This window comes from Helianthus annuus, chromosome 6, assembly GCF_002127325.2.
Source record: "Helianthus annuus cultivar XRQ/B chromosome 6, HanXRQr2.0-SUNRISE, whole genome shotgun sequence".
Lineage (NCBI taxonomy): Eukaryota > Viridiplantae > Streptophyta > Magnoliopsida > Asterales > Asteraceae > Helianthus > Helianthus annuus.
This window is the reverse complement of record NC_035438.2, coordinates 22156542-22228630: the sequence shown is the minus strand read 5'-3', so window position 1 is coordinate 22228630 and position 72089 is coordinate 22156542. Positions and strand designations below refer to the sequence as shown.

Below are 72089 nucleotides of genomic sequence, written 5' to 3'. Positions count from 1 at the left end.
ATTAAGAACTTATCCATGATATTAGTATCAGAATTTAATAGATTAAGATAAAATTTAAACCGAAAGATCATAAGTATCATAAAAATATCATTAAATTAAAGTTAAAAAGTAAAGAAAAGAATTATTATTATAATATTAAAATAATAAAAATATATAAAAAACTATATATATTATTAAAATATTAAAATTACTATTTGTACCGATACCAAACAAGACCGTACCGGTATTTTCGATACCAGTACCGGTTGACACCAAGCTTATCCCACCCCGTGATACTAAAAAATCATTAAATTAAAGTTAAACAGTAAAAAAAAGGAGTTATTATTATAATATTAAAATAATAAAAGTATTAAAATAACTATATATATATATATATTCTAATATATTATTAACAAGATTTTGGCTAAATTAATTAGATTATTATAAATAATAATAATAATTTACAAATAAAACAACACAATTTGCAACAAAGCAATGCATGAAACACCATATTAACATATAGTACAGTACATTAATGCTAGAACCTAATCTTTAGTATATTATAAAGCATTTCATAAGGATACCAACCAAATTTAAGTAATTACAATCTTTTATACTTATGGTACAACAACCTAATGATGTTAGTAAGGGGTGAAATGGTCTTTCTACATTAATATTAAAAAATAAAAAAAATAATTATCTATATCTATATCTATCTATCTATACTATATTATAAAACATTTCATAAGGATACCAACCAAATTTAAGTAATTACAATCTTTATACTTATGGTACAACAACTTAATGATGTTAGTAAGGGGTGAAATGGTCTTTCTACATTAATATTAAAAAATAATTAAATGAGAATATAATCACAATTAATTATAATAATACAATAATAAGTTCGGTTCTTAAATGCAATTAATAAACGAAACCTATTGGGATAAACCGCAAAAGCACTCCAAAGGTTCAATTTCAATCAATATGTAATAAATTTGACCGATTAAGGAATCTCCTATCATTGCTATAAATTCACCATTTCACTCAACATCAACTCCTTTGTCTACTATTGTGCGAGTTAGAGTCGAAAAGAAAGAGATAAGTTGATATGAAATTTATTTATCTATATATATTCTAAAGTTTAGTTATATGTTCTATTTTAAAACCAAAATTTATGGTTGTTTTAAATGTATCATCCTATAAATATCCTATTAATTGCATTTAATTTATATTAAATAAATAAGAGATAAGATAAAAAATAAAATAAAATAATTATATATCAATAATCATTAAAATTAATATCATCAATAACACATTATACTAAATAATATATTATAGATAAAGGTAGATTAGTTTAAAGTTAACTTTGATCTTAATTTGTTTTAATAATTGGTTTAAAGATAATTATTCCAAACTTATGATTATTCTATAAAATGATCTTTGACAAGGTAACCATAAATTTAAATTTCGAAGTAACTAATATATTAAAAGTAGCTCAAATATAATTCGTAATAAAAACACAACAATATATTTTCAAAGAAAACATATAATAAAAAAAATAGGTAAAGGGATCCAAATGATATCAAATATTAAGAACTTATCCATGATATTAGTATCAGAATTTAATAGATTAAGATAAAATTTAAACCGAAAGATCATAAGTATCATAAAAATATCACTAAATTAAAGTTAAAAAGTAAAGAAAAGAATTATTATTATAATATTAAAATAATAAAAATATATAAAAAACTATATATATTATTAAAATATTAAAATTACTATTTGTACCGATACCAAACAAGACCGTACCGGTATTTTCAATACCAGTACCGGTTGACACCAAGCTTATCCCACCCCGTGATACTAAAAAATCATTAAATTAAAGTTAAACAGTAAAAAAAGGAATTATTATTATAATATTAAAATAATAAAAGTATTAAAATAACTATATATATATATATATATATATTCTAATATATTATTAACAAGATTTTGGCTAAATTAATTAGATTATTATAAATAATAATAATAATTTACAAATAAAACAACACAATTTGCAACAAAGCAATGCATGAAACACCATATTAACATATAGTACAGTACATTAATGCTAGAACCTAATCTATAGTATATTATAAAGCATTTCATAAGGATACCAACCAAATTTAAGTAATTACAATCTTTTATACTTATGGTACAACAACCTAATGATGTTAGTAAGGGGTGAAATGGTCTTTCTACATTAATATTAAAAAATAAAAAAAATAATTATCTATATCTATATCTATCTATCTATACTATATTATAAAGCATTTCATAAGGATACCAACCAAATTTAAGTAATTACAATCTTTTATACTTATGGTACAACAACTTAATGATGTTAGTAAGGGGTGAAATGGTCTTTCTACATTAATATTAAAAAATAAAAAAATAATTAAATGAGAATATAATCACAATTAATTATAATAATACAATAATAAGTTCGGTTCTTAAATGCAATTAATAAACGAAACCTATTGGGATAAACCGCAAAAGCACTCCAAAGGTCCAATTTCAATCAATATGTAATAAATTTGACCGATTAAGGAATCTCCTATCATTGCTATAAATTCACCATTTCACTCAACATCAACTCCTTTGTCTACTATTGTGCGAGTTAGAGTCGAAAAGAAAGAGATAAGAAAGAGATAAGTTGATATGAAATTTATTTATCTTGGTGGAAAGGTGTGTTCTTTTATACCCATTTCAACATTTATTCGAAAAAACTTTGGTTTGTTTCTTAAAATATTCAAATGGGATAACAGTTTTCTTTTACATAATCTATGAGTTTATATTGATGTTTTATTATGTTTTTGGTGATTTAGTGGTTTTTTTTTTCAAATTATGATTTTATATTACATATAAAGTATACACACAGGTTATTGGATACAAAAAGACAGACACTTCATACTTCATCAAGGTACCCTTGCATGACTATAGTATCTGGAACCATTTACTAATGTATTGTTTAATTGTTCATAAATTTATAGTCTTTTTCCTTTTTGCAGCTTCATGTATATGGAGGTGTAAAAGGGTGGGTACGAGAAAAGTTATTCATTTGGAGATAAACATTTATTTGGCCTATTGGTATTTCCTTTTTTAATTTCTACTTTACTATTTTTTTAAACATATGATGCTTTTGTGTGATTTAATTGATACTATATATAGGCAATATAGATGCAGAGGAAATATTTGAGGAGGTATTGTTTGACGGGATTGGGCAGCAAACTTTAAGGGCTCGGATGTTTTCAACCCGCGCAAAAGATTTAAATTGATTGCGTTTATCTATACTATCGTATAAAGCATTTCACAAGGGTTCCAACCAAATTTAAATAATTGCAACATATTATGCTTATAGTACAACAACTCAATGAAGTTAGTAAAGGGAATTAGTCTTTCTACATGAGTATAAATTGATAAATACAATTAAATTGATAACTTTATAAATTAAGTATTGTTAAATACTTGATAAAGAATTAAATCATTTGACTTAGTTGAACATCATCACCTTCCTCATATTTACATTGCTTTTCCATTTCAAGTTCTCCGTAACCGATTACTTGATTGAATTTTATAATTAAGTCATTATTATTTGGTTTAGTAATTGCTAAACATCATACAAATAAGGTTACAACCTTTTTTGCAATTTTATCAGATAGTTGATGAACATCATATGAAATAAAAATAAAAATAAATAATAATAATAATAATAATAATTAAATATAAAAAAACTTAATCAACGTTATTATGAATTTAATTATAACTATAAATGGTTTTAAAACTTAAAAGATGCTAACCAATTAGAAACGAAATTTACTAAAAGGTAATTTCATGGGGTATTATTATCTATAATACCTAATAATTGCAACAATAATGATTAAATAATGAACTTAATTACAGATGGTTTAAAACTCAAAAGAATGCTCTTTGCATCTTACCTCAAGTCTCATGGAATAAGGTTCAAATGATAACCATTGCATAATTAGGAACCAGTTTTTAGCCCTTGGATCGTATTTTGATGGTTGAGACCTTTAAGTGCAATATCTATATCTCTAAGATGAAGATAATGTATGGTAATGAAGATTTGGAGCAGCAAGAGGTAAAAACAGCCCGAATTTTTCCTTTTATAAATTCGATTCGATTCGTGAGTGTTAGTGTGTGTGTTTATATTGATTAGGGTTTCATCAAATGCAATGTGAGGGTTTCCAATCGGTGTTTATACAAATAATATAGAACCCAATTTTTATGTATGTGTATGTAGTGTGTAGTATGGGGTCTTGCTTACCTCATTCAAGGAATAACAATGAAAGACAGGGGTCATTGATTTCGAAAAACTCCGCCCCTTTGTTCGCCTTCTTCCTGATTTTAAGTTACGGTGAGTCAATTTCCTTTTTTCTGATTCTAATCGATTAAGAACTATACGTGATTAACCAACGAATTGTGGTAGATTTTATGTTTCTATTGCAGTATTTGGATTGAATTGACTGTTGCAATTTAATAATCGTCAGTTATAGTTCGTTTTTTGAATATAGAGAAACACTGACTTATTTAAGGTGCTTGATTTGGGTGAATAGTAGCAATATAAACTGCTATTGTAATTTGGTGTGATATTCAATTCAATATCAGCAACCTAATCAAATTGTTCCCTAAACATAGAGTAAATGTGTTCACCAGCAAGGTAATAATATGTACTAATTTTCAATTATAAGAGACTTCTAATAAGGAAATATAGCTATTAGGTTATGTCAAGGTAAGCATAGTTTATAAAGAATATGTTGCAGAATAAAGTTAATACAACATTTTAGTAATAAATAATAAACTGCTTTCTTATCTATAAAAGGGAACAAAACCTGCAATTTGACTTTTAGATGTCAAAACTGAATTTATATGTATATGTGTATGTAGTATAATATATATATTTAACATCTATTTTACACCATCTAAAACAATGAAAAAGAAAAAATAAAAATAAAAAAATTTGAAAACTGTGACGTCTTTTGAAGAGGGTTGAGAAACCACACGTCTATAGAATTGAAGTTTTGTGAGACCACATGTGGTGGGGCGCAAACCTCTCTCAAAGTGTCTTAAAAACGCGGGGGAACACTGTACCCTCGGGCGTTTTGGGCCTTTTTTTGACTGGTAGTGCTACCACAAAACGCCGAACGAGGAGTGGACTTTGGTCAAAATAAGCATGGTCAAACGGCTAACTTAAAAAAAAACGGTTTTTTGTTTTAAAAATCTATACTATATTCGCACTTTCGTACCGTGTCACGCACTATCTATATCAGTCGTCGTTCCAGGAAAAACAATAACTATTATGCATGTCGTGCATCGCACGGGTGTTCCCCCTAGTATTTTTAATAAATTAGGATAACATTTAATATTAATTTATTATTCATATATTTATTATAAGATAAGTAGGAAAGAGAGGTATTTGTTTTAAAAATATATTAAATTAACAATTTAGATTTGTGGATAATATTTTATTAAAGTATGATAAGATTTAATATTAATTTATTATTTATTATTTATTTAGTTAATATAAAATAAATATAAATTTGAGAATACCTTCAATGAATGACACGTGTCCAAAACTTGGTTTCTTTTATTATAGTAGATAGATAATGAGAGGAGAAGATAAAGAAGTGAACACGATAGCCATGACAACTATCCCCATTTGAGATCAAAAACCTCGGTACCAAAGGCAGAGGGCAACCCCCCCCCCCCCCCCCCCCCCCCCCGCGGCCACCCCTCTACTTTTCCGACAAAGTGCAATTTTTATTTTTGTTTCTGTTTTTGTTTTATGTATTTCGCTACCCCTAATATTATATTATGCTATTTGTCAATATTATAAAAGCCCAACACGCTCACCCTCTTAAAGTTTATTAAAACCCCAACAAATTAAAAGCCCACTACTTAATTCATAACTTAAAAGCCCAATAAAAAAGAAAGATTTAAGCCCAAAAACTTGTTGTCTTGATTTTTGAACGGGAAAAAAGAACACAACCAACGCCAACCACTAGTGGCCTCCACTCCTTCAATTACAGATGACGATGTAATGGCTTAATATCAAGCTTTTAAAGGCATGTTTGGTTAAGTTTTTTGAAAACAACTTATTGACTTATTGGCTTTTTGGAAAAGTCAGTATAGAGTGACTTTTTGGAAAAGACACTTTTCCCCTCACATACAACTTCATTGCCAAACATCATTTTGGTGCTTATGACTTTTCAAAAAGCCAATAAGTCAATAAGTTGTTTCAAAAAGCTTAGCCAATGCCCTAAATTCTAAAGAGGAGAAATCCGTTTAGTAATTGTTAACTTTATTTGTAATCATGTTTTTTTTACATTTCATTGTTGAATGTATGATAAAAAAATTAAGCATTACCTTTAAACTTCTACAGATCCGTCACTCCTCGGTACCAACCCAAACCAGACATTGATCCTTGAGTAACCAATCCACCACATCAGAATTTCCATCACGTGCTGAATGCATTCAATATGCCCTTAACAATAACAAAGTAAAAAATATACAAACCAAACGCAGTAGCATGGTACATTATTATTCCATTTTAGTACACATAAAATGATTTACATACTGTACACATTATTATTTTATCAGGGCCCCACATAACAACCAATCAACACCACACGTATACTAGCACGCACTTGCAACGCGCGTGAGACTTTTACGGTTTTACGAAAACAAGTAAAAATCGGGTGAACCCGTAAAACGGGGCATAAAATACTAACCGACCCGGATACGGTAGTTAAGAAAATTCCAATTTCTCCTGGGTTTTAGTTTTAGCCTCTTCTTCTTCTTCTTCATTTTATTTGACTCTCTCTCTCTCTCTCTAAAAGAAAGGGTTTTATTTCTCTCTCTAGGGTTATGGATAGATACACGAAGGTGGAGCAGAAGAAAGCTGATGTACCTATTAATGAAAATGAGATCAGAATCACTTCTCAAGGTTTGGTTCGTAACTACCTCAGTTACGCTACTACTCTTCTTCAGGTATTATTATTCTGTTTGTTTTACGTAATGTGTGCTTGTACATTGTTTGTATGACTGCATTGTTTGTTTATTGTTGTGAATTTTGTTTGATTAGATTTGAGTTTTTGATGCATTGTTTGGTTAGACTGAATGCAAAACCGTTTAGTGAGTTTTTGTTTGTTTGTTTTAGGTTTCACTGATTTAGGATTTCTAGTGTTCTATTTAAGTAGTAGTAGGTGGCATCCCCTCTTAGTTTTATCATGTTATGTGTATTTTGTTATCCAACAATGTCTCTCTCTATGTTTAGCTATATGCCTATATATATCCATGTCCACAATCGCATTGTGCTACAATCATGTTCATATATGGAAGTCTCGGCTTGTAAACGAACACAAAAGGGGCTTGTTTGTGTTAGTTCGTTCAAATTTAACCAAACAAATGAACAAACACGGGCACTTAAACTAACACATTTTTTTGTTTGTTAAGAAAGTGAACGTGTTTGTGTTTGTTTATGTTCGTTGGTTAATATTCTAAACGAACAGGTTACGCACATAAACGAATACAATGGGACATAACAATCACAAACGGACATAAATGAACAAACATAAACGAACTTCCCTCCTAACGGTTCATGAACTGTTCATTGAACAATATATATCGATACTAGAGTCTCTTTGTTTAAATGTGCTTCAGCATTGTTTCTCTATTCTGTTTGCACATATCAAGTTATTTGTAGCAAGCGTTGCTGCGGTTCTTGGATCAGTTAATATAATCTTGGTTTCTAGGGTGTGTTGTATCCGGCTACGTGTTTGTTAATCGTCTTCTTCGTGTCGTATGATTGATATTACGTTTGAAAAGTTCATTGCCTTAAAAGCGGTAAGAGCTTAGACGCTTAGTAGGCGTTAACAGATATTTGGCTATGCAACAAATGTGTATGTTGCTTGGTTGGAATGTTAATCGATTTGATCTTTAAGGTGTAATAACTGATAAGCAGTAGGTGTATTCCTCGTAATTGGTTATTTAGAAAAGTTGTTACATTGTATTCGAAAATGATCTAACTCTGATTGTTTGCTTGTATAGGAGAGGCGCGGGAAAGAAATTGTGTTGAAAGGAATGGGACAAGCAATCAGCAAGACAGTTGCCATTGCAGAGATTATCAAGGCTTGCTACTCAAATTATTTGTTTGTATTTTATTGCTCTCTTTTTTATTTTTTATTGTGCACAAGTAATAAGACAGTTGTATTTCAAACAGAGAAACATTCCTAGATTGCATCAAGATACGAGCATCAGTTCAGTAAGCATAACCGACGTATGGGAACCGATTGAAGAGGGCCTTCTACCGTAAGTCCCATATTTGTTACTCCCTCGTATGCTCGTGTTTTAAAGTTTCAAGATTCCTGACAAGATGTTATAAGTACTTTTTGTTAAATGAAATACAGTGTGGAGATGACTCGCCAGGTGTCGATGATTTCCATTACCTTGTCAACTAAGGAACTAAACAAGAATTCACCGGGGTGAGTTCTAGCGTATCTTGTAATGTTTTTTTTAAACACTTTAACAAGTATGACATGAGCCTTCTTCACCATCTTTTAATTTTTTTTAGAGTGAATTTCAAGGATTGTCCTTTGTCTTTATACCCATTTTCAGGCGCTGTCCTTTATGTTCAAAATTGACGAGTTTTGTCCTTTATGTTTTCAAATCATACACGTTTTGTCCTTTAGGCCTAACCCAGTTAGTTTTTTCAGTTAAATTTGTTCATGTGCTTTGCACATGAGGGCATTTTTGTCAATTCAAAAGTCAAAAGACGAGTCCAGGTGGTGATGGGTGGAAGAGACCACATTTGAATTGACAAAAAATGCCCTCATATGCCAAGCACATGACCAAATTTAACTGAAAAAACTAACTGGGTTAGGCCTAAAGGACAAAACGTGTATGATTTGAAAACATAAAGGACAAAACTCGTCAATTTTGAACATAAAGGACAGCGCCTGAAAAGGAGTATAAAGATAAAGGACAATCCTTGAAATTCACTCTTTTTTTTACTAATAATAAGCTTTTACGCTCTTACGTTATTGATGTAAACATGCTTCATGGCTCAGGTACCAAGCTCCACTCAATGTAGAGAGACCGAGGCCACAATATAACAACTATCAAAGGCAACAAGCATACAATGCAGTAAACGAAGGTGGAAGAAACTATTATAACAACATGGGCCGTGGTCAAGGTGGCGGGATAAGAGGAGGCAGAGGTCGTGGCTGGAACAGGGGCGGATATGGGAACCGAGGCGGTGGATATGGAAGCTATCAAGGCGGGGATGGGTACAAAAACTACCAAGGCGGTGGTGGATATGGTGGCTACCAAGGCGGCAGGGGGTATGGCAACTATCAAGGTGATGGCAGTGGTAAATACGGAAACTACCAAGGCGGCAGGCAGTATGGCAACTATCAAGGTGATGAATACAGAAACTACCAAGGTGGCGGTGAATATGGAAACAGTCAAGGTAATTTAGCTTCTTCCTACTTTATAAACATTTAATTTGATATTGTATCACTTAAGTTTTTTTACTGTCTTTCTGTTTTCAATAGATAAGAATGGTTACTCAAACAGTCGAGGTGGTGGTCGTCGGGGAAATGCAGGCTACCGTGGTTAGTTCTTTTTTTATTTAATAATTTGATATTTCTCCACTCAGCTTTGTTTTAAGTATATGATTTGTTGTACCATTATAAATAATTTGCATACCCAATATATGCTCTTGCAATGCTGTAGTTAGAGGTGGCAAAATGGACAGGTTGGGTAACACGTTCGGGTCAAAACAGGCCGCTTTTAACACTTTCTTTTTGTATTTCTTTAATTTTTGTATAAACTAATACGTTAAATATGATTGCGAAAACTATATTAACAACAATATTATTACAGTGATTCGTTTAAACAAATGATGTACCAAGTTGTATGCATTTATAAATATTCTTTTGACTCGTTAAACATTCCATTTATAACGAAACGGATCGAATTTGGCACCTGTTTGATTAGTGGGATTTATTGATGTTAATGACAAACAGGAGGAGGGTACATGAGAGGTGGCGGCAGCGGCAGGGGTGGTGGCAGATTTAATGGAAGAGGCAGGGGAAGGATGGGCGGGCGACCTTGGGATGGCGGTGATCCACAGCAACAGTAAACTGAAGTCGGGTGTTTTGTTGCCTTAATGTTGGGAGTCTGTTGGTTATCTACTGCATCCCTTAAATGGTTTATTAAGCAGTAAGTATAAGTATTGGTTGCAATATCCTAAGGCTCCTAATATATGATATATTATATGTTTTTTCTTCCCTATTTTGGGAGCTATGTTGTTATTTCTGGTTTTTTTATAGCAAAAGAAGAAAGTTTTGGTGCACTTATCTTGGACCTTGTCTATGGCCCATGAAAGGTTGCTTTTTGTTTTATATTTTATATATATTTTTTTTCTTTCTACATCTCAAAAATATTGGTCTTCTGTGCACCTGGGATGGTTTGGGCCTGGCCCATTTAACTGATTCAAACTGATTTGGGCTTTTCACTTGGTCTTGGTGTGATAATTGTCATGTTATTTCCTCAATCAGTGGTCAGATGAGAAGAGAGTAAGACTCCTGTTGATAATTACACATTGTTACCAAAAATAAAAATTTGATTTCGGTTAAGGCTACATGGTATGGGGATGATCCTCCAAGGGAGGATGATCCGCCACGTCATCGCCACATCACCATCCTTGGGAGGATGGTCCATCCCACAATTTTTAGTGGAAATGGGAGGATGATCCTACTCCACCATATTTTTTTTTTAATTTATCTACTTTTTAACATTTATTAAATAAAAAAAATGTAAAAATAAAATCATAAATATTAAAAACCAATACATAATATTATAAACCAAATATTACATAAAACTAAAACTAATATAAACTGAAACTAAAACCAATACATAATATTCAACCCAACCCAGCACAAAAGGCCCAGTAAAACAAAAGGTATAGCCCAAAAGGCCCAGTAAAATCATAAATAAAAACCAATACATAATATCATCCCCTAGGGTTTTCCTGCACTTACCGCCGCTGCAAGCAAAAGCTCCAAATCTCTCAACAATGGCGGGTCCTATAATTATTTTTGAATTTTGAATTTTTTTTATTCAAACGGTCATAAAAGCCTCGAACCCCACCATTTTTTGTCTTTTTCTGGACCGTCTCAAACGTCTACAACTCGACGCTCAGGACGAGGACCGGGGGGGGGGGGGCTACGGTGTGCGCTTCGTCGCCGGGGCTGGACGGGTGGGGGACGCTCCCCATACCGTCTAGCCTAACTACCCTTGCAAAATCTAAATATAGAAAAAATTAACAGACACGATCAACTATATTATAATGAATATGACCAGCTTAACTTCCTGATTCCCGCAGCACCTTCATCTAACCCTAACTTTCAAGTTCCTCTAGAAAATTGGCAACCTGAGAACCAAAAATTATTAGAAACAAAGAAATGCATAATTGGTCCAGATTCATGAGAGCTCAAAGCAATTCAATTGGATTGGGGTAACATTCTGTTAAGATACCACTAAGATTAGTGATGGTAATTGATTAGTAGTATACGCCGTAGGTTTAAGTAAAGAGTAATGAATTTGAAAGACCGGGAAGGTGGTTAAGTTGTATTGTGTACTTAAAACACCACGGAACTTAATGGAAAGGTAGTTAATTGATTGGGATTGAATTGCACTCCTCTGTAAGCTTCTTTTTAATTCAACGCCTAGCAGAGACATTTGTTTTGGTTGAGCTCTGGTGGTCAATACTCGCAACAATAACGTTAAATGCAAGTATCACACAATAGGAAATCAAAAAACTCTTAAAGATCATGAGAAGATGATGCTAAAAATCGAGTTGAATGCAGTAGCAGCTGCAAGAGATTGGATAGAGGCATCACAAAACTCCGAACAATGATGAAACAAATTGCAAGAAACACAAGTGATCAGAACTGAAATCAACAAAGGACAATGGAGGAGCAACCGATAACTTATGACAATCTAGTCATCCTACGAGATTGGAAAAGCTCGATTTCCCTAGAGTTAGTGGGGATATTGATGGGTGGCTTTACAGGGCAGGACACTTTTTCACCATAGATGAATCGCTATAACACTTAAAACTGAGATATGCAGTGGTGCTCTTGTAGGTGATCACTGCATCGTAAGGGCATTTCTATCGATGAGTTACCATGGAACTGAAGGAGTACATCAGGCCTATATCGTGAAGAATTACAGACTCGACCATTGAATGATTACTTAGCGTTTTTGACAGTTGAGGTGTTGATCCGCTAGTCATATGCCGGCCTTAAGCCAGAGATCAAGTTTCTAGTAAAAATGTTGAAGCCCAATACATTAAGGTTATAAGGGACGCGTATGAACTAGTGGGGATGCAGATAATACAAATGCTACCGTAAGCAACAATCAAGGACAAATGTGCACAACCTTGTCAAAACCACTATGGAACAACAAAAGATTGCACCACCTAATAACAGTGTTGCAGAAATCGGCCTAGGCGGCCGATTAATCGGCGCCTAGGCGCTAGGCGGCCACTTACTGCCTAATTTTGAGCTAGTCGGTAAATTAATCGGCCATGGTCAAAGTCGGTCCTAGGCGGTACCTAGGCGGTCAAAAATCGGATTAATCGGACTATATTAATCGGTCAAAATCGGTCCTAGGCGGTCCTAGGTGGTCAAAATTGGTCAAAATCGAACCATACTATCTGAAACTTGAAGTATTTATGTGAATTTTGAAGTATTATTTTTATATTATTGGGTATATATATATAATTTTGAAAAAATATATATAAAAATCCCATTCCGATTAATCCCGATTAATCCCTAGGCGGTACCTCACCGCCCGACTAGCGCCTAGCGCCTTCTACAACATTGCCTAATAATGCTGCAAAGTTGCCTTGTTACCAACACTACATTCAAGAGTTGTACGACAGGTTCCAAAGTTATGTTGTGCACTTCCAACACCTGGGAATCTAATGAAAAGGTAGCTAATTGAATAGTTTATAGTTTATATGAGCTTCATCAAGGCCATCAGTCTCTTAATCACATCTAATAAGCTCGAAACACTCGCAACCTATGGTTGTTTCATGTTTGATCCCGTATGATCTTGATGTTTTCAGTCCCCGAGAACCTGTAGATGTCATGTTTGATTGTCCAAAAACTGATTTTCCTAGTATGTATATATCAAAAAGTTCATACAAGTACAAGCTATACACCAAATATAAATTTTCAAGTCCATCCAGCCTAAAAGAACATATATGAAAAAAAAGGAACAAAGGACAGTTTTGGATTGGTTTCACTTGCCACAGTTGAAGCCGCCACACGCCGATACAACTATAATGAGAATCAATGCGAGTATGATACCAAGAACTATCAGCTTTATCTTCATATTCTGCAACCACATCTTCCTTCTCATCTGAGTACCCTGCGTCCTGAAATCTTGTGCCTGAAACATTAAACATGTATATGAATTTTAGTCGTTTCTCAAGAACTGAATTGCTAATTATTATATGCACTAGTACTCAAATTATACAGTGGATCAAAATGTTCATACGTAATAAAACTTGCTAACTTAGAACAGGTCCAACACTACAAGAAAAAGGACCAATAGCGGCGACAAACGACCCTTTACCGGCGACAGGTCGCTGCTATTACCTTTAGCGGCGCAGATCAGGACTATTAGCGGCGACAAATGTCGCCGCTATTGATCGACTTTCTTGTAGTGCAAATGGGCCTATAAACAAGAATTTGCTAGTGAACCAGTTTTGATATTCTTTTTAAAACATGTTTCAAATTCAACCCAAGCCCATTCCCATTTTGGGCCCGAACCCATATTGACCAGTTACCTCACCGGACCTGAGCCGCCTGTTTTGCAAGGCTTGCACAGGGGGATAGGGTTGTATCCAAATTACAGAGAACAAATTGTCAAACCAAATTTCAGCCAAACACGTCATATTTAACAGACCTAAATATACCTAATTGAGTTGACAAATTGGCATGTAGAACATCTAGGTTGGTTATCAATCACATGACTGATGGGAGCTGAGATCACTCTCCCATTTCAAGCAAACATGACACAACGTAAAAAATATAATTCATATTTGCATATGCTGACCTGAGAGCGTAAGTTCTCTGTTTTATCTACCAGAACCTCAATCTTCTCTCCACGGTCAAGAACCTACAGTACGTAATCAAATAGAGATTTACACATTAGTAATATAGCTTCATACCCTAAATTATTTATGCCACAAGTTATACGCAAGATGTAGATTTTAAATATGCCTTACCTTTTCAATGTTTTCCATCATCACCCCTTTGACTTCTGAAACCTGAGCTTTGACCTTTGAAAGCTTACTGATTTCTTCTGGATGGTCCACACAATACTGCATCTGTTCCTTCAGCTTGGGGCTAATAATAATAGAACACTTGTGTGATTGCATGAAAATTGAAGAACTAAAATTTGATAGCTAATACATGTAAATTCAAAAAAGATGGAGGGTGAGAATACCCAAATTCTTTGTTCAGACTGTTGGCGGTAGCTGTTGCAGCTTTCCCACCACCATATTTCTTGGTGAAATCATCTTTAATGCGCTCAAGAAAAGCAATTGGAACCTGTCTGCCAATGGATTCAACCGCAACAACACAGTATGCTTCAAAAATAAAGAAGATAATTGTTAAGTCACTTTTGAAACTACAAATTGATGTATTTAGCAATAACATGTATAGCACTATACAGATGTCTAGATGATGAACAGGTAGCTGACAGGTATGTTACAACCTGATTGGTGCAGCACAGCTATGACACTAAGATCAAGGCATCAAGATAATGTGAAACGAGTTACAATAGCTGGTTTAACAACGTGTTGAACACCAAAACACTCAAACAATAGCATATTCAGAAAGTTATTGCCAATACAAGCTACAACATTACTAAATCAAATAATATTTGTATTTTACAGTAAGTAAATACCATAAAAATACAAATAACTGTTAACATTTACACATCAGTGTGTAAACAATCCGAAGCAAAACTTGCATACTTCTTTTAAAGCTTTACATCCAAAAACTAAAAAAACAATCTCAATAACTTACTAGAGCAAATAAGAGGTCTTAACCTTTACCTCTAAGCATAGGCTAGATATCTTATCGAAACCAAATCCATATTACGATTCACAATTAACCGCTGCAGGGAGAACACACAATAAAACTTTACATTCAAAACTAGCTAAAAAACTCTACATGATTGATTCAGTTTCAGATCCAAAATACAGCATAAGTAACTACAAAACAATGCAACTTAGACTCAGAATTAATCAACAAACACATAGGCATTAACTTCATCAACAATAAGCAAATCAAACAAACAGCATCGTAATACTTTACACAAGTAATCACCAAAAGCAATTTCAAAACGAACATACATATAGAAATTTTATCGCAAAAGCCAAACTCACCTAACATTGATCTAAATTGCTCATTTAACCTAAAATTCACGTAAAATAAGAGAAGCATCTAAAACACCATCAATATAAACTGATTCAACAATATATAAACAATCAAATCAATAACTAACTCTCATCATCAACAACAAAACACAAATAAACAACAGATAGGCCAGATCTGACTTACTGAATCCTTCTTCGACAAGGTAGTTGAACGTATGACCGTCGCAGTTATACGTAAACTTGTTATTCGTAGCAGGAAGCTTCTGGAGACATTGAGCAGCGATTGTAGTGAAATTGCCGGTGAATTCAGTGTATTCCGATAGAATCACCGTTCCTCGAGCCACAAAACTGTAGATCAACGACTGTTGTCCCATAGTAACCTACTCTCCGTCGTCAGAAACAGCAAACCGTCACCGAGCACCGCCGTATGTGGAGGAGACCTGAGAGAAACGGAGGATGCGTGACGGTGCGGATGACGAGTGATTCTAGAGAGAGAGAGAGGTTGAAGAGAGGGAAAGTGGTGAAATCCGTGAAATGAAAGAAAAGAGAGATTATGGGTTTTCGAATACGGGAAAAGGTAGGTTTATTGTTGACTGTGTGGTTTATGTAAATGCCGGTAGACGATGGGAATTTACGGAAATGCCACGCGGCGTATGAATTTTCAGATGACGTTTATGCTTTGAGAAGAAACACGCTTTATGTTTATTGTTAACTAGTTTTTGACCAGCCCGTGTTGCGGGGCAATAAGCCGAATATTTCTCCCTCATAATATGTATGTCTGTACAGAGGGCAAAATCGTAAATTATATTTTGAACTGGAGGCGAAATCATAATTTTAAACTGAGAGCAAAATCATAATTTTGAGCTAGGGGAAAAACATAATTTTATTTTGAATTGTGGGTAAAAACGTAATTTTGAGCTGAGGGCAGAATCGTAATTTTGAGCTAGAGAAAAAAAACAACATTTTATTTTGAACTGGGTGCAAAAACGTAATTTTAAACGGAGGGCGAAACCGTAATTTGAAACTGGGAACAAAATTAAAAGTGAGTTTTTGAACCGAGGGCAAAAGTGTAATTTTGTACTAGGGGCAAAATGATAAGTTTATTTTGAGTTGGAGGCAAAAACGTAATTTTAAACAAAGGACGGAAGCGTAATTTTAAACTGGAAATAAAATTAAATTAAAAAAAAGTTGGTCCAATAGGGAAGTGTCAGGCAAGCTGCCTGACACTATTCCCCTAACTTAGAAATGTATATGTAAGAAATACGTGTTCATAAAAACATACTACTACACACAATCGTATATTTTTTTTGTGCTTATAGAAAATGGGTTAGAATCGTGTGAGAAGCGCTAGGCTAATTGAGAAACATTCTGAACCACACATTTTCCCTAATCTTTTCGTAATATACACATTTGTATAGTTTAAGATTAACTATATACATATGTGTATAATTCAAGATTTGACAGTATAAAAATATGTATATAGTCAATTTTAAACTATACATATGTGTATATTACGAAAAACTTAGGAAAATGTGGCGTCCAGAATATTTCTCAAATAGAGTGGAATTCTCTTAGGATCTCTACCCTATAGAAAGTAGGTTGGATAAATAAACATCAAGTTAAACTGACAAAAATTAAGTTAATAGTTAGTTTAAAATAAAGTTATAAATAACAAATTCACCCTAATCTAAATGAGTTTAAGAGTTAATTACACGGAGGATTCTGATGATTTAGCCATATTACATTTTGATTACGTAGACAGTGTTCATTGTTCACTTACGGGTAACACATATGGTTTTTGAAGTGGATGAACGTTAAATTTCCTGTTAATCTTATATAAAAGGACCAAAACTGGTTATTTGTATAAGAAGAGTTTGGTCTAATAGGGCGGATTTAATACAAAACAAAAATTTTAATATATATTTGTAAGAATTGTGCAAGACACTTGTAGATAATATTTACTAGATATAATAATAGTCAAACATCACATAAGTATTTTATGTATCTAAACAAAACATACTTCTCTAGAACGTATCATTTAATGAATATATTTCATATGGTCGTATACTCGTAATTTATAATTTAACAAAATATGCTCAAAATTCAACTTAAAATAAAAGTCTAATAATCAGTGTTTTAAAAACCGGTAAATACCAGCCGGTTATACCGGTATTACCGTTTCCAGATGTTAACACCCCGGTAAATAAGTGAAACGGCATAAGGTTTGTACCGGCGGTAAAATCCGGTATACCGGTTTGAAACGTAATACCGGTACCGGCACAGGGTTATTTTAGTTTGAGTTGATACTTATTTTCAATATATATGTTACTTATCTTATGTAATTTTTATATATTATGATTATTCGTAACTAAAAGTTCTTATTTAATATTGTATGAAATGAAAATAGTTGATATATTCAACACTCAAATGACTTAAACATATCGTACACTTTCATTTAAAAGAGCTTGTTGAAAAATTGAATAATTTTCGATTATCTTTTGGATTATTTTTTATTATGGATTTACTTTTGGATCATCTTTTAATACGTAATCATTCATTTTTGGATTAACTTTTGAGTTGATGTTTGTAATTTATGAAATTATAGAGTTACCTAGTCAACCCGGTTGAACCGCTCGATACAACCTGGTTCAACCAGTTGAACCATTTTTTAGCCTAATCCGGTTTGATATAAAAACCGGTTTTTAAAACATTGCTAATAATTAAGAAAAGCGGCTATCAATCTTCATCTGGTGGCTAAATAGAGCATTCAACCAACTTTAATTCTCCATTCTAGAATTGAGAAAAATATTTTAGTTTCATGGTCAAATCAGAAGACCGAGTATGATACAAAACCATTAACAACCTCTTCCTACACCTTTTAAATACTTATATAAAGTTTCTATCTCATTCACAATCATTAAACTAATAATTACGGATTTTATCAAATAACTTTATAACCTATTTACATCCTATAATTTACCAATTCAGTTAAGAGACTGAGTCCATCTAATTGTCTTAGGTTCAAATCCAGCGCAAACTATCGGTATCAACGGGCTACGGCGGTCCAACATTGTGACATGTTATCTACAATATAATTTAAAATTTTTGATTGTCAAATAGCAAAAAATAAACATGTCAAAACTGATGGTGTAAACCAAACCAAACCACAATACACAAAACTATATAAAGTTCTACTCGTCAAGAGCTGCATCCGGCAAAGCAAATCTGTTCTTCATGACATTGTTAACCGACACGTCATCATCTCCCTCATCACCAACATCCATTGCAGATCCGTTCCTCGTATTATCAACCTTCAAGTCATAATCACCGTCCATTGGAGCTAATTTGTTTGCCTTTTTCCTTCTCTTCTTTTCAGCTTTCCTTAACTTTGTGTTTAGAACACCTTCTGCGGCATATAATTTTTCGTTCTGTCTGCTACTTGAATTTTTTACCGTCACCTCTTCTGAATCATTATATTCCGCCATAGATTCATCTTCCCCTCGATGCTTTATACCTTGTACTGGATTTAGACCTCCTGATACTTTTTCGTTCTGTAGAAACAAGCATAAGTTCCATTAAAAATCTATGCCTAAAATCTAGAACTAAATAAAAATATTTAAAAGATGGTCTAAGTGCAGATCACTTTTAAATTTTAATAAAAAGGTGTAAGAAACGCAAACCTCGAGCATTGTCTCATCAAAAGCAACAGGATTATCGGGGATGACTGTAGCAGAGTTAAAATCATCCACAGATTTTAAGCTGCCAATAATCGAGGAGTCTGTGCCGTAAACCTCATCCACATTGAACTCCTTTCCAAGTTCGGAAACTATATTCGCCTCCATAACCTCACCGTCGTTTCTAGCTGGAGGCATCGTGTAAAATGGAATTTTACCTACAATAAATACGGGTCTAATAAGCATACGTGTTTATGTTGGATAGATGGAATCAACCTTTTTATGCGTACATATAATAATTCAACAAAAACAGCATGTAAAGTTCTGATATTCACCTTCATTCCAGTCATGTAACACGATTCTAGCAGCAGCGCTGATGTCCACTATACCTCCCTTTTTTAGCTTACCTCTGAGAGTAGCTACCTTAAAAAGAAAATCATCAACTGAATCGAAGCTGGAAAGTTTGTATATCGTTGTTAACGTTTCTGCAGGGCATAATTTCAGGATCTCCTTTACTGCAATCCACCAATAAACCATTCGGATACAACATTCAGTTATGTTATGCAAGACACACACGTACGTATGTAAGTATTAGGAAGATAAAAGTGAGTTACCTGGGCCCACAGGATCCTCTAGCTTCTCGATTCTCTTGCAATTTCTGAGTGCAACAGCAGCATCATTATCCCCGGATTTAAGCATCACAACACCGGGACAGTCCAAAAGTTTAACGTTCTTGTCTAACTGGACTTCTTGCATGGTTCTTGTCAGTCCAGGTGTCGCCCCGACATTGACAACATGGCATCTCTTCAAACTATTAATAAGACTGCTCTTACCTACGTTCGGCAGGCCCACCACACCCACGGTGATTGATTTTTTAAGCTGTAACGATAAAAAACTCACTATTAACTAAAACTAGCAAAAAAAAAAAAATCACCATTCCTTCTGAACAGAAAGAACGATACCTCGTGACTTCTTGAGTAATTTTTAAGCAGCTTTATGAGAGTTTCAGCTCCAAGACAATCACTTGTTTGTAAAAGATTGCTTGTTTTCTTTGCAGATTTGGAGGACTTCCACCCCAGATTAGACCTTTGTTCTTGAGTGCTACACTTAAAAGCGACAGCTGGCAATTCCTCTCGAAGATACGTGAGCCACTTTTCAGCAGCTTCGCGAGGAACAAGATCTGATATCCATCCAAGGTCCATATTTAAGTTGTATACAAAACAAGAACAGTGAATGCAATTTCGAGTTTCAACTTCTAATAATGGGAAGCGGATAAATGAAAATTTTACCAATTTTATTCAAGAGCAAAACAAGATGTTTATCTGGACCAGCTCTCATAACCACCTTCTCCATGTCAGCAGAACGCGTACCAAGTGGGTCCCGAGCATCAAGCACTTCTAAGATGACATCTGACGCTTCGATAACTTTTGCCAACTCCTTGTAGAAAGACCTCTCAGAATTATCTGTGCAATCAACACCATTTTTAAAATAAAATTCTAGCACAACAATGAAAGAACGTATTAGCAAAAGGGCGAATTCCATGAGACGGTAAACGACCACTTACCCCGTGTCTTGCTCGCGACTGCAAAATCATCGTGAACGTTTCCCTCTCTAAAATCCTGGTTTTTAGTAGAAACCTGCTCGGTCAGATTTGCGATGTCGTCGTCATCGTCATCCATCTGCCCAAGCTTCCTCTTTAAAACCTGAAAAACAACTTATATCATTTCTTTTCTCAACCATAGTAATTAAAGGCGCTAAGCGCACTCAAGGCGTATAGGCCTCGCCTGGGGATTAGGCGCAAAGCGCAAAAAAAGCGAGGGCCTGAGAAAAATTAAGTGCATAATGAAAAAAAGTTAAAAATATATTACGTATTAGAAAAAGAATACTATTCTTCAAATAAAATAAACATATTCTATTATATAAAACTATATATCATCTATTTAGAACCAAAAGTTCTAAAAGCATTAGTGTATTAGTGTAGAAAAGTAGTTTTCCTTATATAAAAGTAGAAATCTAGCTAGAATCTTGTCGGAATTTAGAGAATTTGGCCGGAAACCATCCGGAATCTAGGAATCTCACTAGAATGTGCGCCTGAACCATCATCTGGAGAATTAAAGCGCAATTTCCTCGACTTAAAGTGCAACTGCCTCGCCTCGCCTCAAAAATGGGCCTAGGCGCTGAAGTGGCGGGGTGGCGTCAAGCCACATCCACCGGCCTTAACAACTATGTTCTCAACGGAAAAACATAATAATAAAGAGCAAACGCGTATTCACTGGCATGTTACTTCCAACTTAAAACAATCATCATGAGCTCAATGGTTGTAACAAAGTTGAAAATGTAAAACATATGCAATACCCTCTCTTTAGTTGCAGCTTTTTTTTGCTGAGTTTCTTCAAGAACTTTGGTCCGACGAGCCTCGACAGCCTTGAGATCTTGTTCCTTCACCGGCCAGTCATTAGGCGCGCCTTGGTCCTTGTCAACTTTAGGCTTTTTGTTCATACCAAGCTTCTTGGCCTCATTGGCCTTCTTTTTGTGGTGTAGCTTTACTTTCTTTAGCACCTTGTTCTTCTGCTTCAGTGTGATTCTTTTGTTCTTACTCTCTGCAAATCCAAATGGAAAATCACACGTCCGTGAACATGTAGATTAGTAAAGTAATAATCACTGGACTGAATTAAGTATGAAAAGTGTAAAAAACGCATAGTCAATAAAACTTGAGAAATACGTATATATTTAACCGAATTTGAGCAGATAAAAGGATAAATGAATATGATGAAGACGCTAGCAGATGTATGTACAAGTGAAAAGACTTACTTTTGCTCTGTTTCCCCATTACGATTGGTGGTTTGGAGCTTTCAGATGTTGGGGTTTTGAAGGTTTTCTGGGGGCGTGGATGTTGTTTGTTGCTTCAGGATTTAGGAGATTAGGGTTTTGAAGAAAAGGGGCCGAATAAACTAAAAAGAAAAAAAAGGAAACAACGGTTTTTGAAAAAGATTTATGGGGTGAGAGAGGCTCGAACTCTCGACCTCAGGATTACTCTATTGCTATGAGACCTACGCGCTAGCCAACTGCGCCACCACCCCGGGTGGTATTTCTCTACGTTATTTGGTACTTATACCTTAAAAATCAATGTTGATGCTTTATTATTCATTCATTTCATGTTATACTATGCATTTTGTTTTGGAACTAGGTTTTGCCCTGTCTACATTGCGGGAACTAAACTGAATATTTCTCTCTCATATACTTATGAGTTTCGGTTACTTGTACATACTACTTATAACACGATCTAAAAGAATACATCAAGTCAACCAATTAAAATAAAACACTATCATATTTTTGCTAAAAAAAACTAAACGATAGAAAGACTATAATTTTAAATTGGGGGCAAAATGAGTGTGTGCGAGGCAGCCGCCTAACACGAAAAAAAATTACACCGAGTCAACAATAAAAACAAAATACTACCATAGTTTTGTCATAAAAAAAAAACTAAAACAATTGCATGACAGTAATCTTACATTGTGGGCAAAATTGTAATTTGACTGTATAAACACAAAAATAACGGTAGAACTGTAAATCTGAACTGAGAGCAAAATCGTAATTTGGCTGGGAGAAAGAAAAACAAAACCAATGGCAAAATTGTAAATTTAAACGGAACAAAATCGTAATTTGACTGGACCAATGAAGAAGTACCAGACAGCTTCCTGACACTACTACCACGTGGCTTTTGTATGTATATAAAATTATACATGAGGCTAATATGTGAATGGGCATAGAAAAATTCATGACTTCATGTTATACTATGACTTTGTTTTGGAATTATATATGAGGCTAATATGTGAATGTGCATCGAAAAATTAGTATGTGTAGTATATAGGGTTAAAAGGTCAATTGAAAACTCCTTTAATTTGTGGGAAGTTCGAGAACTAGGCCAAGAAGCCTTTAAATATTTTTTTTTATTAAAAATAATAGAAAAATCAAAGTATGTGTTGATTTACACTAGCGAAAAAAAAAGAGTAAATTACAAAAATCGTCCTTTATGTATGTCACTTATTGCAAAGTGTGTCCTTTATCTTCAATAATGACAGAAAACATACTCGATGTTTGCAAACTCTTTCAAGTTACGTCCTTTAGCCCTAACTCAGTTAGTTTTTATAGTTAAATCTAAACAAATAGACCCCACATGAGGGTATATTGGTCATTTTACCCTAAATACTAAAAAAATAAAATTATAAAAAAATTCAGATCTTGAAGAACACTCTGTTTAACTCCTCTGCAACTGCAATTCACAACCACCATTCATCGATGGTGATTCTAGCCTCCCTCCTAAACCCCAACCTCTTCTCCTACCTCCCCAACCCACCGGCCACCTCCAACCCCACCCTCCACCACCATCAAACCCCAATCCCCATCCCCACATACCCTCCCCCTAAACCCCCTTCCACCCCTAACCTTAACAACCCCGCCTTCAAAACCTTCCACAGCCGATCCAAATTCTAAAAACCCATCAAACGCGGCTCCGCCATCTTCTCCGACGGCGACCATTCCGTCTTCGTCGGCGACTCTGGCGTCTCCTACCAACTCCCCTATTGCCATTCGCGAGCCGGCTTTCCTCCCCTTCGCACCTCCCACCATACTTCAAAAACCAACACTCAATTTGTGTTTCCCACGTTCCCTTTCACTTTTTCTTAAAAAAACATGTCGTCTCACTCTCCGGGAAGCGGGAAGCGGTTTTGATGTAGCGGTCGATTTATCAAATGCCAATGTTACCGGTCTCTTTCCCACGGTTCTCTACCGGCTCACCGGACTCAAGTTATCTCTATGTATAACAACTCCATCAACGGCACACTTCCCGATGAATTGTCCACTTGTCAGAGACTTGTTCATTTAGATTTAGCTCAAAATTATCTCAGTGGTAAACTCCCGGATGAGTTTGTGTAACTTACCCGAGTTAAGGTATCTTGATTTCACCGGAAACAACTTTTCCGGCGACATTCCGGCGAGTTTTGGTAAATTTCAGAAACTTGAAGTTATTTTGTTGGTTGATAATCTCATCGGAGCGACATTCCGGCTTTCCTCCCCGCGACGGTGGAGGTCGTGATGGTGTTGGTTTGATCAGAGGTGGATGGTAATGGTGTGGGTGGTGGCGGTGGTTCTAAAGGGAGAAAGTGTGTATGAAGTGAGAGATCTGTATATATTTACAAGTATATCTACATATATAATTTTAATTTTTTTTAATGATTATTTGTTTTAGCATTTAGGTAAAATGACCAAAATACCCTTTATATGGGGTCCACTTAGTCAGATTTAACTATAAAAACTAACTGAATTAGGGCTAAAGGACGTAACTTGTAAGAGTTTGCAAACATCGAGTATGTTTTCTGTAATTATTGAAGATAAAAGACACACTTTGTAATAAGTGACATACATAAAGGACGAGTTTTGTAATTTACTCAAAAAAAAAAAAAAAACCTTTTACATTAGAGTAAATGCTGATGTAAACAGCTTTTTTACATTGGTGTAAAAGGCGTAAAACACCACTCTGCAATCTTTTCTATACATGAGTGATTATAACATGTTCGTCTACATTTGTAAAAAAACAAAATTGTGGTAAAACTCGTATGGAAAGTAGGAGTTCTCTAAGTTTACACAACTCAAATGAGATTTCTCTTGATCTCTATCCTATATAATATAATAGCATCAAGTAAGGTCATAAAAATTTTACAAGAATGGCAATGTTGTATAAGTAGTCGTGTAAGAGAGGATTAAGAGTATAGATGGAAAAATTAGGGAGAGAAATTGGTTGAGTTCAAAAAAATTGTAAGAATAAGCACAAAAAAGAAAATTGTTTGAATATGAAAGGCAACACATGAGCATGGTGAAGCCTAAAGTCATCAACATAAACTACACCACATACGTAAACCAAAGTATACCCATTAACTGTAACTGAAAATTCCTAACTAGTACCATTGGTGCAAAGTGGTTATCAACACCAAACAAAGTCTATTATTTAATCGGGTTGTGATTCTAAAATTATTGTGTTCTTGGTAGTTCGTATGGGTAAAACATTGCTTGTTGATTAAATAAAAGTTGCACTATTACTACTATAACATTATTCAATCAACTAAAAGCAAGGTATTAGAATTTACGATCCAACATGGGCAATGCTACGTGTTGAACCTTCTTGTGGTTTAGCATAACTCCTTTTGTTAAGGAAATGGTTGGAGACGAACATTATATCGACTTTGATCGCTGATTTCCACCACACGCTCCTCATTCAAATCATTTATGTTTTAGGTCCTCTAACATGGTCCTTTTTATTCATATAGAAAAGTGTCTCGATTTAGCGCTTTTCAACATGTCATATTTGTAGGAGTGTTGGAAGTTAAGTTTCCCCATGATATACAAATATGGTGGGTGTGGTCCCGTCATTTAACAAGTGTAGGCCCATATGTCTATGTTTTCATTATCCATGTCGTCATTCCCGTTATTTCTTCACCACCATTTGAGATCATGTACCTCATACGTTGGTTGTCAACTAGGGGATCTTCATGGTCTTAGACTCTTAGCTATGGAGGAGGAATTAAGTTGCATGATTGAGAAAGGCTTGTTGATATGGAAGCAAACACAATAGTAAACCTAAAAATGATGGTGTGTACGCGAGTCCTTCCATCTTGTCTAAACTAACATGAAAGACCCAAGTCGAACGCGACTTGTGCATGGAGAGTTACAAAAGTTTGCTTCCAAATCTCATTTTGTTAAGCAACATGGTTATTTGTATATAAAGCATGGCATGTGTAGAAATATGTAGAAATCAAACTGAGGATGATATCGCGACATTAGTTGTAGGGATTGTGGGACGAAGATTATGGACTTGAAGGCAAGCAAAGAATGGTTGCACATTCAAGTTATCATGAAGATATATTACTCAACTTATAAATGTACATGGCATGTCTAGATAACTAGTGAGGTGGACTAATGAGGGTGTGTTTTGAGACAATGGCCCCCAATACTATAACATTGCAAGTGTTAGTTGTATGAGGTGCTTGCTCATGACACTAAGATGTTGTTTGTTTTTTCAGAGGTAGAACGTCTGCAGTCTGCAGACCACATCTGCGGACATCTGTAGCAGAAGAGGTGGACCAAATCTCTGCAATCTGCAAGAAGAAGACTGTTTATTTTTTAACTTCTGAACGCTTCTGAAATAAACCGAATTTAAATAAATTGATTTTTTTAAACTTAAAAGAGTTTTTCAAGATTCAAATTTGAATAATGGTCATACAACACTAAAATAATATTCATAAAAAAACATACAACATTTTTTTAAACCATTTATTCCATACTTTGCATTAGCTGCTCAACAATCTCATCTCGTAACACTGTCATTTATTCCTGATCCGATGCAGTATCATTTGCTTCAACCTCGTCTTCATCAGCATCAATGTTCACTTGCCTATTATGTAATGACACATTGGGTTGTTTGTATTCTGCAAACAACTCATCGTTCAAATCCTATTTCCTTATAAAATTACTAATGATTAACATCTTATCAAACAATCAAAATTTCTAATAGGATATTTTGTAACAATGAACATGGATGAGATGGGTGGAGGAGAGGGGCTAGGGTTTAATGTCTGTGTTTTGATATTAGGGCAAGGAGAAGAGGTTAGAATAGGTCATCCAACATCTGCACCAAAAAAGGACGCGCAGAGTTTTTTTAATGAAATATCTTCGAGAAAACAAACACTCTGCAGACCCAAACGTCCGCACGTGGTCTGTGCCGCGCAGACATAAGAGGACAAGAAGAGCTTTCCAGAAAAAACAAACACCTCCTAAGTTTGCTTCCTCGTTCCTCATGCTCTCTTTGACCCGAAGGTGCCTGTTTGTTGTAACTCATGACCAACCCTTTATTCCTCTCTTACCTTTGTCTTTTCCTCACACTTTTGTTGTAACTCATGACCAACCCTTCGTTCCTGTTATTACTTTTGTGTTTTTTTTCATGTTTGTGAAGGTAACATAGACGACATAAGCCCAACTTAGAGTGACAAAAGTAAAAAAAAAAAAAAAACACTAGGACATAGAGGTTTGATAACAACTTGCTAGTTCTCGGTAAACCTGAATGGCAGACTTACATTAGCAGGCACTAAACATTTTCCCCATACATGTAATGAGTAAAGCTTCGACTTAGGAAGCCTAATGTAGATCATATCACTTTCGACCTGGTAGTAGTTCCTCACTTGACCTTCATGGAGTTTAATGTCTTTGATATGGGTGAAATAGTATCATAAAACAGAAAAAGAACAATGTCACAATGGCTAACTTGATACCTAGTGAGCCCACCTTGAAGCGTAAGCTAATATATGCTGAGATGAGGATAATTATGACTATAAGGGAGGACACCACCCACTCCTCGCATAATACAAGCGAGGTATCACAAATATGAATATGACATTTGATACTTCTAGCAAAGAAACCAACAGTTCTTTTATCAGGATCATGTGCCTGACACACGGGAAGATCTTACTGGTTAAGATGTTTGTCACACTATATTTTAGAAATGCAAAGGAGCTAATATGGGTTTCTTCACCTTACGTTAATCATGTCAAGATGGCTATGTATAAACGACAACACCCCTATATGCAAGTTGTGTTTTTTTTTGCCGTCAAAATCCAAAAGTCATTAGTTATGCAAAGAGCGTCATTAGTCTCGATAGGGCTCACAATGAGAGTCCCAGTGTCCCACAAAATGTAAAAGAAGAAAAGGTTCTTTATGTGCTATCATTTACCCCAACAATATTAATCATTTAACCTCAAAATATAGTTAGAGAAAGCAAGTTACAAAGAGAAATAAATAACGAAATGATCTCATAGTATATGATATAAGTCATCAGTCCTTAGATGTTGGTCTAGTGGTCAAAAACTTACCCTTTCTAATAGAGACGTAGGTTCAATTCTCGCTTGGGCGAACAGACATCCGTTTTGCTCCAAACAGGGTGGGTTTTGGAAAGTCATGAAATGACTAAACCTTGGTCCGTCAGTGTCTAGTTTAGTTTTGGAAAGAAATAAGTGAGAGAAAGTGCATCGACCACTTAGCACACCCCAAAGACCCAGGTACGCACATATCCAATCCTTTTTGGTGCAGAGTTCATCTTTCTTTCCAGAAATTTAGGGTTCCTACAGCGCTCAGTGTCAACAGATCTTAGGGTTTATACCTCCTGTAATTGCCCCTTTACCTGCCACTTTGTTGTAATTGGCTAAATGCTTTCAATTCAGTTAGTAAATTTTTAGTAATCAGATTGATGCTACCAATGGTTGATTTACAATGTCTAATTATTTTATTTTTTATTTTGTTTGGCTAAACTGCACTGTGCAATGGCTCACATTGGTTGCGTTGACTATAAATTGTGGTCAGATTGGTTAGCTATTGAGCTCATTTGATTTCATTGGAAGTTTGTTGAGTTAACTGATCACCTTGTTGTTTGATGGCACTATAAGAGTTCATGTTTCCACATTACAGGCCTAAACTTGAAACTTTGTATAATTCAAGTATAAGTGTATAACAGCTTGTTGTTAACTTGTTATAAATCGCTAGGCGCTAGTCGGGCTATGGGGTACTGACTAACGAATAATCAGATTAAATTTATATGTAATTTTCAAACTTATATGTATACACATATACATGATTTTTCACAAGTTATATATATTTTTTCAAACATATTAATCGGATTGGATCGCTAGTTCGATCCTTGAACTGAGCGGGTTTTACCTCACCGCACTGTCGTGCCTTCGGGCGAGTGTTCACGGGCTTCGGCCCTAGGTGAGGGTTTTCCCCGGTTCGGAGGCGAGTGTATCCCGATGTGGTGAATTTCGCCAGTAGCCCATTTGGAGGATTCGTTGGCCGTTCAAAAAAAAAAAAGTAAGATTTCAAATACTAGATTTTGACAAATTTTTACCGAAGTTTGACTGATTTTCGATTTAGGTCCGAGTGTCCGACCAGGTGAAATTAATCCTGATTTTTACTACACTACTTGTGGTGAATACAATCACATTATGCATTTCGACACTGTTTTAGGCAAGATTTTTGTAACTGTTTTTTTTCAAGATATGTCAAGTTGAAGTGCAATATTTGTGGATTTTATTGAGATATCATGATTTGAATCATTCGTATACAATTTCTCTCTGTTTTTTTCGGCCCGGCAGTTGATCTTACAGATGTGCTGTGGAACTTGTCTGTTGCTACATGCTTTACTTTCTTCGTAATATTATCTGACATATTTAATTTTATGTTTCTAAGAGGTAGGAAAATAAACGAATGACAGAATATGTTGCTGTACGGCCATTTATTAAGCTCCCCACACTTGGAACCGAGCTAAGCTTCGTGCCAAATGGATTATATGCTCAAAATCGCAGGTCTTGTTCGGCCGTTTATACGTCTTTTGCTACTTGAGAACAGAACATTCAATATTATATCATTTTGTTCGTGACTTCTGATTAGTATTTTACTTGCTATTCATCAGCAGGAAGTGTTATGCTGGCTGTCGTACAGCTATGCAGGCCATCCACAAGTCCGGTAGCTTCTGCTTCACTAACTTGAAAATAAATCATTATCAGAAGGCAAATCACGTGACGCGTTACTGTTTGGGGACTCTAATGAGCACAGCTGGCGATTCTTTTGGATGGATTCGTGTAACCGATCAAGCGCTTCTCATGACTAGTATTTTTCTTGCATATATGGCTGTAGCTGTACCGGCTGACGGGCCATTTTTAGGTTCTGGAAAGAAAAAGTTGAGTGATGACGTGGCGCCCGACGGAACTTCCTATTCTGGTAGGTAAGCAAAGGTACCCGAAAGAAGAAAAACTCATCTAGTGTGTAAATATAATATGTTTATGTGTGCAGTATATCTCATTTATGTTATATCTCTTGTTTCTCCTTACAAAAAGTGCAGTGCCATGAAGAATAACAAGGATGGTGAGATTGCGTTAGAGTTCTCGTGGGATACTGTGAAACGAAAACTTACGGATTCTATAACGGCTATCGAAAATGGGACCAAACTTGAAAAAGAAGTTATCGAATCAGGACAAACTGCTAACCAACCTTCAAGTTTGTCTGCCATTGCAGTGGGTCCCAGGTTTCGGTTGATGTGGGCTTCCTTTAACTGGCTTAAAAATGAGGTAGACGCTCTTTCTATACATTGGTTTGGTTTATTGTCGGATCTCTTTTTCGTTGTCACATTACAAAATAATTGGATTACAGGTAGACAATATCTTTAGAAGCACTTCAACCGCAGACTTAAAAAATCTACAAACAGTTTTCTCTGAAATCCTACAGAGATCTTCACTGTCTATATGTACTGATTGGCTGAACGAAGAGCTTTTGTTGAGGAACAAGAAATCCATCAAGGTACATTGGAAAACTGATATGACATGCTACAGTTTCTGCTTTTAAAACAAGTTCTCATATTATAATTATTTTTTGAGTTAATTGCCCGGATGGTCCCTATGGTTTCACGTTTTTTCATGTTTAGTCCCCACATTTCGGAAATAGCGGGTATGCTCCCTATGGTTTGTCATTTTGTTACTCGGATAGTCCCCTGACATTTACTCAGGGGACTATCCGAGTAACAAAATGCAAACCATAGGGAGCATACCTGCTATTTCCAAACTAACTGACATCTACTCAAGGGACTATTTGAGTAACAAAATAACAAACCATAGGGAGCATACCTGCTATTTTCAAAAGGTGGGGACTAAACGTGAAAAAACGTGAAACCACAGGGACCATCCAGGCAATTAACTCTTATTTTTTTTTTTCAAAATTTTTTCCATCAGGAATTCACTACTCCTCTAGTTGAGAAGTTAAAAAGCGACAACTCTGTTTTACAAAACATTAAAAAGTCAGGCAAGGAGGATCTATATTCCGAGCTAATTTACATTCTTAGATTCGGTTCTATCAGGTATGAATGAAAGACGCATTGTGCATTGACATATTAACAACTTAACATTTATGATTCTTGTAGTTAACCGAACCTTGCTCTAATGCAAGTCTGTATGCGTTCACAGCGAAGGATGTTGTTATGATAATGAATTTTTTGCTTCTTGGGGGGTTTATGTGTTGGAAGATTTGGTCATCACGTTGGCTGACGGAATCGCAAGTATTTATTTGGAGCTAATTTCTGTAGACAGTGACATGTCGAATGAAGTGAACAGCCTAGGTTTGAATTTGTGTGACTTGTCTACCCGAGCACTTCAGAGGTTACGGAACGAGGTATAATTTCAAAATTTGATATATATAAATGATTCAGTGAACCAGTGGAATTAACATCTTTTATTGCCAGGTGTCACTGAACCAGTGGTTTGTTCAGAACATGGAGACCGTTGCATCTATGTATGAGGATCGGTTTGACCTTCGTATACTCCAAAGTCAACCCGTTACAGAATCTACCAACGGCAAGACTGAAAAGTTTGGTTGGTTGAAGAACTTTAGCCTAGGGAAATCTAGACCGTTGGTGTCTCCTTTATGTGCTGCTGTAATCAGCTCTGTTCGTGTACCTGTCAAGCGGACCAAAGAATTAAGGGCTCTCGTGGGTTGGTATGCTCTAATTCTTCTATACACAACTGTCATTTTCACCTGGAGTTCTTTGAATATTCCACTACACCGCGGATAGATATAATATCAGGTCGGGTAATGAGTCAAACCTGATTTGGGTCAAGACGGGTAATTTTATAGTATAGGTTGGGTTGATCCTCAAAAGATTTTTTTTTCCACTTTTTTTAAAATAAAATTCAATGTTCGTCCAAGAGGTTTAGCTACTTTTGTGATTTTCGTCCAAAGGTTTGTTTTGTCCATCTGGATCCAAAAGGTTTGAAATCTTGTTATTTTCATCCAACTCGTTAACTCCATCCATTTTTAACGTTAAGTCAGGGCTTCAGGGGTATTTTCGTCTTTTTAGACATATTTTTTTGTGATGATTAAAGGGTTTCGCTGGGGAGAAAGCCAACAAAGGTAGATCTTTATTTCTTATAGTGTTTTTATTTTAATAAAAAATGTCCAAAAAGAGGGAAATGCCACTCATTTAACGGAGAAAAATGGATGTAGTTAACGAGTTGGATGAAAATGGCAATATTTCAAACGTTTTGGATCCAAATGCGGAAAAACAAACCTTTGGATGAGAGTTGCAAAAGTGGCCAAACCTCATGGATGAAAATAGCATTTTACACTTTTTATTATTATTATTATTAGAGTAAATAACGATTTTGGCCCTTGTGGTTATATCACTTTTACCCTATTAGCCCAAAAAGGAATCTTTTGACAATTGTACCCCCAACGTTATTTTAGCTAACTGTTTTGGCCCTTGCCACTAACCCCATCCATTTATTTGGTTAAAAACTAGTCATGTGCCCCTCACATGAGGGGCATTTATGTCAATTCACCCACCCTATTATAAGAATCCCTTTAACAAAAAAACCCATCTGTGATCCATGCTCATCTTCTTCATTTCAGAATTGAATTGTACTGAAGCAATTCATCGCAAATGGCGAAAACACCAAATTATAACATTTTAAAGTCAATATTCAACATTTCAAAAACGCAGCATGAAGCTTTAATTTGATATAGTAAACTCTCCGTACATAAGAACAAAGGAATCATCATTTCAAAGTCACTATTCAATTTTGTGTTGTTCTCTAGGTTGAAAGACGACAGAGTAATCCAATATACAGTGAAACAGACATTCAACATCCAAGTTCAAAACCCTAGCTACACATAAAAGTATAAACCTCCACTATTGAGTTGAAAAACTCAAGAAAACCGAGTAATCCATAACCAAAACTAACATGAAGCTCTCAATTCTAGCGAAAAGGAAAAGATTATATCTACAATACTTGCACTTTCAGCAATCAATTTTATCAGAAAGATAATACTTTTCGTCAGTTCTGAAGCAGTTCGTCGCAAATGGCGAAAACACCAAATTAAAACAACTTATAAATCAAGCTTCATGCTTTCTATATCACATTGGAAATCTAAAGCAATATTTGTAATAGATTCCTCTAATTTATTTATACATAATGGTGAATTATGCAACTCGAGCTTTTGTGTTCTAATTTCTCCATTAAAGCTAAATTCTTTGACTTGCAAGCCTTCAATTCTGAAATGAAGAAGATGAACATGGATCACAAAGGGTTTTTTTTGTTAAAGGGTTTATTATAGTTAGATAAAATAAACAAATAAATGGATGGGGTTAGTGGCAAGGGCCAAAATAGTTAGATAAAGTAACGTTGGGGGTACAGATGTCAAAAGATTTCTTTTTAGGCTAATAGGGTAAAAGTGTCATAACCACAGGGGCCAAAATCGTAATTTACTCTTATTATTATTTATAAATGATAATTGTGTTGAATATAATAACAAAAAATACATCATTTCAATAATTTCTTTTAAAAAAATATTAATGAGGTTTTATGCTTTAAAAATACACTTTGGGAAACTTTTGAGACGTGTTTCTGTTGCAACTATTTTTTTAGGTCTTACACAAATCAGATAATATCATTAGACAATTATTAGATATCAAATATTAATTAGAGTATCCTATATGGTAATGTTAATTATTAATATAATAATATATCTTTTTTTTTTTTGCTGCAGGAGGTACTACTTTAGTCTATACCTTGAAATGGCTGATATTACAATGCCCTTTGTAAGGACACTTGTTACCAAAATCAGCGATGCCGTTTCTTTCTTTTTGGTTTGTCTGATAGGGAGATCATTAGGACTCATCTACACTGGTATAAGGCAGTCATTGAGGTGGAAGTAAGCTCTCATTTATGCTTCTTTTTGACAGTTTTAATGATTTAGATCAAGGACAATGTATGCATGCATGCAAAATGGAATCCTTCATTTTTCATTGATTTGGCTTTTGAACAATGTCTTTTAGTGCCTTCTACGCCACGGAATCACTTGTACAGTACTATTCACTAATGCATCTCCCCATTAAGAAAGAACGTATAGTCAATCACGTCCACGATATCTTGGTATGATTACGTTTGGTGTCATTTGACCAGTTCTTAGTAGTCTCATTACTCATACCATCCTAGATAGGGGTCTTAACGGACTGGTTAGGCTGGTCTTGATGTAATATTGAGCCAAAACGCTAACTACAGTTGAACCAAACCAGCCAGGTTAGTTGGGTTGGTGGTTTAAGTCGGTGTTTTTAAATTTAAAGTCATCAATTTTTATTAAATTTCTATGAAAAAAAGTAAATGCCAGGCATTGGTTTATGCGGTCAGTATCAAGTTCTAAACCTTGATTACTAGAGTGTTGAATATTAAAACTAGCAACAGACTAAACTTAAAATGAGATTATGGAATGTTTAATATTGGATTTTTAACGTAATAATTCATTATTACTATCATAATAGTTATCGTCTGTGTTTCAAAATTTCTGACATAATAATTTGAATTATATCAATATCATAACATTTATATGACGCGTTTTTAAGAGGTTCGCGTTATCTTTAGTAAAATATTTGTGAGTAGCCCATGGCATTATAGCCTAGTGGCATCTTGGTGGTGGGATAAGGCTTTGGGACCAATAGGTCCTGGGTTCGATTCTCACAAGGGGGGTTTTCCCATGTTTATTGGGTTTCCTCCTGAATTGGTGTGGCATTATGCCTAGTGGAGATGAATATGATCGGGTGGTTCCTCTGGTGGCACGATGATACTTCAGTGGTCCGTTAGTGATCCAAATTTGCCGTTCAAAAAAAAAAAAAAATATTTGTGAGTATATATGTGTTTTTGATAATGTATTTCGGTATACACTAAAATTCTGCAAAATGATAGAACTTATCATAGAACTTTCAAGTGTAAGTATACAACACATGTACATATGTATATGTTGTATTCGGCCCGAACACGACCCGTTCAACCCGAATTTTTTTTATTTTTTTTCTGAAATTAATATATTAAAATTAAAATTTACTTAAAAAACACAAATGTATATAATAATATCATATTTAAATTATAAAATCTATGTTAATTTCTCTTTTTAAGTTATAATCATTGCATAAAATACACACCCCATTTAATTTATGACATAAAATATATTGTAAAAAATATAATATAGTATAAATGTGTTAAACGGGTCAACCCGCCAACCCGACCAGGTTGACCCGAACCCGACCCGCTAACCTAAACGGGTTCGCGGGTTCAACCTGAAACTGACCCGAACCCGTTTAGACTAAACCTAAACCCGCAAATTTCGTGTTAGGTTCGTGTCGGGTTTTCGGGTCGTGTCAGAAATTCACGCCCCTAGTATTCGCTACGGTTAACTGATCATCTCATATATATCATATAAACTGTAATCATGCATGTCACTAAATATTTGGGCCAGAGTTGAAGGTTTGATAGGAGTTTAATGTAAATATTTTCTAACTGGTTTTTATTTCTTTTAAACATGAAAGATCATATAACTAAAACTGATTGATGATGACAAGTATTTTTTTTCCTTGTGCGTATATGTAGACTGTCCATGGGCATGTATATACTGGTGTGACTAATCCAATGCATGAGTATACGATTATTCAACTTCAGTTACAGTCACTGGATCTTTGTTGAGATCAAATTCAAAAACCGCATTACCACCACATCCCGTCGCCATGTCTTCATTGGGCTTCATTGTCGACGCTTGTGTTTCAACTTCGTCTTTCTTGAACTTTCTTGCCAACAAACTCACGGCGTCTAGAAAACCTTCATCCTCCTTCAAATCTGCTACAACTTCATTGTTGTTGGTCTCTAACTTCTTTGCCGATAAAACTTCATCTTTCTTGGTGTCTGTCGTCACCTTCAACTTCTTTGTCGTCGGTAAAACTTGAACGTTGTTGAAATCCGGCCGTCGGCCTCTTTTGTTTTTCACTTGACCGATGACATCCCATTGTGGTAAAACCTTGGTCAAATCAACTACCTCACCATCATCACGCCTGATCAAGCATTCTTCATCGTCATCTGAAGAGTCATCGAATGACATCGGATCAAGTAGCGTATGGCGGACAACAACCGCGCTACAACATTCGAGTGTTTCCGGCAGCACCTCCTGCCAATCGGAATAGGTGTGATCACGCATATGAAGGTAAAGACTATAGTCCGATGTCACATATGTGTGACACAAGTAACACATAAACTTGCCATCATCGTCCGCACACGGCAGAACCAGTCGAGTAGTTTTATCCTTCTCCATTGTTAACTTCAAGAATCTGCAAGACAAAAGATTAGCTAGATAGAAAAATCGAGTTCAGGGTATTTGAATCGTTTCGTTGCGAATATTTTGAATTCAAATTTCGTTGGAGTTTCCTTATTATGATCTTGAGTTAAATCTTTTTACATATATAAACTCCGATCCTATTCTTTATGTTATAGGATTTCTATATCCTGATTGAGTTAGGTTTTTCTTTTGTTTATATATTATGGATAATGGATAATTTAATAAACAAGTGCTATTTATTATTGATAAACTAATTAATAGTTATATGCTTTTAATTTTACTTTTTTTTTTAACAATAAAGTTTTTAACACCTTTGCCTTGCACTTATAACCATTTAATAGTTCATGGGTTTACTTTTCTTTAAATGTGGGGTTTAGACTGGTCGGTGTGGGGACGTCTCTGAGCCGGTCTAGTGCGGCGACGGGATTGCACACCGCCCCTCAGGTCGTCCGCGTTCTCTCCATCTCCCCCTAGACATCGGTGCCGGCCTACTTTTTCAAATTTAAAGCTGTTACAACGGCCAGTTCCATTAAAAAAATATTTTCTTTATAAATATATACCATTTATCCTCTCATCTTCAAACCAAATCATCCCAATCTCTCTCACTTTTTCATACACTTCTTAAAATTTTATAAAGTTTTAGCCATGTCCTCTTCATCGTGGTGTTTGTCATCTTCGGGTGAAGGCGATTTGTTTTTTGCAAACACCGTAATGCAGACAACACAGATGATCATCGAGGAAAGAAGATGAAGAAACCACGTCATAACCGCAAACTAGGCAAGCCGCCATAAACCGAGATCGAGAAGGTTATATTATTTTCCAGTGTTAATTATTTAGTTATATTATTTTTCGATGTTAATAATTTAGTTATATTATTTTCGGTGTTAATTATTTATTTTTACGTTCACGTGTAAGTGCACATGATAGATTAGTGGCCGATTATTTTGCCGATGAACCCGTGTACACGGCTGTGACGTTTAGACGTCGGTTCCGAATGAGTCGTCGATTGTTCTTATGTATAGTAGATGACTTGTCGCGGTCTGATCCGTTTTTTACATTATGTTACGACGCTAGAGGCAAAAGGGGATTCACCACTTTACAGAAATGTACAGCGGCCATTTGCCATCATGGAAATATACATTTTTTAATCGGTGCCTTGGTCCATCCTTGGAGGGACATCCTCCTTGCGTGGTGACGTGGCGGGTGACGTGGAGAAACATCCTTTGAGGATGGAGCTCCTCCACACCCCATAGTCTTATAACTGGTCCAATTGTTTTGAATATTTTATTGTTCTAACTTTTTGCTGAGATGTCATCATGGAAATATACATTTTTTAAATGGCGAATTTCTTTTAATCCTGTTGTCTGTGGGACTTAAATCTAGGGGTGTAAACAAGTCCAGATACTCAAGAGCTACTCGTGATTGGCTCGGTTAAAAGCTCGAACAAGCCGAGCCTTAATAAGCTCGAGCTTGAAATAGAGCTCGTTTAGTTATCGAGCCCGAGCTTGAGCCTGAAATACAAAGCTCGTGAGCCTAAACGAGTCCAAACAAAATTTTGTTTAAAGTCTTTACCTTTGCCAATAGACCACCACCCATTGGTATGGAAATATAAATCTACCATTACAATGCTATTATCTTCATATTTAATTAAATATTAAATAAACAACAATTTCATGTACACGGGCTACAATTGTATATGACAGGATGCAAAACCATCCCTCTTAAATATGTGCTATAAACAAAAGACCTTCATTTGATCTCATAGGCCCTCATTCTTTGTGAGGAACAAATTAAAATACTTTAAAATATATATAGTGTCCAATGATTTCAATACAAAACACAATTTAAAAAGTAAAAAACACACACACAAAAGCTGGACAAATTTTCTTAATACTTTCCCAAAAGACAGCAGTAAACAAACCAAGTTTTAGGTAGGATTCAAGAAGCCATGTTTCTGCATCACATTCTTGGTTGCAAGAGCTGCAGCCTCACTCGGGCTCATCGTCCCCGATGCCCTGAGCGCAGCAAACTCCTTGGCGATCTCTTCCTGCACCACGCTTCTAGCATTTCCAAGAGGATCCACCATCGGTTGAATAGTGTTTGCCGTTGCAGAGCCGTCACTATTGCTGCTTTCTGCTGATCCGATAGGTGCTTGGAACTGAAGTCCTTGTGGAACATCACCATCCCTCAATGTAGCCTCCAGATTTTGTATCAGTGGCACTGCAAAATACATAATAATTATATATTACTTGAATTTACCAACTTTCTTTTGATCTACAAGGACACCAATTTGGTATCCTCATTATTGCTCAACTCAGCAAGACAGGCCCAACTCAAGTTGGTTCAATTTTAGTAAGCCCAAGTCAAGGATGGCCCATTACGGCCCAACAACCTCCTATACGACAACCCTAATATACAGGCCCGCCCCGAGAGTACTCATAATTTTTTGGGTCCTGGGTGAGATAAAAAAAACTGGACCCCTAAGATCCTTGTTTATTTTTAATTGGGCTTGAATTTCATTGTTGGGTTTAATGTAAAACTTGTTGGGCCTTTTTTTAATTTCGTTGTTTAAATTAAAAAAAAAGTTCCGGGCCCTGGGTGGTCGCCCGCCCCAGGGCCGGCCCTGCTATTATACGTACACAAACGTATGATTTTTTTTATGTGGCACCAACTGACTTGAGCATTGTGTTCACGGGGTTTCAAGCTTGTGGACCCTCTCACGAGTTTTATGTGATTGCAATTTGTATTGTGACCCGAGAAGAGGAAAACCCAACGCCACATCCACACCACCCGAGTCCTTAGCTCTAGTGGTGTAGATTATAGAAGCAACACGTGAAAATAACGATGACTAATACTTAAGGGGGTGTTTGGGGTTGCGTTTTCAAAATAGATTATGCGTTTTCAAAATAGATTATACGTTTTGAAAAAGCATATAGGTACATGCTTCTCCAAAACTGTGTTTTGGAGGCAAATAATCACTTTTTCATCCAAACACTTTTTTAGATTATTTATGTTTTACAAACGCAATAATCAAATAATCACTTCAAAACGTAATCCCAAACACCCCCTAAAGAAAGAAAGATTTATAACTTACTTATAAGAGGAGCCAGTGGACTACTAAGCACTTCATTAGGGAGGTTGAGAATGTACTCAGGGATGGTGGTTCCGGCCACATGTTGTGCAACTTCATTGCTAAAACAGTTGCAATTATGCTTCAGTATATTGTAAGTTTCATGAGTATATCGTGGACCTATCTCTTTTAAATATGCATCAAACTCATCCTTTGTAAGCTTGGTGACACCAAGATCAATCACTTTTAGCGGAGTCCCATAAGGTGTAGTTCCAACAGGAGTTTGTTGTATCCCGTCTCCAAAATAATATTCGTTACCGTATAGAACTATTCCAGTGTGCCTATTTTTAGAAAATAAATGAAACGGGTCATGTAAGATTTTGGATAACAGAATAACATTGTGTTATCATTTATACCGAAATATGATAGTGAGACTCGTTGTTTATACGAAGAAAGATATGTACCATATTCCTTCGATAGGCTTCCCCAAAAGGGAAGTTGAGACCTGCATAGCTAGTCCTTGGCTTAAGTCATACACATGCAAGCTCACCTTTTGGCCCTCCTATAGATGGAATTCAAATGTGGTTATGATATATTTTAAATAGACGCCACATCGTAGAAACATGTTATTAATAACTTTTCTCATATCAGTATAGGTCGGGTTTGGTTGATCTGAAACACCTTTTGCTCATAAAAGTGATGTAATTTTCGTAAAAGCAATTTAAGAGGTTGTATGCATGAAACTATGTTAGCAAACGGAAAAACAAATGAAAGAATGAAAAAAAAAAAGAGTAGGAAGGACCTCGTACCTCGGCCATCTCTCAACAATCAAATATAAACAAAAGTTTGAGGTGCTAAAATGCTTTGTGTAGGATGATGTCTTGATTGATCTGAACAACAATAAACTCTGTTCAAACGAAACTGAATAGCAAAGGAAAAAGGAAAACATGATGAGCACAAAACAATCTCACTTAAATACATAGATTTCATCATTTATATAAGGTAGATAATGACGTCTTAAAATAGCATATAACTGTAATATAATTGGTGAAGAGGGTGCTTGCTACTAAATGTACCCCCACCCCACTCACAACTCACAAGGGACCGAAGGGAGGACCCACCATTAAAAAATAATATCCCTCTCACATGAGGGTACGTTTAACCAGACCCCTTTTCTAAAATCAAAATTTTATTTCCTGGCAATAGTGGGCACATTTTCTAATCTCCAATATGTTTGGAACATCACACATAACATAAATAACACAAATCTATTTCTTACCATAAGAAGAGATCAATTTATCACATCCAAAACATTACCACAAATCATAATTGACATGCATTTACCTAATTCCCTCGCATGCAAACCGCATTTAGATTATAAGAACAAACAAAAGCCGATCACAAGCAACAAAAACACATAGAATTGCTTAATGTGATCATATTTCAATGACAAAATTGATGGTAACAATCAAATTCCTTGCCGAAGAAGTAATGAACCGAAATAAGAAAATCCATAAATAAACCGATGGACAAACAAATGTTATACGAAAGGATAGACGAATTAGAATACGATGAATGTCTTACAAATTCTGCATCAAAGAGAGGGTGGAGAGAAAACAAAAATGTTGGGAAGGAATTTATATAGGAAGAGGAAGAAATAGGAACGAGTGGATCTCTTTAATTGCTTGTGCATGAGATTCTAAAAATATATCAACGTATGAAAAGCATGGATTAAATGTAGCCTCTTATTTGTTTTAGGAGGTTGACATTAAGTTACAAATAGTCCCTTAATTAACTTCTAAATTGCAAATGACTTAAGTGAGGGTTATTGATAATTTTTCTTCGTTTTTTATATACCGCAAAAGATACGTTGCAAATAAGTCCAGCTATCATGGCTTCACGTGCTGCTCGAGTGTTAAAAAATGAGTGGAAGGTTGAGGCCCATAGTCAAGGTTAAAAAAAATGAGTGGAAGGTTGAGGCCCATATCTAAGGGCGCAAGTTTTTAGGATTTAACTTTTGTAATTTTCATTTTTCAGATCTTGAAAAGAATAACAAATCTATCTATCTATACTTTCTATAAAAAAAAGAAAACCAAGTGATATAAGAAAAGTTAAGGTGGCAGCCACAGAGGCTGTCCAACAAGGCTTTTTTTATGTCATTATCGTATCATAATCCTTAATATATAAAATCACTTTAATTTTCAAAGGTCTGGCCCACATCTAGAAAATCACTTTAAACATCTGCCCACATCTACAAATGGTCAGCTGTTTATAAAACCGCTTCAAACCTCTGCCCATATTCAAAATTTAAAATCCTGGCTCCAAATTCAAAATTCAAAATCCTTGCTCCAAATTCAAAATTCAAACTACATATGAACTGGCTCCCTATAAATAACATATATGAATTTGGCTCTACATTCAAATTTCAATTTATCTCTCTCCTTTATATTTGCGATCATATCTCTCTTACTCAAATGCATAGCTCTCATGATTGAGCCGGTTAATCTTCGATTACAGTTCTTTGTGTATATCTCTTAAATATCAACATATACACGTGTGATTTAGTTTACGAAGATTTTTCAATGCCGAGAACCTCGATCAGAGAGTAAAAAAGGCGTAAGGTTCACAATGGTGTAAAACTAAAATGGGATATACCGGGCTAGGATTCGAGTTACATGAATAAGGGCCAAACCAACCACCCAAGAATGGACTCGTCGAGCGAAAACACTTGACAACCGCCTGGAAGCAGCTTTTCTTGCCACCAGACCTTTCTCCATCAATTAGAAATCTGATGCCGTCTCTAAACACATTCCTTAAATTGTAGCCATTTTTTGAGTGTTTATTTTTTGGTGTCTAATCCGCAAATATATCACCATTACTCTTGATTTTCTTGACTGTATATCTCTTAAATGTCAACATATACACATGTGATTTAGTTTACGAAGATTTTTCAATGCCGAGAACCTCGATCAGAGAGTAAAAAAGGCGTAAGGTTCACATTGGTGTAAAACTAAAGTGGGATATACCGGGCTAGGATTCGAGTTACAGGAAAAATGGCCAAACCAACCACCCAAGAATGGAATCGTCGAGCGAAAACACTTGACAACCTTCTGGAAGCAGCTTTTCTTGCCACCGGACCTTTCTTCATCACTGTCCATCCACCTGAACTTAACACAGACACTGTTGAGAACCTCGATCTGAAAGTAAAAAGGCGTAAGGTTCACAATGGTTTAAACCTCGATCCGCTAATCTAAAACTGTCCAAACCCCTGAGCTAACCACTGTCCATCCACCTGAACTTTACACAGACACTATTGAGACCCCATCCAAAGCCTTATTGGCTTTGGAGACCCTCATGAACTAACCTTTTACTTGATGTGCAAGGAGCTTCTGCATGCTTAGATAATCTTGGGTATGTAGATAGTGGAGGCTCCAGGCACATGACATGATGTAGAGCCCTACTCAAAGAATTCAAAACTCATGGAGGGGGTGATATATCTTTTGGTAATAATAGTAAAAGGAAGGTGATGGGGTCTGGTACAGTTCAGTTTGGTAATGTTAAGTTTGAAAATGTCAATCTAATAGACAATCTAAAATTCAACCTCCTTAGTGTCTCACAAATGAGTGATAAGGGCTACGGCTCATTCTTTACTAAGGATTGTTGTAGGATTGTTGGACCAGAAATGGTTAAAAAGATTGAAGAAATAATAAAAAATGGAAAAACCCAACTTGTTGCTCAAAGGAGTGGCAATGTTTATGTAGTTGATCTGTCAAAAGATAGCCCGAGGACTGATGCCTGTCTATTCTCAGCTGCCTCTAACAAAGAGACAGAACTTTGGCACAGGAGATTGGGGCACACAAATCTCAAGACAATCACTGCTTTGTCAAAATAGGGGTTAGTAAAAGGTCTACCTCAAAAACTGTTCACCTGTCCTGATCATTGTGTTTCCTGCTTAAAAGGAAAACAACATAAAAGCTCATTTAAGTCCATTGAAGAGTCCAAAACAACCAAGTGCCTGCAAATGTTGCACATGGATCTGTTTGGCCCAGTAAAAGTCATGAGTCTTAAAAAGAAAAGATATTGTTTGGTGATTGTAGATGACTTTTCTAGGTTTACATGGACTTATTATTTTTACATTCCAAAGATGAGATTGCAGGCATTCTGCAAGACTTTGTCAAGCAAGTTGAAAAGCAGTTTGACTTGCCAGTGAAATTCTTCAGGAGTGACAATGGCACAGAGTTCAGAAATAGGGAGTTTGATGAGTTTTGTGTGTCAAAAGGAATTGTAAGGCAGTACAGCATTCCAAGGACACCAGAGCAAAATGGGGTTGTTGAAAGAAAGAATAAGACATTGATTGAGGCTGCCAGAACCATGCTTGCTTATTCAGGTTTGCCATTAACTTTCTAGGCACAGGCAGTAAACACTGCTTGCTATGTCCAGAACAGAGTTTAAATCAACCCCAGGCATCAAAAGACTGCCTATGAACTTCTGTATAAAATCAAACCACTGATCTCATACTTTAAAGTATTTGGCTGCCCATGCTTTATTTTGAACTTAAAAGACTCAATTTCAAAATTTGCAGCCAAAGTAGACAGTGGATATCATTTGGGATACTCAACCACTGCTAAGGCCTACAAAGTATTTAAAACAAGGACCAAAACAGTGGAAGAGACTTTGAATGTGAAGTTCAACGAACTTTCTTCAATGAAAATCCCTGCAAACCCTGTAGAATTGTTTGATCTTGATAAATTTACCTTTGAAAATGTTTCTGTCAAGACTAACAGTGCAGGTCCATCACAAAGTGCTCCATCAGACTATGGATATGAAGTCATCATTCCACAACAAAAGTCTGCATCAAATGGTAGAGCAGCAGATGTTCATAATAATTGTCAAAGCTCAACCACTGCTACCTCAACAGTTGTTGACCAAAGTAGCCCATTAACCCATACTTCCCCATCATCAAACACTGTTGATAAAAGTCCTCAAACAGTGGATAAAAGTCAACATGTGTCCACACCACTACCACCTATTCCTCCACCTCCATTTCAAGCCATTGTTGGATCATCAAAGTCACCAACAGTTAGCTCAGATGATTCACATCTGCAGCCCTCACCATTAATGCCATTGTTCCATACAAAGGAGATCTAATCTTCTTGAAGTCTCATCCACCAGACCAAATTATTGGCAACATCAGTGAAGGGGTGCTCACAAGAAGTCAATCCCAAAACATCTGTCTTTTTGCTGGTTTTCTATCTCTCCATCAGCTAGTCAAGTACCAAGAGGCACTGAAAGACAACAACTGGGTAGAGGCCATACAAGAGGAGCTCCAACAGTTTAAAAGACAACAAGTATGGGAGCTTGTACCACTGCCAGAGGATGTGAGTCCTATTGGCACAAAGTGGGTCTTCAAAAATAAAACTGATGAAAGGGGCATTGTTGTCAAGAATAAAGCAAGGCTAGTGGTTCAAGGTTTCAAACAGGAAGAGGGCATTGACTATGATGAAACTTTTGCCCCTGTAGCAAGATTGGAAGCTATTAGACTGTTCTTGGCCTTTGCTGTCAACCACAACATAAAGTTGTTTCAAATGGATATCAAATGTGCTTTCCTCTATGGTAAGATTCAAGAAGAGGTATATGTTTGTCAACCTCCTGGTTTGAGGATCCATTTTATCCAGATCATGTCTACAAGCTAAACAAAGCTTTGTATGAGCCTGGTATGAAACTCTTTCCACCTTTATTCTTTCCATTGGTTTCACAAGAGGTAAAATAGACAAAACACTGTTTTTAAAATGGAGAGGGAAAGACTTGATGATAGTCCAAATTTATGTGGATGACATCATTTTTGGAAGCACATGTTCTAAAATGTGTGAAGAGTTCAGACAACTCATGACAGCTGAGTTTGAGATGAGTGCAATGGGTGAACTCCAGTGCTTTCTTGGTCTCCAAGTAAGGCAACTGCAAAATGGTACTTTCATCCATCAAGGCAAATATGCCAAAGAACTTTTAAAGAAATTTGAAATGGATGATTGTAAACCATGTAGCACACCCATAGCAACCACAAAAATAGTCATGTCTGATGAAAAGAATGATTTGGTTGATCAAACTCTTTATAGAAGCATGATTGGGTCTTTATTGTACCTAACTGCATCTAGGCCAGACATCATGTTTGCAACATATGTTTGTGCAAGATCCCAATCAGCCCCTAGAAAGTCAAACCTTATTGCTGTAAAAAGGATATTAAGATACCTAAAAGGTGCTCCCACACTTGGTATCTGGTATCCAGCTGATGGAAATATCAAGCTTTCAGGTTTCTCAGACAGTGACTTTACTGGATGTAATACTACAAGGAAGTCCAGTTCAGCAGGGTGCCAATTCCTAGGAAATTACTTAGTGTCTTGGCAAAGCAAAAAGCAAGCAGCTGTTTCAACATCCACTGCTGAGGCAGAGTATATAGCTGCTGCAAGCTGTACAGCCCAACTGCTTTGGCTTCAAAATCAACTTCTGGATTTTGGTATCACTGCCTTAAAGACACCTCTCATGTTGGACAGTCAGGCAGTAGAAAATATCATCAAAAATCCAGTTTCTCATTCAACCACCAAGCACATTGATATCAGACATCACTTTGTGAGGGATTGCTATGAAAAAGGTTTGATTTCTCTGCATTATGTTCCAACTAAAGATCAGCTGGCAGATGTGCTAACAAAAGCTTTAGACACATCCACCTTTGAAAGCTTGATCTCTAGGATTGGCATGCTGAACATGGAATAACCGGCAAAATCCTGTTTTCTATGAATAAAAGCATTAAAATGTTTTCAGAAAATCAAAAATCCATCCTTAAAAATAGCTAAAAATGAAAATTTTCATTAATCCTTAAAAGTCTGCCATAACCACTGTTTTTGGTTCAAACATCTGTTCTGCTAAATGCTGTCCACTGCTGAAAGTCAACCTCTGTTCTCTCATTTCCTTGTTAATCACTGTTGATCAAACATCATCGTTTTAATCCACTGATAGGCTATCCACTGATAGTTAAAAATCAGCCACTGTTCTCATTGTAACCGTTGCAAACCACTGATATTGCTCCATCAGTGGTTTCCTACCAACTGTCCTCCATTATCATCAGAGGTTGTTACGTGGGCAATACTTGGCCGTTAGATCTTTTGTAACCGCTGCCACGTCAGCATACACTTTTTCCCCTATAAAACCCTGATCAAAACCCCAAACAGGGTTTTCACTGTCGAATCGAATTAAAAATTCCCTTCACAAAGCAGTTTCTCCCAAATACTCTCACAAATCACTTATCTTCTACTCAATCATGGCCCTTCCATTCAAAACTCCTCATAATTACTTGGGTCTACTTGAAAAACCAAGTCATACCACCACCTTCAACTCCGTCATTGATGCTCTGTCGTCTTCAAAGTACAAAACTTTGTTGACCTGTGATGCTCCGATCTACCTGGATACCCAACAAGAATTTTGGAAAAATGCTAAACTTGAAACTAAGGATAAAAAGCCCTTAGCCATTACTTCTTCAATAAAGGGTATTTCAGTCACCATCACACCTCAAACCATTTCAGAGGTCTTTGAACTCGATGATCTTACAGGTAAAACCTCTTTCCCAAAAATAGAGTATTAAACGGATTTCATTGAAAGAGGGTATGAAGAAGAAATGAAAAAAGATACTTTACAAAAAGGCAGTTTTCCACATGCCACAAGGTTTTTATTTCATACCCTCCTAATGTGTGTGTCAAACAAAACCACTGCTTTCAATGAAATCCCATTGAAGATCCAATACCTGGACTATGCTATACTAAATAAAGAAAATTTTAACTATTCCTAGGAGATCTTCAATTATTATGTTACAAATGTTAATAAAAAATCATTTTTGTTATTTCCAAGGGTTTTTAAGTTACTATTTTAAAAAGAAAATTTTCAAAGGATAATGCCCATGTGCTTATCCAAGGCAATCCTTTTTCAATAAACAGCCTAACCTCTGAAGCATTTACAAGGCTGTCAAAAACTTCCAAAACACAAACAGAGGTTCCTGAGCAGTCTTCAGCAGCAACCACTGCTCCTCAGGCACCTGCTGTTGAGCCCACTACTCAAGGTGATCACAGCAGCACAACCACTGCTGTGAAACCCACACCTAAAACCACCAAAAGACCAAAACAGAAAAAATCACAAAAGCCCCCCAAACCTCATAAAAAGGTAACTCTGGAAGATGAGATCCCAGAGCAACTACCAGTGACAACACAAAAGTCACCAGAAACCACTGCTGCTACTTCCTCATAGCAGTTGGAAGAAAGATCTCAACCTGAGCCTAAAACTCCTCCTGCTTCTTCTCAAAAAGATCAGGTTGTAAGAACAGGGACACCACATTATGATGCTCTGGAATCACTTGATTCCATCATCCACAGCCCACATCCTGGGGCAAATTCTCTGTCTACCCCTATCCTCACTGCACAAATTCCACCACAAATAAAACCCTTGTTGGATGCACTTGATTTAGCCCAGACATAAATCAGTTCTTCTCAATCACCTGTCAATGAGAACATACCCCAACAAGTGACCGAGTCTGGTGTTTCAATCATTGCTAACCCACCAACAACTGAGGAGGTTACACTGCAGGAATTACAAGTATTTCCTGTCAGTAGTTCAAGTGGAGCAGCTACTACAAGTGTTGAACCCACTGGTTTACACTTGGACAGTAGTTTCATAAGTGAGACTCCCTTGAAGGCAATTTATTCTTTGGGAACCAGGGTGTTTCCAGTATTCACTGGTTCAGTAAAACTGGTTACCCCTACTGAAGAAAGAAGTCCCCAGTACCAAGAAAAAAGGGCATCGGTGGATGATTTCTGGGAATCTTTTCCTAAGTCAACCACTGGTGGGAAATCAGATAATCCCATTAACTTGGGTGATGGTTTAATGTATAAAGAATTGACGGGGAGGGTTGATAAACTGGACACATCTGTTGCAGACATCAAGTCTATGCTGCAACAGTTGTTACAAGCTCAAAAGGCACCATCCACTGCTGCAACATCAACAACATCTGCTCCATCCTCTGCTGAGCTCTGGAGTTTATTTCAACCTATGCTTCATCAGCAAAGACAATATGCTTATCAACAACATGAAGTTCAAATTCAAAAGATCAGAAATCTGATGGAAGCTAGGTTCAAGGATACACAGGCAGATATCAAGGCAATTAAGGCCCATTTACTACAAACCACTGGCACTGCTCCTCCTACAATCTAGTAGAAGAAAAGGGGGAGAAATTTAAGAAGAAAAAGGGATATGAAGATGGTTTATACATTGCACCAGATTCAAAATCTAGTCTGGTTGCAGAAATCCCTAGGCTAGATGGTTCCAAAAAGGTTGATGTAACCTTAAATGCTTTTGCTGATGAAAAAGCAAGGCTGAAAAAGGATATGGAGACAAAGGGTAAAACATGGTTTGAGCAGGAGAAGAAACCTTTAATGGAGATGGAAGAACAGGGTACTTTTGAGCCCAAGGATGAGCAAGAAAATCCTAAGCCTAAAAGAAGACAACCCACTAGAATAGTGAGACAACCCAAATCCACACCTTCCAGAATCACAAAACATACTCCCCAAACTCCCAAAAACTCCTCACATCAAACATCCACACCAACAGATGTTAAAACACCTATTGTATCAACAGCTGTTGGTACTTCAGTGGTTTCAACAGATGTTATCCTAACAACTGCCACCAATACTACATCAACACACACTTCAACCACTGCCCCATCAAAAACAACTTCATTATCACCAACACCACCAGCCAAAAAGCAGAAGACTTCAGATGACACATCATCTGTTGTAATGACAACAATGGTTGAAACAACAGTTGTTTCAACAACTGTTAGTCAGCCACCTACCACTCAAATCACCACCACTCAACCCACCAAAACACCACCAACCTCGCCTAAACCCAAAAGGAGAAGGATAATACTGGAAGATGACACTTCCCCACCTCCAACATCTTCACAACCACTGCCCTTGCTACCATTCCAAACCATGTTCCACTCTCTTCAGCACAAGCTCTAAATCCAAACACTGCCATTGTTCCTGCAGGAGTCCAGTATCCATTAGATCTTCCAGCAGTTAGAGAGGAGATACAATCCTTCTACTCTGAAGATGACCCTGCAAAAAGGAACCTGTCATCTCTTCAAGGTTATCCTAGGCCTAATAACATAGAAGAATATTTGAAGTTAAAGGCTCAACAAGCAGAGGATATCTCTAAAAGAAATACAATGGGAAAATCTGACAAAGAGATTCAAAGATACTTTCAATACCTGCTCACTCAAGTCAGAACTTTGGAGCAGTTTTCAAAAGATCTTTGTCAGAAATTATCAGAAAAAGATGATGATAGCCTGAGAAAAGATTACATTGAACACATTATGGCAACAATATGTCACACCCCGATTTCCACGTGTTTCACCGGTGGGCCCAGTGGGGGATTGCCGTGACGTAGTTGGCAACAATATAGTCAAACCACACAATTATATGAATGCACAGCAGAAGCATAAAGATAAATATAATTCAACCATTGATTGTAATATCGAATGTATCACAAATAGTCGAATGGTATCCACAGGGGGATCAAAATAATAAGAAGTATTGTTCAACAGACAAGGCATCAAAAGCTTGCGAGACCCTTTAGGATGCTAAGGAGCTATAGCCAGCCGATTACGTGTAGTACCTGCACTTAATCTTTTTGGGAAAATACGTCAGTTTACACTGGTAAATACATTCAACCGACACTTTTGTAAAATGTTTATTAAAATTGATTTGAATGCACAAGGCACAAACTCTTTTATAACTTGGGATAATTTATAATTAAATCTTGTAAAAAATTACATGTTTGCTATGCGTTCGGTCGCCCGGGTCGTGCCGGGTTAAAGTTTAATAGACACACTACATTGCGTAAAACCGAGGTGGGTAAACCAACGGTTACGTCTTTTAATAATATAGACATAATGCCGGGTGTACGCCTACACCGGGATGTCAAGGTCGTGGCCATTCGTAAATGCTGCCAAGGATATCCGGGACATGGTCATTAAGCCCCCAAAGGCGTTAAGCCAACAAAACAAATTTTTAAACGGGTCACATTGATAATACCCAACTACAAATGAGTTGGGGTCAATTGCCCGACCAAGCGGTATTTTAGATACCGTAACCCAAGCCCGTAATACGGAAAATAAGTTAAAAGTATTTACCTTTGCAAGTATTGTCCTTAATTGATTAAATCACAGATATCTTTTACTGGGGATCCTATTCTGGAACGATGGTTTTAAAATAACCTATTAGAATCCTAACAGGTCTTTATATTAGCCGTAGCCTAGACCGGTCAGTGTCAAAGTATAGATACGGTTTAATCGCGTGAAAGGCGAAAACCGGGAATGGAATGTGATTCTGACCCAACAAGTTTTAAGGCTTGTTTTATATGGGTTTAATATTCACACTCTGGATTTTGGGGTCAAAGTAATATGGTTTGACCCGTATCGGCTAATTTATGTAAACTAGTTACATAAGCCGAACCGTGCGCGCGAAAGGCGCAACGGGTAACCGTAAGAGTCCTACATTTGTTTCCTAAGTCAATATGCCTTAAAGAGGTTGTGGTATCAGTAGGATACCTTCCATAATGCCCGTAACGAGTTTTAGTTCATTATACGCCCTGTAGGGGTTTTCCGGTCATTTTAAGGACTTTTAAAGGGCTTTCTGAGTTCTACAGGAAATCTGAGTTTCCCGTTCAGTTTATACAGTCCAAAATACTTTATTTATTATTTAAAATCAGTAGCAACTGGAATCGGGTCAAAAGACCTTGTAGAACTCAAGTTTTGGCCGAAAAGGGCATATTCGGTATTTACCGAACCGTAGCCATAACCGCAGGTTATGAGCAGGTTAAAATTAATTAAAAATCTTTAAAAATCCCAAAATATTATTTTTCAACAGTGAGTAAAAGGTTTGGTGTCGAAATCTTGGTTTAGGTAGGCGTTATGCTAATCGCGCCGTTTATTACAAAAGTTTTCTTTTAATTGCGCTATTTAGCATAACTCCTATTCTAGACCTCGGATTGGCGTGAAACTTTAGGGACATGCTTAGAATTTAGTAAGCAAGGTTATGGTTCCTTCACGTGTCCGAAATACTCGTTTTATTTTGAAAAGGGCGTTACGGTCAACTTTTAAGCAATTAACGGAAATGCGTAAAAGACTCGGACAAACAACGAACCGGTCACAGAGGGTGATACCATCACGTGACCTGGTCCTAAGAGAGTCCTAAGGCATATCTACATTGCACTAAAACGGGTCAGAACTGAAGTCAAAGCAAAAGTCAAACTTTTGCGACATTCGGCTCCGAACCGGGTCAATATAGGAAATGGCCGAATCAAACGAGCTTAGACAAGTTAGTATACTTATTATCATGTTTTATGAGTATTCAAACAGGTTACATATCACCTACATTACAGATTATGCAAGAATCGCAAAAATGGCTTTCTGTTGACTTTTTAAGTATACGTTTGACTCGACATTTGAACTAGTTAGAGTGGTGATCAGGGGGAACCCTTTTAGGGGTTTATTACCCACATAAATACCAACACATAACTACTTTTGATTCGACAATTCACTGGACCATTCGTGATTTATCGCAAAGTCAATCGTTAGTTACGACGGATTGACTTTTAAGCTAAACTAAGCAAAAACAAGGCCATAGAACGTTTGGCATACTTACAGAGACTTAGTGCACGACTTAGGAATGTTAGAAGAAAGCTTGTGAGCTCCAGGAATGATCAGAAGATGTGTTTTGAGGTGTGTTTCATTTGTGAACCAAGTATGCCCTTTTATAGCAAAGTTTGGTGCACAAGATCATCACAACACATCCTACACTGCTCATGGATGATCAACAAGTGTCCTGAGGTGCTAGGGGTCAAGTAGAGGGCGCCCATGCTTCATTGATTGCTCACAAGTTCGTCTACAAGCCAAATCATTGAAACTGCCCATGTTTTCTGTTACCGTGTGTCCCACGCGGCCCGCATTAAGAGTTCATGCATCTTGGTCGCGGGCCGCCTGAACCCATAAGTCAGAAACCGGATTAACAGGTGGCTCGCGGCCCGCTTTAACTAACCCTTAACCTTTACGCGGCCCACGTCAGGTCTATTTTTCAAGATTTTTGAATCTTTTATAATCATTGCCTAAATCTTTGTAATTAATAACAAAATCTTTGGTAATTAATAACCTGACCTTTCGGGTTTGAAGGGGTAATTTTGCGATTTGGCCCTCGATTATTTACAACTAAGGGCCTCGTGTTATTTACCCGCATTGTTAAGTCCCCGGTTAGTTTGTTAGTTATCTGGAAAGCCTTAACTTTCATTGTTGACGCTTTTAACCCCTCTCATACGAATTTGATCATAACTTTCTCGTTTTAAAACGGAGCTTCGCGAAATTTATATAGTACATTCTAGTGAGAGTATTTTACTGTTATAAAGCCTCGGGTACGTCAAAGGGTCACTCAGAGGTATAATTAAACATGTTGACACAGTTAACCCCTGCAGCTTGTAATCTCTCACTTTCTTCCGCGTTTCGCTTCCGTATGATCCATGATTTATTCGTTTGAAGGTACGGGCATCGTTTAGGGTTACTATACAGTATACTTACCCTTGTTTGACATTTATAACCCTCGAATTTACATACTTTCAAGGTTTGTCAACTTTAGTCCTTTATTTAATATTAAATGCCACGTGTAAACTCAAGACACGTGTCAATACATTATTGGACACAAAATTTCGAGGTGTTACATCCTCATCCCCTTAAAATAAATCTTGACCCGAGATTTACTCAAACAAATAGGGATATTTTTCTTTCATCGTGGATTCAACTTCCCACGTGAATTCGGGACCTCTCCGGGCATCCCACTTGACCTTTACTATCGGTACATGCTTTCTTCGAAGCTTTTTCAGCTGTCGGTCTTCAATCGACAAAGGCTTCTCCACAAACTTCAAGCTCTCATCTATATGCACATCTGTGTGTGGGATCACCAATGATTCATCAGCGAAGCACTTCTTTAGATTGCAGACGTGGAACACGTTGTGAATTCCATTGAGCTCTTCTGGTAAGTTCAACTTATAGGCAACTGACCCGACACGTTCGATAACCTCGAAAGGTCCTATGTATCTCGGGCTCAGTTTGCCCTTCTTACCGAAGCGCATCACCCCCTTCCAGGGTGATACTTTTAGTAACACCTTTTCACCTACCTCGAAGTGAAAATCCTTACGCTTTGGATCAGCGTAGCTTTTCTGCCTATCACGGGCAGCTTTGAGACGCTCTCGAATCTGGACAATCTTGTCCGTTGTTTCGAAGACTATCTCTGGCCCTGATAATTGGACCGCTCCCACTTCCGCCCAACAAACAGGCGATCTACACTTTCTACCGTATAATGCCTCGAAAGGCGCAGCCTTTATGCTGGTATGGTAGCTATTGTTGTAGGAGAATTCGATTAGTGGTAGGTTCTTATCCCAACTACCACCTAAATCGATAGCACATGCACGCAGCATGTCTTCTAACGTTTGAATAGTACGCTCACTCTGACCGTCTGTCTGAGGATGGTAAGCCGTACTAAAGTTCAAACGTGTGCCCAAAGATTGCTGGAAGCTTTTCCAGAAATGAGACATGTATCTAGTATCTCGATCAGAGATAATAGACACAGGTATGCCATGTAAGGCTACAATCTTGTCAACGTATAACTGGGCTAATGTGTCGGAGCTATAAGTCTCCTTGATGGGTAAGAAATGAGCTGACTTAGTCAGTCTATCGACTATAACCCATATTGTGTCATTTCCCTTGCTCGTCTTTGGTAACTTGGTGATAAAATCCATAGTAACACACTCCCATTTCCATTTAGGAAGTTCAGGCTGTTGTAGCAAGCCAGATGGCTTTTGATGCTCAGCCTTGACTTGCGCACAAGTTAAGCATTTGGCTACATAAGCGGCTACAGACTTTTTCAAGCCTGTCCACCAATAATTTGCCTTTAGATCCTGATACATTTTGTCTGCTCCAGGATGGACAGAATATTTGGAACTATGGGCATCCTGGAGGATAACATCTCGTAGTCCTCCATAAATTGGAACCCATATTCGCCCATTCAATCGCAAAATTCCATCCTTGCTAAGAGTTAACTGCTCCTCAGTTACTCCTAACTTTTCCTTAGGATAATTAGCTTCCAACACAGCCTCTCGCTGTGCAGCTAATATCCTTTCAATCAAGTTATTCTTGACTTCAATGCTCTTAGCATTGATTCGGATGTGTTTCATCCTTTCTTTTCGGCTCAGGGCATCAGCGACTACATTCGCCTTGCCGGGATGGTATCTGATCTCACAATCATAATCATTTAAGGTCTCCATCCAACGGCGTTGCCTCATGTTTAGCTCCTTCTGATTGAACAGATGTTGAAGGCTCTTGTGATCTGAATAGATCACAAACTTGATTCCGTACAGATAATGCCTCCACAGTTTTAGTGCGAACACAACGGCACCCAACTCCAAGTCATGGGTGGTGTAATTCTTTTCGTGCACCTTTAACTGTCTCGAAGCATAGGCAATCACCTTGCCTTTCTGCATGAGCACACACCCCATGCCAGTGTGTGACGCGTCGCAGTAAACTACGAACTCTTCGGTACCTTCCGGTAGCGTTAACACAGGGGCGTTGCTTAGCTTTTGCTTTAAAATATCAAAGGAGGGTTAGGGCCCCAAACAAACTTTTCCTTCTTCTTGGTCAAGGAGGTTAGGGGCGCAGCAATCCTTGAAAAATTTTCAATGAATCTCCTGTAGTATCCTGCCAACCCCAGGAAACTACGAATTTCGGTAGGCGTCTTTGGCTCTTGCCAATTCATGACCGCCTCTACCTTAGCGGGATCCACCTGGATACCACGCTCGCTTACGGCATGTCCAAGAAATTGGACTTCTCGTAGCCAGAATTCGCATTTAGAGAATTTGGCATAGAGTTTCTCGCGATGCAGCAATTTGAGAATACATCTTAGGTGTTTCTCATGGTCAGCTTTGTTCTTTGAATAGATAAGAATGTCGTCGATGAATACAATGACGAATTTGTCTAAGTACGGCTTGCAGACGCGATTCATGAGATCCATGAACGCAGCCGGTGCATTTGTGAGCCCAAAAGGCATCACTAGGAACTCGTAGTGACCGTAACGAGTCCTAAATGCTGTTTTATGTACGTCTTCATCTCTGACTTTCAGCTGATGGTAGCCTGACCTCAAGTCGATCTTTGAGAAATAACTAGCCCCTTGTAATTGATCAAACAAATCGTCGATCCTTGGTAAGGGATATCTATTCTTTATCGTGACCTTATTAAGTTCACGATAGTCGATGCACAGACGCATCGATCCATCCTTTTTCTTAACAAAGAGGACAGGTGCTCCCCAGGGAGATGAACTAGGCTTGATGAAACCTTTTGCTAACAGTTCATCCAGCTGGGTCCTCAATTCCTTCATTTCAGTTGGTGCTAGTCTGTAGGGTGCTCTAGCAATGGGAGCTGCTCCAGGGATGATATCTATTCTGAATTCCACTTGTCTATCTGGTGGCAACCCAGGTAGATCTTCGGGGAAAACTTCTGGATACTCCGAAATGATAGGAATGTCTTCTATCTTTGGTTTGGGCTCTTCAATAATCACCTGTGCCATGTAGATGACACAGCCTCTTTTTAAACATCTTGAAGCCTTGAGCATAGTTACATTCTCGGGCAATCCATACTGCGTATCTCCTTGAATGGTGAGCGATTCACCAGTCGGGGTCTTTAGGACTATTTGTTTTCTGTTGCAGACGATCTGGGCCTGGTTGTGGGATAACCAGTCCATGCCCAGAACGATGTCAAAACCAGCCAGTTTGAAGGGAAGTAGAGATAGAGGAAAAGAGTGGTTCCTAATGGATATCACACATCCATCTAGTATAGTGGAGACGGTTTCTACTGTGCCGTCTGCTAGCTCTACCTCGTATTTCACATTTAGGGTTTTGATAGGCATGTTCAGCAATTTGCAAAATTTTTGGTCTACGAAGGATTTATCAGCGCCTGAATCGAAAAGTACTCTTTCAAAGATATTATTCACGAGAAATGTACCTGTGATTACGTTGTCGTCTTGCAAAGCTTCCTTCACATCCATCTTGAAGACTCTAGCATTGTTCTTCTTGGGTTCTTCAGTCTTCTTGGCGAGCTTGGGGCAGTTGCTTTTAATGTTCCCCTTCTCATTGCAGTTATAGCAGGTCGCATCTTTAATCTTCTTGCAGTCCACAGTCTTGTGGTCCTTGGACTTGCACAGTCCACAAGTATGCGACTTCGACTGGGACTGTGAGTTCGACCCAAACCTACATTTCCCAAAGTGGAATTTCTGGCAGTTTTTGCACTTGGGCTTCTCTCCGGATTGTTGCCCATCTTTCCTCGACTCTGTCCCTCTCTTGCCATCACCGTTCCCACGGTGTTTCTTACTCGACCTTCGTGAGGTATCGTCCTCACGCTTCCTCTTCTCGGCCTCTTTGTTCCTCAGCGATCTCAGTCGGACCGCGTCCATTGTGAGGGACAAAGAGAGGTCAGTTACAGACCTGAAGGTCGTTGGCCGAGAGGCCTTCACACTTGCCTTTATTGCGGGTTCTAACCCCCCGATAAAACGAGCGATTCTCCTTGGTTCCGGGGTTACTAGATATGGAACCAATCGAGACATCGTGTTGAAGCTCGTTAACTAGGCTTGGCTGTGACAACTCGTACCTTACCGTCTTTTATATTACGTGTAACTGTTGAACTAGTTGTGATTGCGTGAACTTTAATAATTGAATGTTATGATTATGTGATATGTGTGTATTAAATGTTAGTGAACGAGCCCAAACCGCACACCATAACCCGATCGCACAAGGCTAACCGGTCGCACAAGCCCATTTGGGCCACACCTTGAAATCGGACATCATAGGGCAGCCGAGTTGGGCTCGGCCCACTCCCCTTTTACGCCAACAAACACCCTCTAGGGACTTGTTTTCTCATTTGTTGCAAAACATAACACACACAAGTTACACCAAAACCCTAGAAGCTCTCTCCCTCTCTCTCGTGACTTTTGGAACCCGACGGCAAGCATCCTTCAAAGCTCGTGAACCCAAATCGATCCCCTACTTTCATCTCGGTTAGTATGATGCCACTAATTGTATGCTTATATGTTTTGTTAGTTATCGGATTACATGATCGGTTAGGGTTATGCTAGTAACTCGGTTGATATGTTGTATGTATGTGTATGCATGATAAACGGATTGAAGTTTGCTATCCTTGTTATTGTTCTTGTTGTAAATCGGATTGCATGATTTGAACCGAATGGATATGTTTAATCGGCTGTGTCATATTTGAACTTGGTTAATATGTTTAGATGGTAGGGTTTAATCCGGTTGGATGATGATAAGTTGTTCATGCTATGTTTAGTCTAGGGTTCATACGAATTAAGGTTTGGAAACCCCCGTTTGATCGATATTGTGTTAACTGCTTGGGTGGAATCGTGTTAATTGATTGATGTAAACTTGGAAACCTGAATAAGTGTAACCGATCTGCATGAAATCAGGAAAATTGTTACAAATTGATAGACTCAACATGGTTGCGAGTCGAGACCGTGTGATCTCGACCTGAGCATGATAACCCGAGACCGACATTGCGAGTCCTGTTGCGACTCGAGACCTCACACCGACACACAACAACACAACTCGAGACCGAGTTTGCGAGTTCCGGATTGTGACTCGAGACCATGTAGTCTCGAGTGGACCATGACGAGCCGAGACCAGCCCTCCTGTGACTCAAGACACTCCTGTTGCGACTCGAGATCTCGACTCGAGACCTTATGCACGTGCACACACAATTGGACTTGCACAACTGATACGAGCCCAACTAACCGGGCCGAATAGTTGGACTTATGTACTTGACCGCTATTGGACTGTTTGTTATTGGGCCGAGAAGATATTCGGATTGCTTATGTGTTATATATTTGGGCCGAGTACTATTGGGCTGATAATTATTTGCACAAGCTGAATGGATTGCTTTGATTATTAAACTGTTGCCATGATCTATGTGTGCTTGTAACGTGTTAACATACGTGATTGATACGTGCATTACTTGAGTCAAAACCTGACTTGTGTGGTAACCCTGTTAGGACGAGATTGACCACTTTAGTTCAAGGAACCTTTTTGTGTATCTGCCGAGCAAACCAAGGTGAGTTCACACAGCCAAGGCATGGGATTCCCGGGTTGGGAATTGGGTTGGAATGTTTGACATGGAATGATTACTCGTACTTACGCAATCACTAGACTATAGACCATCGTCCTCAGGATAGTCAGGACACTTACGTAAAACCTGCGTAAACTAGTATCTACCATTGTCTCCCGGGTCGGGAGGACACTTACGTAAATCCTGCGTAACCTAATACCCACTACTGTCTTCCGGGTCGGAAGGACACTTACGTAAATCCTACGTAAACCCCACGCGTACCACTGTCCTCGGGGAAGGGCACCCACGTAAATCCTGCGTGACCTTGTACGTATTCCTGTTCTCGGATTAAGAAGAACACATGGTTGCAAATAGTCTAGTAAGTACCATAATGGGAAGCCCCCATTAGTAAGGATTAACGTGGGAATCCCCCACTATTAATAAATATACAAGGCATGGGAAACCCCCACCATTTGTACATACATGCATGGGAAGCCCCCCACTAGATGAACTTACGCATTACTGTTATGAACTTACTTTCTGTGAACTCGCTCAACTAGTTGTTGATTATCTGCTGCATGCCTTGCAGGACCTTAGGTACATTATGGAGCTTGCACAAGGAGGAGCAGGTCGTTGTGGGCAAATGGATCGTGATTACTTATGCCATTTCATACATTAATACTCATGATTGGGTTTTTACATTAATGCTTCCGCTATACTTAACTATGTTGGTTTTGATAAACACCTTTCGTATTGATGGATAACTTTTACTATATATTTACATGTTCAATATGATTGGTGGCTTGATCCTGGTCAGTCACGCTCCCAAGCGGTGGCACTCCGCGTGTGGGATTTTGGGGGTGTGACAGATCGGTATCAGAGCCATTGGTTATAGAGAACTTGGTTTTAATATGGGAAAACGTTTTTATTAAAACCAGACTATAACCAGAACAGTGCTCTCAACGATCCACAACGACGCTTCGCTCCACGTGCAAGACTCGACATCCTAGGTAATAAGGTGTATGTTTATTACCTGCATGCTAGAAACGTGTAGAACTTTGCTCGTATTACGCTTAGATACACATGACACTATAGCATGAGAATCCCTACGTGCTTACGCTTTTCTGTCATCGCCCTACTCGCGAACTATTCTCACTTACGCTACTTTTACAATGAAGATCATGTCTGGACGAATTAACATGACTCAAGCCCAGTTAGAGGCTCTCGTTCAAGCTCAAGTTGCTGCGGCACTTGCAGCTGCTCAAGCAGGTAGTGTACCCTACAGTATAGACTCACACTAGGATCTTTAGATCCCACATTAACTCTCATATTTAAACTTTGCCCTATTCGTACACAATAGGTCAACCAGCGCAGCAGCAAGTTTGCACCTTTAAGAACTTCATGGACTGTCGTCCAAGTACTTTCAGCGGCACAGAGGGGGCAGTGGGACTCCTCCACTGGTTTGAGAAGCTAGAGTCAGTGTTCGAGATGTGTGAATGCCCTGAGGGTCGCAGGGTGAAATACGCCACTGGCACGCTAGAAGGAATAGCACTAACTTGGTGGAACACCCAAGTTCAGATCTTAGGGCTGGCAGCTGCTAACGCCACACCCTGGAACGATTTCAAGGAACTTATCAAACGTGAGTACTGCACAAGGGATGATATCCACAAGTTGGAGAATGAGTTTTATCACTTGAAGATGACGGGGTCAGAGATAGAAGCTTACACGAAGCGATCGAACGAACTGGCCATCTTGTGCCCAACCATGGTAGACCCTCCGATCAAGCGCATCGAGTTGTACCTCAAGGGTCTAGCCTCAGAAATTCAGAGCCATGTTACATTGGCTAACCTTGACAACATTCAAGATATTCAGCGTCTTGCTCATCGCCTCACGGATCAGGCGGTGGAACAGAACAAGTTGCCCAAATGCATCAGTGCTACCACTTCAGCCGCTACTCCCACTACGCCCAGTGACAACAAAAGAAAGTGGGATGGGGATTCTAGCAAAGGTTCAGCAACAGTTCAGTCTCAAGCTCAGCAACAGAAGACTGACCACTACCAGAGTCCTAGTCAGCAAACCTCTGGTGGTCATAGACAAAGAAGGTATCAAGGGTTTCACCCCAAGTGTCACAACTGCAACAGACATCACAGCGGCCAGTGCAACAAGGGTCGTTGTCAAAGATGTCTCAAGATGGGTCACGAGGCCAAAGACTGTAGGAGCCCACGGCCTGCAAATCAGAACCAGCAACCGCAACAACCAGCTCCACAGAACCCACAGCAGCAGCAGCCACAGCGTGGAAACCGGGGATGTTTCCAGTGTGGGGCTGAAGGTCATTTCAAACGCGATTGTCCTCAACTGAACCAGAACCAGAATCGCAACAATAATAACCAGGGCAACGGAAACAACAACAACGGGGGAAACAACAACAACAATGGCAACGAGGCAAAGGGTCGAGCCTTCGTGCTAGGACGAGGAGACGCAATGAACGATCCCAATGTGGTTATGGGTAAGTTTCTCCTTGACGATATTTATGTTACTGTTTTATTTGATTCGGGTGCGGATACAAGTTATATTTCTGTGAAAGCCAGTAAATTGTTAAAACGTACATCAACACCTCTAAACACCAAACACGTCGTAGAACTAGCTAATGGTAAGAGTTTAGAAGCCACGCAGATAGTCAAGGGTTGTAGTATTGTCCTAGCCGGTCAAGTTTTCTCCATCGACCTTATTCCCATAGTCTTGGGAAGTTTCGATATCGTCATAGGGATGGATTGGTTATCCCAACATCAGGCAGAGATCTTATGCAGTGAGAAGATCATTCGTATTCCACGTTCTGGTCAAGAACCTCTCGAAGTTCAAGGTGACAAGAGTGGTGCAGTGGTCGGCATCATCTCTTTCTTGAAGGCTCAGAAGTGTATGCGGAAGGGTCACACCGCGATCTTGGCACTCGTTTCAGATGCATCAGTGAAGGAAAAGAAACTGGAGGATATTCCAGTTGTACGCGACTACCCTCAGGGGTTTCCTGAAGATTTACCCGGTTTACCGCCTCATCGCCAAGTCGAGTTCCAGATTGAGTTAGCTCCAGGAGCAGCACCCATAGCTCGCGCACCATATCGTCTAGCCCCATCAGAATTGGAAGAATTGTCAAAGCAGCTACAAGAGCTCTTGGAAAAGGGCTTCATTCGTCCAAGCTCTTCGCCTTGGGGAGCTCCAGTATTATTCGTGAAAAAGAAAGACGGTATGTTCAGGATGTGCATAGACTACCGGGAACTGAACGAGGTAACGGTGAAGAACCGTTATCCTCTTCCACGCATAGACGACTTATTCGACCAGTTGCAAGGGTCGTGTTATTACTCCAAGATAGACTTGAGGTCTGGCTATCATCAGCTGAGAGTCCGGGATGAGGACGTCTCCAAAACCGCATTCAGAACTCGTTATGGCCACTACGAGTTTCTTGTCATGCCGTTCGGGTTAACGAACGCGCCTGCCGTATTTATGGACCTTATGAACAGGGTGTGCAAACCCTATCTTGACAAGTTCGTCATTGTCTTCATCGACGACATTCTGATCTACTCCAAGAGTCAGGAGGAACACGAGCAGCACCTACGCCTTATTTTGGAACTCCTACGGAAGGTACAACTGTACGCTAAGTTCTCGAAATGCGACTTCTGGCTTCGTGAAGTCCACTTTCTAGGCCACGTAGTGAACAAGGATGGGATCCATGTTGATCCATCCAAGGTAGACTCGATCAGAAACTGGCCTGCACCACGTACACCAACGGAAATACGCCAATTTTTGGGTTTGGCGGGGTACTACAGACGGTTTATCAAGGATTTCTCGAAGATTGCTCAGCCGCTTACGCTACTGACACAGAAGGGTGTCACCTATCGCTGGGGAGAACCCCAAGAGACTGCTTTTCAACACTTAAAGGATAGACTTTGCAGTGCACCTATCCTCTCATTGCCAGAGGGCACGGACGATTTTGTAGTATACTGTGACGCATCCATCCAGGGTCTGGGATGTGTATTAATGCAACGGGATAAAGTTATCGCTTACGCTTCACGCCAACTTAAGATTCATGAACGGAACTACACGACGCACGACTTAGAGCTGGGAGCTGTTGTTTTCGCGCTTAAGATATGGCGACACTACCTGTACGGTACCAGGTGCACGATTTACACCGATTACAGGAGTCTCGAGCATATCCTTAAGCAAAAGGATTTGAACATGCGTCAACGAAGATGGGTTGAACTACTGAACGATTACGAATGCGCCATCAAATACCATCCAGGCAAAGCCAATGTTGTGGCTGACGCACTCAGTCGGAAAGACACTTTACCTCGGCGCGTGCGAGCGCTACAGCTTACGATTCAGTCTAGCCTTCCTGCACAGATACGAAATGCTTAGGTAGAAGCATTGAAACCCGAAAATGTCAAAGCTGAAGCCTTACGCGACTCACGACAACGAATGGAACAGAAGGCAGACGGCGCCTACTATGTAACGGGGCGTATTTGGGTCCCACTTTATGGCGGTCTACGCGAACTTGTGATGAACGAAGCTCACAAGTCTCGCTATTCGGTACATCCAGGATCGGATAAAATGTACCACGACATCAGAACTACTTATTGGTGGCCTAGCATGAAGGCCCACATCGCTACCTATGTCAGCAAGTGCTTGACCTGTGCAAGGGTCAAGGTGGAATATCAGAAACCAGCGGGCCTACTTCAACAACCTAAGATACCGCAATGGAAATGGGAAGAAATTTCCATGGATTTCGTTACAGGCCTACCCAGATCCCAGCGGGGAAATGATAACATATGGGTGATCGTGGATCGACTCACAAAGTCTGCACACTTCCTGGCTATAAAGGAAACGGATAAGTTCTCCACTCTCGCAGACATCTATCTTAAAGAAGTTGTTTCGAGGCACGGGGTGCCCACTTCCATCATTTCGGATCGGGATGCACGATTCACGTCAGAGCTATGGCAAGCAATGCACAAATCCTTCGGCTCACGGTTAGACATGAGCACAGCATATCACCCTCAGACGGATGGGCAGTCTGAGCGAACGATTCAAACTCTTGAAGACATGCTTCGGGCATGCGTTATTGATTTCGGCAACGACTGGGAAAAGCACCTCCCTTTGGTGGAGTTCCCGTACAATAACAGTTATCACACCAGCATACAAGCCGCTCCATTCGAGGCATTGTACGGGCGTAAATGCCGGTCACCTCTCTGTTGGGCAGAGGTGGGGGATAGTCAGATTACGGGTCCAGAGATTGTAGTGGACGCCACAGAAAAGATCGCACAAATACGACAACGCATGGCGGCAGCACGCGACCGTCAGAAAGCCTACGCGGATAAGCGTAGAAAGCCATTGGAATTTCAGGTCGGGGACCGGGTTTTACTAAAAGTCTCACCCTGGAAGGGTGTGGTTCGTTTTGGCAAACGGGGCAAACTAAATCCGCGGTACGTCGGACCGTTCGAAATCATTGAGAAAATCGGCAAAGTAGCCTACAAGCTAAACCTACCAGCTGAACTCGGGGCAGTTCACAATGTATTTCACGTGTCGAATCTGAAGAAGTGCCTATCAGATGAGACCCTTATCATTCCTTTCAAAGAACTCACTATCGACGAGCGGTTGCAGTTCGTCGAGAAACCAGTAGAAATCACGGACCGGGATGTGAAGGTCCTCAAACACAAGAGAATCCCTCTTGTTCGAGTTCGTTGGAACTCCAGGCGTGGCCCAGAGTACACCTGGGAACGCGAAGACAGGATGACAGAAAAGTACCCCCAGTTATTCGAAACCAATGCAACCACTACTGAGGCTGAAGCTCCTACTACGGAATTTCGGGACGAAATTCCAGATCAACGGGGGGAGGATGTGACACCCCAGGAAAATCAGTGAACGAACGATGCAACTTACCTAGCTCCCTCAGTGAGTGTGTACCAAATTTCGGGACGAAATTTCTTTTAAGTTGGGGATAATGTGACAACTCGTACCTTACCGTCTTTTATATTACGTGTAACTGTTGAACTAGTTGTGATTGCGTGAACTTTAATAATTGAATGTTATGATTATGTGATATGTGTGTATTAAATGTTAGTGAACGAGCCCAAACCGCACACCATAACCCGATCGCACAAGGCTAACCGGTCGCACAAGCCCATTTGGGCCACACCTTGAAATCGGACATCATAGGGCAGCCGAGTTGGGCTCGGCCCACTCCCCTTTTACGCCAACAAACACCCTCTAGGGACTTGTTTTCTCATTTGTTGCAAAACATAACACACACAAGTTACACCAAAACCCTAGAAGCTCTCTCCCTCTCTCTCGTGACTTTTGGAACCCGACGGCAAGCATCCTTCAAAGCTCGTGAACCCAAATCGATCCCCTACTTTCATCTCGGTTAGTATGATGCCACTAATTGTATGCTTATATGTTTTGTTAGTTATCGGATTACATGATCGGTTAGGGTTATGCTAGTAACTCGGTTGATATGTTGTATGTATGTGTATGCATGATAAACGGATTGAAGTTTGCTATCCTTGTTATTGTTCTTGTTGTAAATCGGATTGCATGATTTGAACCGAATGGATATGTTTAATCGGCTGTGTCATATTTGAACTTGGTTAATATGTTTAGATGGTAGGGTTTAATCCGGTTGGATGATGATAAGTTGTTCATGCTATGTTTAGTCTAGGGTTCATACGAATTAAGGTTTGGAAACCCCCGTTTGATCGATATTGTGTTAACTGCTTGGGTGGAATCGTGTTAATTGATTGATGTAAACTTGGAAACCTGAATAAGTGTAACCGATCTGCATGAAATCAGGAAAATTGTTACAAATTGATAGACTCAACATGGTTGCGAGTCGAGACCGTGTGATCTCGACCTGAGCATGATAACCCGAGACCGACATTGCGAGTCCTGTTGCGACTCGAGACCTCACACCGACACACAACAACACAACTCGAGACCGAGTTTGCGAGTTCCGGATTGCGACTCGAGACCGTGTAGTCTCGAGTGGACCATGACGAGCCGAGACCAGCCCTCCTGTGACTCGAGACACTCCTGTTGCGACTCGAGATCTCGACTCGAGACCTTATGCACGTGCACACACAATTGGACTTGCACAACTGATACCAGCCCAACTAACCGGGCCGAATAGTTGGACTTATGTACTTGACCGCTATTGGACTGTTTGTTATTGGGCCGAGAAGATATTCGGATTGCTTATGTGTTATATATTTGGGCCGAGTACTATTGGGCTGATAATTATTTGCACAAGCTGAATGGATTGCTTTGATTATTAAACTGTTGCCATGATCTATGTGTGCTTGTAACGTGTTAACATACGTGATTGATACGTGCATTACTTGAGTCAAAACCTGACTTGTGTGGTAACCCTGTTAGGACGAGATTGACCACTTTAGTTCAAGGAACCTTTTTGTGTATCTGCCGAGCAAACCAAGGTGAGTTCACACAGCCAAGGCATGGGATTCCCGGGTTGGGAATTGGGTTGGAATGTTGACATGGAATGATTACTCGTACTTACGCAATCACTAGACTATAGACCATCGTCCTCAGGATAGTCAGGACACTTACGTAAAACCTGCGTAAACTAGTATCTACCATTGTCTCCCGGGTCGGGAGGACACTTACGTAAATCCTGCGTAACCTAATACCCACTACTGTCTTCCGGGTCGGAAGGACACTTACGTAAATCCTACGTAAACCCCACGCGTACCACTGTCCTCGGGGAAGGGCACCCACGTAAATCCTGCGTGACCTTGTACGTATTCCTGTTCTCGGATTAAGAAGAACACATGGTTGCAAATAGTCTAGTAAGTACCATAATGGGAAGCCCCCATTAGTAAGGATTAACGTGGGAATCCCCCACTATTAATAAATATATAAGGCATGGGAAACCCCCACCATTTGTACATACATGCATGGGAAGCCCCCCACTAGATGAACTTACGCATTACTGTTATGAACTTACTTTCTGTGAACTCGCTCAACTAGTTGTTGATTATCTGCTGCATGCCTTGCAGGACCTTAGGTACATTATGGAGCTTGCACAAGGAGGAGCAGGTCGTTGTGGGCAAATGGATCGTGATTACTTATGCCATTTCATACATTAATACTCATGATTGGGTTTTTACATTAATGCTTCCGCTATACTTAACTATGTTGGTTTTGATAAACACCTTTCGTATTGATGGATAACTTTTACTATATATTTACATGTTCAATATGATTGGTGGCTTGATCCTGGTCAGTCACGCTCCCAAGCGGTGGCACTCCGCGTGTGGGATTTTGGGGGTGTGACATTGGCAGTCCAGGTTTGTCATCACCAATGATACAAAATCGGACTCTATTTTCTCCACCTCATGTTGAGGGCAGTAATTTTCTTTGATGAGAGAAATGAATTCCTCCCATGTCATGCTGTATAGCACAACTTTTCCCGAGGCCTGAACCAGCGCCCTCCACCAAGCTAGGGCCTCGCCCTTAAACGATTGCGACACAAACTTTACCACGTCCCTTTCCGCACAGCCACTGATGTCCACCACAGTGTCCATCTCATCCAGCCACGTCATACAATCGACGACACCTTTCTCCCCCGTGAAGTCTCGGGGTTTACAAGACACAAAGTACTTGTATGTGCAGCCCCTGGCACGGGAAGCATCAGTATACTCCCTTTCACGACGAACATTGTTTTCGTTGGACGAGTGATTATCGTCGTCCTTCTTGGGCTTTGACAGGGGTTTGCTGTGGGATTTTGAGTGTGTTTTTGGCTTGGAAGGTGGTTTGGAAACGGTTCTGCTTCGAGATTCAGTATATTGTCGATCTAGAGCTGCCTGAACAGCGTTGTCGATGAGAGCTTTTAATTGAGCGCCCGTTAAATGTACTTGGGCATTATCATACTCATCTTCACTCGTATGACTATTTTCTCCATTAGGATTCGCCATAGTAGCTTGTATCTGCTGCAGAAGATAATGAAAATTCTATTTAGGAGTTTATTATTGAATTGTCTTTTATGGCAATTCATTAACCATGGTAACGTAGACCATATCCGGTTAATTTGTTATTCACTTTTTATTTAGGATTTGAACATACTTATCCTAATCACAATTAATATTGCTAGTGGCATAAAAGCCTAGTCACGAGGACGTTATTATAATATTAGCCGAGATTACAGAGAATCAAGGTATGAAGGTTTGAACCGTAGTTCTTTTACCCCCTTCTGACAGGGAGTCATAGACCACCACTGTCTTTTGTCTTATTATGACAACAATTATGGCCCGTAGGCATTACATCACTAATGGATGTTTGATAATTCGGCCCGTAGGCACTACATCGCTAAGGGATGTCTAACAAGTGGTCATCTTCATTGATGATTTAACCCATGATTTATTATATCATTGATTTGGGCTTTGGAATCCTTTAAAGGATTTTGTATAAGAATGACGTGTGCGATTAACGAATCACATCTGCCATGATTGTTAACATGCTTACAGAGGTTAACAGGGAATCTGAATCTTTTAATTTGGTCTTACCATCTTGGCCGGATCTTAAAAGATACCTGGCTAGGTTTCACTCTTAAGATTCTTTATTTAGGCAGATCAAATTAAAAGGAATGATTTTGATTTATTTCATATATATTAATAACAAAAATGAAATTATAACATAACATTCCAAAACTTCAATACGATTACACGCTGCTAAACGGGACTTTTAAACAAGTACTTACCTACATAGAGGTTAAAATAAGAGACAAGTCCACGCAGGAACTAATACAAGATTCACGTCAGAGCTATGGCAAGCAATGCACAAATCCTTCGGCTCACGGTTAGACATGAGCACAACATATCACCCTCAGACGGATGGGCAGTCTGAGCGAACGATTCAAACTCTTGAAGACATGCTTCGGGCATGCGTTATTGATTTCGGCAACGGCTGGGAAAAGCACCTCCCTTTGGTGGAGTTCTCGTACAATAACAGTTATCACACCAGCATACAAGCCGCTCCATTCGAGGCATTGTACGGGCGTAAATGCCGGTCACCTCTCTGTTGAGCAGAGGTGGGGGATAGTCAGATTACGGGTCCAGAGATTGTAGTGGACGCCACAGAAAAGATCGCACAAATACGACAACGCATGGCGGCAGCACGCGACCGTCAGAAAGCCTACGCGGATAAGCGTAGAAAGCCATTGGAATTTCAGGTCGGGGACCGGGTTTTACTAAAAGTCTCACCCTGGAAGGGTGTGGTTCGTTTTGGCAAACGGGGCAAACTAAATCCGCGGTACGTCGGACCGTTCGAAATCATTGAGAAAATCGGCAAAGTAGCCTACAAGCTAAACCTACCAGCTGAACTCGGGGCAGTTCACAATGTATTTCACGTGTCGAATCTGAAGAAGTGCCTATCAGATGAGACCCTTATCATTCCTTTCAAAGAACTCACTATCGACGAGCGGTTGCAGTTCGTCGAGGAACCAGTAGAAATCACGGACCGGGATGTGAAGGTCCTCAAACACAAGAGAATCCCTCTTGTTCGAGTTCGTTGGAACTCCAGGCGTGGCCCAGAGTACACCTGGGAACGCGAAGACAGGATGACAGAAAAGTACCCCCAGTTATTCGAAACCAATGCAACCACTACTGAGGCTGAAGCTCCTACTACGGAATTTCGGGACGAAATTCCAGATCAACGGGGGGAGGATGTGACACCCCAGGAAAATCAGTGAACGAACGATGCAACTTACCTAGCTCCCTCAGTGAGTGTGTACCAAATTTCGGGACGAAATTTCTTTTAAGTTGGGGATAATGTGACAACTCGTACCTTACCGTCTTTTATATTACGTGTAACTGTTGAACTAGTTGTGATTGCGTGAACTTTAATAATTGAATGTTATGATTATGTGATATGTGTGTATTAAATGTTAGTGAACGAGCCCAAACCGCACACCATAACCCGATCGCACAAGGCTAACCGGTCGCACAAGCCCATTTGGGCCACACCTTGAAATCGGACATCATAGGGCAGCCGAGTTGGGCTCGGCCCACTCCCCTTTTACGCCAACAAACACCCTCTAGGGACTTGTTTTCTCATTTGTTGCAAAACATAACACACACAAGTTACACCAAAACCCTAGAAGCTCTCTCCCTCTCTCTCGTGACTTTTGGAACCCGACGGCAAGCATCCTTCAAAGCTCGTGAACCCAAATCGATCCCCTACTTTCATCTCGGTTAGTATGATGCCACTAATTGTATGCTTATATGTTTTGTTAGTTATCGGATTACATGATCGGTTAGGGTTATGCTAGTAACTCGGTTGATATGTTGTATGTATGTGTATGCATGATAAACGGATTGAAGTTTGCTATCCTTGTTATTGTTCTTGTTGTAAATCGGATTGCATGATTTGAACCGAATGGATATGTTTAATCGGCTGTGTCATATTTGAACTTGGTTAATATGTTTAGATGGTAGGGTTTAATCCGGTTGGATGATGATAAGTTGTTCATGCTATGTTTAGTCTAGGGTTCATACGAATTAAGGTTTGGAAACCCCCGTTTGATCGATATTGTGTTAACTGCTTGGGTGGAATCGTGTTAATTGATTGATGTAAACTTGGAAACCTGAATAAGTGTAACCGATCTGCATGAAATCAGGAAAATTGTTACAAATTGATAGACTCAACATGGTTGCGAGTCGAGACCGTGTGATCTCGACCTGAGCATGATAACCCGAGACCGACATTGCGAGTCCTGTTGCGACTCGAGACCTCACACCGACACACAACAACACAACTCGAGACCGAGTTTGCGAGTTCCGGATTGCGACTCGAGACCGTGTAGTCTCGAGTGGACCATGACGAGCCGAGACCAGCCCTCCTGTGACTCGAGACACTCCTGTTGCGACTCGAGATCTCGACTCGAGACCTTATGCACGTGCACACACAATTGGACTTGCACAACTGATACGAGCCCAACTAACCGGGCCGAATAGTTGGACTTATGTACTTGACCGCTATTGGACTGTTTGTTATTGGGCCGAGAAGATATTCGGATTGCTTATGTGTTATATATTTGGGCCGAGTACTATTGGGCTGATAATTATTTGCACAAGCTGAATGGATTGCTTTGATTATTAAACTGTTGCCATGATCTATGTGTGCTTGTAACGTGTTAACATACGTGATTGATACGTGCATTACTTGAGTCAAAACCTGACTTGTGTGGTAACCCTGTTAGGACGAGATTGACCACTTTAGTTCAAGGAACCTTTTTGTGTATCTGCCGAGCAAACCAAGGTGAGTTCACACAGCCAAGGCATGGGATTCCCGGGTTGGGAATTGGGTTGGAATGTTGACATGGAATGATTACTCGTACTTACGCAATCACTAGACTATAGACCATCGTCCTCAGGATAGTCAGGACACTTACGTAAAACCTGCGTAAACTAGTATCTACCATTGTCTCCCGGGTCGGGAGGACACTTACGTAAATCCTGCGTAACCTAATACCCACTACTGTCTTCCGGGTCGGAAGGACACTTACGTAAATCCTACGTAAACCCCACGCGTACCACTGTCCTCGGGGAAGGGCACCCACGTAAATCCTGCGTGACCTTGTACGTATTCCTGTTCTCGGATTAAGAAGAACACATGGTTGCAAATAGTCTAGTAAGTACCATAATGGGAAGCCCCCATTAGTAAGGATTAACGTGGGAATCCCCCACTATTAATAAATATACAAGGCATGGGAAACCCCCACCATTTGTACATACATGCATGGGAAGCCCCCCACTAGATGAACTTACGCATTACTGTTATGAACTTACTTTCTGTGAACTCGCTCAACTAGTTGTTGATTATCTGCTGCATGCCTTGCAGGACCTTAGGTACATTATGGAGCTTGCACAAGGAGGAGCAGGTCGTTGTGGGAAAATGGATCGTGATTACTTATGCCATTTCATACATTAATACTCATGATTGGGTTTTTACATTAATGCTTCCGCTATACTTAACTATGTTGGTTTTGATAAACACCTTTCGTATTGATGGATAACTTTTACTATATATTTACATGTTCAATATGATTGGTGGCTTGATCCTGGTCAGTCACGCTCCCAAGCGGTGGCACTCCGCGTGTGGGATTTTGGGGGTGTGACATTGGCAGTCCAGGTTTGTCATCACCAATGATACAAAATCGGACTCTATTTTCTCCACCTCATGTTGAGGGCAGTAATTTTCTTTGATGAGAGAAATGAATTCCTCCCATGTCATGCTGTATAGCACAACTTTTCCCGAGGCCTGAACCAGCGCCCTCCACCAAGCTAGGGCCTCGCCCTT

The 72089-nt window shown here is 38.6% G+C and overlaps 5 protein-coding genes and 1 non-coding gene across 13 annotated transcripts; 2 read left to right on the top strand and 4 right to left on the bottom strand.

The window, feature by feature from the left end:
• Positions 1-6811: 6811 nt before the first annotated feature.
• Positions 6812-10557, top strand: LOC110884490 (cold and drought-regulated protein CORA). Its single transcript, XM_022132204.2, has 7 exons — positions 6812-7029; positions 8089-8169; positions 8261-8349; positions 8448-8522; positions 9108-9508; positions 9594-9653; positions 10068-10557. Exons 1-7 carry the CDS (start codon positions 6907-6909, stop codon positions 10181-10183), a joined length of 945 nt encoding a protein of 314 aa, XP_021987896.1. The 5' UTR covers positions 6812-6906; the 3' UTR covers positions 10184-10557.
• Positions 10558-13202: 2645 nt separating this feature from the next.
• Positions 13203-16094, bottom strand: LOC110884491 (vesicle-associated membrane protein 722). Its single transcript, XM_022132205.2, has 5 exons — positions 15687-16094; positions 14566-14707; positions 14345-14465; positions 14173-14235; positions 13203-13503 (listed from the first exon to the last, which is right to left on the bottom strand). Exons 1-5 carry the CDS (start codon positions 15874-15876, stop codon positions 13354-13356), a joined length of 666 nt encoding a protein of 221 aa, XP_021987897.1. The 5' UTR covers positions 15877-16094; the 3' UTR covers positions 13203-13353.
• Positions 16095-18563: 2469 nt separating this feature from the next.
• On the bottom strand, positions 18564-22189 carry LOC110884492 (guanine nucleotide-binding protein-like NSN1). The gene is made up of 9 exons (XM_022132206.2): positions 21988-22189; positions 21532-21776; positions 20741-20879; positions 20466-20639; positions 20139-20356; positions 19791-20055; positions 19512-19691; positions 19183-19394; positions 18564-19053 (listed from the first exon to the last, which is right to left on the bottom strand). The coding sequence occupies exons 1-9, from the start codon at positions 22004-22006 to the stop codon at positions 18694-18696; spliced, it is 1812 nt and encodes a 603-aa protein (XP_021987898.1). The 5' UTR covers positions 22007-22189; the 3' UTR covers positions 18564-18693.
• On the bottom strand, positions 22172-22256 carry TRNAM-CAU. The gene is given in 2 exon segments: positions 22172-22207; positions 22219-22256. It is a non-coding gene; the product is annotated as a tRNA-Met (tRNA).
• A 5878-nt stretch (positions 22257-28134) lies between these two features.
• On the top strand, positions 28135-34086 carry LOC110884493. Of its 8 annotated transcripts, none has more exons than XM_022132209.2 (9): positions 28135-28280; positions 29464-29579; positions 29690-29998; positions 30116-30341; positions 30424-30570; positions 30999-31123; positions 31230-31434; positions 31505-31758; positions 33808-34086. In XM_022132209.2, the coding sequence occupies exons 2-9, from the start codon at positions 29482-29484 to the stop codon at positions 33974-33976; spliced, it is 1533 nt and encodes a 510-aa protein (XP_021987901.1). In that variant the 5' UTR covers positions 28135-28280; positions 29464-29481; the 3' UTR covers positions 33977-34086. The 8 variants fall into 8 exon arrangements, with proteins under 8 accessions (XP_021987901.1, XP_021987899.1, XP_035830331.1 ...); XM_022132207.2 differs by having other exon boundaries at positions 29687-29998; XM_035974438.1 differs by having other exon boundaries at positions 28151-28280; positions 29690-30008.
• A 4196-nt stretch (positions 34087-38282) lies between these two features.
• Positions 38283-40305, bottom strand: LOC110884495 (desumoylating isopeptidase 1). Its single transcript, XM_022132212.2, has 4 exons — positions 40297-40305; positions 39952-40049; positions 39512-39828; positions 38283-38637 (listed from the first exon to the last, which is right to left on the bottom strand). The coding sequence occupies exons 1-4, from the start codon at positions 40303-40305 to the stop codon at positions 38345-38347; spliced, it is 717 nt and encodes a 238-aa protein (XP_021987904.1). The 3' UTR covers positions 38283-38344.
• Positions 40306-72089: the final 31784 nt, after the last annotated feature.

Excerpts from the sequence above, each read along its gene's own strand:
- LOC110884490 (XM_022132204.2), top strand. The coding sequence starts at position 6,907 with ATGGATAGATACACGAAGGTGGAGCAGAAGAAAGCTGATGTACCTATT. Across the intron at positions 7,030-8,088 it reads ACGCTACTACTCTTCTTCAG|GAGAGGCGCGGGAAAGAAAT; the intron begins GTATTATTATTC and ends TTGCTTGTATAG. Across the intron at positions 8,350-8,447 it reads ATTGAAGAGGGCCTTCTACC|TGTGGAGATGACTCGCCAGG; the intron begins GTAAGTCCCATA and ends AATGAAATACAG.
- LOC110884491 (XM_022132205.2), bottom strand. The coding sequence starts at position 15,876 with ATGGGACAACAGTCGTTGATCTACAGTTTTGTGGCTCGAGGAACGGTG. Across the intron at positions 14,708-15,686 it reads CCTTGTCGAAGAAGGATTCA|CATACTGTGTTGTTGCGGTT; the intron begins GTAAGTCAGATC and ends TTATTTTTGAAG. Across the intron at positions 14,236-14,344 it reads TGATGGAAAACATTGAAAAG|GTTCTTGACCGTGGAGAGAA; the intron begins GTAAGGCATATT and ends TACGTACTGTAG.
- LOC110884492 (XM_022132206.2), bottom strand. Across the intron at positions 19,395-19,511 it reads GTTACATGACTGGAATGAAG|GTAAAATTCCATTTTACACG; the intron begins GTGAATATCAGA and ends TATTTATTGTAG. Across the intron at positions 19,054-19,182 it reads TTGATGAGACAATGCTCGAG|AACGAAAAAGTATCAGGAGG; the intron begins GTTTGCGTTTCT and ends TTGTTTCTACAG.
- LOC110884493 (XM_022132207.2), top strand. The coding sequence starts at position 29,482 with ATGACAGAATATGTTGCTGTACGGCCATTTATTAAGCTCCCCACACTT. Across the intron at positions 29,999-30,115 it reads GGAACTTCCTATTCTGGTAG|TGCCATGAAGAATAACAAGG; the intron begins GTAAGCAAAGGT and ends CAAAAAGTGCAG. Across the intron at positions 30,342-30,423 it reads TTAACTGGCTTAAAAATGAG|GTAGACAATATCTTTAGAAG; the intron begins GTAGACGCTCTT and ends ATTGGATTACAG.
- LOC110884495 (XM_022132212.2), bottom strand. Across the intron at positions 39,829-39,951 it reads AAGCCTATCGAAGGAATATG|GCACACTGGAATAGTTCTAT; the intron begins GTACATATCTTT and ends TTCTAAAAATAG. Across the intron at positions 38,638-39,511 it reads TCCACTGGCTCCTCTTATAA|TGCCACTGATACAAAATCTG; the intron begins GTAAGTTATAAA and ends TGTATTTTGCAG.